The 60,948-nt window shown below is 43.1% G+C and overlaps 1 protein-coding gene across 1 annotated transcript; it reads right to left on the bottom strand.

Moving 5' to 3' along the window:
• Positions 1-24,608: 24,608 nt before the first annotated feature.
• POU3F2 (POU class 3 homeobox 2) lies at positions 24,609-25,988 on the bottom strand. The gene is given in 2 exon segments (XM_037520941.2): positions 24,609-25,232; positions 25,235-25,988. Coding segments are annotated over 2 exon segments (1,326 nt in total). The 3' UTR covers positions 24,609-24,660.
• Between the last annotated feature and the right edge of the window lie 34,960 nt (positions 25,989-60,948).

Raw genomic sequence — 60,948 nt, 5'->3', positions numbered from 1 at the left:
CATTAATAGTTATAATCAGAAATGTTTGTGAAGATAAAAGCTTAAAAAATATGTTATTCCTAGAATCTGTTATCCTTTACCATTTGTCAGCAGTATGTCTCACCATATATATCTACAAGAGGAGGCTATTGGTGCACTATTCTGCTTCTGATTTCCCAGCACTACTTATGTTTGTCAAAATCAAGGGTCTTATTTCCTACTCTGGGTGCATCAGTTTTCCCAGGGCCTGGAGTCTTAGCAGAGCAGGATTCCTGGAGCCTCAAACATTAAAGGTGAAATTTTAAGCCTAGCAGTACATTTATAATTGTTTGAAGACCAACTCTCTGGTGTGGGGGATAAACCCCTGTTTATACTGCTTTGTAAATACTCCCACTGGCTGATTTCAAGCTCTCAACATGAAGTGACTCAAAGCTGAATTGGGATAAGATGCATATATTTTGCTCAGTGAGTTGATAAGAACTAATTCCAGCTCCCCACTGCCAGAAGAAGTTACTAAAGATTTCTGGGAAATAGTCATAATAAACTATAGCTAGTTTTCCTTCAAAGGTGATACTAGTTAAGTCAAATCTATGAAATTATTCCTTCCACTGAATACATTAAAAGAATTAAATTTTCCTAAACTGATATCCAGAAATCATTAGTAGGAAAATTATGAGGTGGGAAAATTTTGAAAAAACCTATCAGGAGTTAATTATTTTTGCTGATGGAAATCTGACACTGGTCATATAAAATTTTAGAGCATTTTATTTGTGGGATTATAATTTTTAAAAAATCTCCCTATATTTTCAGGAACTGTGAAAATTATATCTCCAGATATATTGTGACATTTCCTTTCTGCATGTTGGTGCAATTTTATATTATGAAATTGCCATGTAGATTAATTACACCTATTTTCCAAACATAAATGACCATAGCTCATTTATGTACCAATCACATAACAAACTCTGAACTGCATAAAACATTCTATCACTAATGTATATGCAGGCACATTAATAAGATATTTACACATCATTATAACAGATTCTTGGCTTGGGAACTTCAGAGTGTTAATTTTTGATATCTTTCTGCTTCAGGTACCAGATTTTTGGTCCAGATTTGAGAGCACTTATGCATTCACATTTATCAGGCTACAGTGAATACCAACCTCAAAAATTTCAGTGGCTTTCAATAATGTTTCTCAGTTGTATGACCTGTTGGCTGCTCTGGGTTGATTGCTGTCGCTGCTCTCCAGCATGTGGGTCAAGTTCAGGTCTCCATCCAAGACCAGGCTGAAAGAGAAGGCTGGATGTCCCCTTGTATGGCAGAGGGCAATGATACAAGAGAACTAGCATCAACATGGACTGCATCTAGACTGTGTAAGTGCATTTATGCTTATCAAGTCTGTTCACACTCTGCTAGACCAAACAATTAATGTGGGCAAGCCAGTCACTGACAAGAAGACTGTTCTTCCTACAGGGAATCACTATAAGTCACAGCCAAAGGGGTTGGGAGCAAATAATTCTGAACAAAAATACCCCAGGTGTCTCAATGTACCACAAATGTTTGAATTCACTATGAGTAGTCAAAGTATGTTAAAAATAAAAACAAAAGATGGTTTTTAAAAGTATGTAAAAATAACACTAAAGGAAATTAACATCTCATTTTTTAAAAAAGTATTACTGATTATGTAGGTTTAAGCTCAAAATTTTTAGGTGGACTCTCACTCCTGTATTTCATTTTGTGGAAAACAAATAGATTTCCCCAAATATTACTATCACCTCATTCTATAGGAAATATGATAAATACTTCTATTTCTAGAAATGTTCCTAGATCACTGATGGTGCAGTAATAGAAACAATAGAGAGTAACAGGAGTCATATGGAATCTTCAGTCTGTACTGTGCTGCTCTTTGGTTGTTAATAGGCTTTTCTGAGTCTCAATTTTCTAAACTGTGAAATAAAGTTGTTCCATTTTATTAGGAAGCCCAGAGGTCATCCGTACTATAAAGCTTTCATTATAATGCTTTTTTATTGTCTAGTGCTTTTTTATTAACGACAATAAAACTTTTTTTCACATTAACACATTTAATTTTTACAATTTTTGAGGTAGTATTTTATTTTTTTAAATTAATTTTTTTAGTTTTTTACATCATTGTTCTTTTTTATTTTATTTTTTAAAGATTTTTATTTATTTATTATTTATACAAGCACTGGGTACAGTCAGAAGCGCGGGAGGGTGAGAGAATTCACCAGAGCCAGAGCAGGGAGCAGAGCAGGCAGACTGACAAAGTACACTGCTGAGGGGAGCAGCGGGCGGCAGGACAGGTCTGCACGCCATGTGGGACCCTCCTCCGGTGGCCAGGGAGCAGCCAGGGATCGAACCGGCGCTGCAGAGGCTGCGGGCAGCTTCGCAACCCAGCGCTCAACCGCTACGCCACCATGGAGGCTCTCATTGTTCATTTTTAAACAATATTTGCTTCCCTCCACTCCCTCAGGTGTAGTCCCCATTGTTTCCTTCACCAATGCACCCGTGCACCATCACCTCAACCCCCTGTGCTCCTCCCTCCCTCCCTCTGATCCCTCTTCCTCCTCCTCCCCTGCAGGATGTCTCCGATTTAGAATTGGATGACAATGAAACTTTATTATAGTTTATATAGAGAGAGAATATGTGTATATATATATATATATATATATATATAGTTTAACTCATTGTTTTTCTTAGAATTATGGCAGAGCAATGCAATTTTAATTTTCTTTTATTCATATCTCACCCTATTTAAAAGTGGATTTGAGATAAAGTAATAGGATACAATACTCCTTGTTATTAATATTAATAATCAAACGAATATTCTTCTCTTACTCTGATATTTTCTGGTTTAAACATCATTAAATGTAAGAATCATCATTGAGGAGCTTGTTTAAAGTGTAAATTCCCAGGTGCCAAAATTCCTGTAGGGTCTGAGAGTAGATACAAGCACCCCAGCTGCCCAAACTAGTCTACATAGTACAAACCCTGTAAATTATTATGGTAGTAATAAAATGAAACCCCACATACTATGAGACTATATACTTAGTATAATAATTTAAAATAAGTTGTTATTACCATGTTTCCCAGTTATGCATTCTTTATTTGGTGTTTGCATTTTGTCTTCCTGAATTTAAAATGTTTGTTACCACATTTAGTGTGTTGGACCTCTGTAGATGATGGGATTATATTCATTTATAAATCTTAGAATTTGAGGAAATCAAAATGTCTTAATATTCCTTTGAAGTGAAAGTGCTTGGATTAGTACTGTGATCTGTATGCATTTTCTAAATGCATGTTCTAAAGTCCTCTCAGAATGTTACAAAATTAAAATTACTTTTAGATTATTATACCCAGTCTTCCTGCTTCTTTCCTTGTTTCCTTACAATCTACCCTCCATAGTGATAGTACTCCTTTTAAAATATACTCAGAGCATATAATTTCTCTGCTTAAGTCCCTCTGCTATGTAAACCAAACACTTATACTGGCTACCTGCAGAATCTATTTTCCCAGCTTTTCTCTTACCCTTTAAAAGTGGCTCCTTGGGCCTCCCCGGTGGCGCAGCGATTAGCACTGGGTTGTGAAGCTGCCCGCGGCCTCTGCAGCGCCGGTAAGACACCTGGCGCCTATGATGCGCAGACCTCTCCTGCCGTGCCCGCTGCTCCCCTCAGCAGTGTTTTTCATCAGTCTGCCTGTTCTGTTCTCTGCTCTGGCTCTGGTGAATTCTCTTACCCTCCCGTGCTTCTGACTGTACCCAGTGCTTGAATAAATAAATAAATAAATCTTTCAAAAAAAATACTCATTCTTATTATAAATAAATAAATAAATAAAATAAAATTGGCTCCTTGCTGAAATAATCTTCCTCATGTATCTTCCCCATGCCAGTTCTCATTTCCCTCAGTTCAAATACTACCTTCCACAGAGAAGCCTTTATTGACAATCCAAACTAAAATAGCACCCTTCCACCAATCAATCATTAGCCTTTGTAACTTGCCGTTTCTTTGTTTATAGCATTTAGGATTATTTGAAGATTTATGTGTTGACTTATATCCACCCCTTTAAAATGTAAGCTCCAGAAGCACTCTCTGGCTTTTTGTTCACTACTGTCTCTAAGACTTAGAATAATAGCTGGCAAATAGTAGGTCCTCAGTAAATATTGTTAAACAAGTTTTGAAGATTATCTACGGCTTTACCTGTCTCCAGTATAAGATGAGACTACCTAGATCCAAGTTGTCAAAGTAAGCAATATTTCAAAGGCAATCTTATTTTCTCTCATATTCCCATATATTTTGAAAGGCATTTTAATTTATTTCTTCAGCTTTATCATCCCTTTGCAGATTTTCTTCTTCCCATCTTTTTCTAGTCTATTTTAAAATTATGTGATGTTTTATTTTGAATTATGGTAATTTAAAGTTGATATTTCATTTCAACAAGTTTTAATTTCTTTTTTTTTAAAGATTTATTTATTTATACAAGAACTGGGGTACAGTCAGAGGTGCGGGAGGGTGAGCGAATTCACCAGAGACAGAGCAGGGAGCAGAATAGTCAGACTGACCGAAGACACTGCTGAGGGGAGCAGTGGGCGCGACAGGAGAGGTCTGCTGCACCATATGGGTAGCTCCCTGGACGGGAATTGAAGTAGTGCTGCAGTGGCTGTGGTTAGCTTCATAGGTTGTGTCTTAACCCCTTGCACCACCAGGGAGCCCCCTAGATTTACATTCTTATAAAACTGAGCACTTAAACTTTCATGTGATACATACATGTGATAGGTAGATGAATGAGATGCAGGATTTCCTATGAAAATGAGAACTCTTGACAAAAAAACAAACAATAAACAAAAGGATAACTTACCCCTACATCTCCTGATATATGTCCTCTAAAATCAACTTAGATACTGGTAGAGGTTTTTATGCCCTGAGAAATATTCCTTACCGGAATGGAAGTGAAGAGAAAGAAAATACTATTGGAATGTTTGTGACATTTTTAATAAGATTAAAACACATTATAACAGCCCACTGATTTGCACATTTCCCCTTCTCTGGCCTAGACTCCCCTGCTTGGGGCTTACTGCCTGGTCTATTACCTAGAAATGTCCTGTGTGCCAGGACACTGTCAGGTATAAAGGTTTGGGTCACTTCATCAGGTGAAAAACTAAACCATCAGGTGTATTTGCTAAGGCAAAGGGAATATAGTAGTGGAAGAAGGCAGTCCATGGACCAGTTACAGAAAGAAGGAATTGTCTTGTATACTTCCTCTGTATTTTATTATAATATATGTATATGTGTGTTTGTATAGCAAATATCTTTTTCTTGCTTTTTATATTTTTTATCATGGAGTATAAAAATGTACTAAATTTATACTATACTATTATCAGCTTTACATCATAGTATTTAAGTTATGGAAGGAATAAAGAAAAGTAAATATGATCTAAGAATTTTGCATCTGCTCCTGAGGAAAGAGTTTGTCCATTTTTGTTTGTATGCAGAATATTTGTATAATCTTAGGAGGAACTACATAACCTACTATTGACTTTATTTGGCACGTAAGTATCTGCACATATCAGATGTGTGTAGATGTTGACAAGGGATGCCCTTGTGATGGCTGGTTTTATGTGTAACTTGATGCCCAGGTATTTGGTCAAACATTATTCTGGGTGTTTCTGTAAGGATATTTTAAATTTAAATAGTGGACTTCCTTTGAAATGGTGAATTTAAAATAGTGGACTTCTGCAGGACCTTGTGTAACTTTTGGTGCTTCCCTGCTCTGGCTGGAGAGTGCAGGCCCCTCAGGCATATCTTTTGTAGCCTTCTCTGCAGGGCACTCCTGGGCCCCTTCCCCTGTGTGACCTCTTGGCAGGCTCCTGGCATACACAGCCAGAAATTGCAAGTAACCACACTGAACACAACCTGCAGAGCAAGGCTGGCCAAGACTTTTTTTTTTACTTATTTATTTTTTTTTTTAATTTTCTTTTTATTTATATATTTTTTACATCATTGTTCATTTTTAAACAATGTTTGCTTTTCTCCCCTGCCCTACCTCAGGTGTAGACCCCATAGAATTTCCTTCACCAATGCACCCGTGCATCATCATCATAGTCCCCTGTGCTCCTCCCTCCCTCCCTCTGACCCCTCTCCCCCCTCCTTCCTGCAGGATGTCTCCGGCTTATAATTGTCTGTTTGTTTTTTGTTGTGTTGTGTTTTGTATTATTTTTCCCCTGATGTCTTATTTGGTTCCCCTATATTCCTCCCATAAGTGAAGCCGTCTGATATTTTTCTTTTTCCTTCTGACTTATTTCACTGAGCATAATTCCTCCTAGCTCCATCCATGTTGCTGTGAATGGCAAAGGCTTACACTTTTTGTGCCCACCTTGGGGAGACAGCAGAGGCACTGCCTAGACCTACTGTGAACTCAAGTTCCTCCTTGCTGGAGGAAGCCCCTGAGACATATCCTTTGTAGCCCCCTCTGCAGGGGGCTCCTGGCCTGGCTTCAGAAGGTGGGGATGGGGGAGAGGGATGGGGGAAGCCACCTACTCCTCCTTTCTGTGTGACCGGGCATTAGATCACTCAAAGCTAGCCGAAGTTTACATTTTATATTCTTTATCAGAGATATCTTTTCATTAATCAAGCTTTAAATGTGTGGACTCTTCTATCACCATACCCTCGTCGACCTTATAAACATCTACTTTACTTTTTAATAAATACCTTTTTGTAGGAACTTTTGCTTTCTTATGAGACCCAGAACATTTAATTACTTAATCACTGCAGATATAGTTTGTAAATTCTATATGTTAACATAACACTGATGCACAATGAAATCTATTTTCAAATTCTATGTATTACCAATAATGGCAACTTACATTTCTTTTTTTGTAAAATAACAGAAAATGCTTTTGTTGTATATGATGCTAACTAAAATTTCTAGGCTAAATACAAATTAGGAAGAAAAATAAAAAGCAGATTTGAATATGTTGGCTACCTCAGTCATTAAATAAATTACATATGAAATTGGGCCACAGAAGAAAGTACAAAATTCAGGGATATATTTTTAGAAATTTCTTTGAGATATTGAGGTGCTATAGAACAGTTTATAAAACAACACACAAGAAATCATAGTATAGCATTTGTAGGCTTCCTACAAGGAAAAAAAAAGCAATTTTTGAAGTTCCTTCAAGGACAAAAGATAATGGATGTTTTTATAGTTTGCATCTGGACTAACTCTATTAGCATCATTAGTGGTAATGTATTCCAGAAGCCATTTAATGTAATTATGCAGATAATATTTTTTCGTTAAGAATGTTGTGGAATTTCAAATAAGTGCATTTTTTTAGATGAAATCTTTTAATCATGTAGGAGTAGTTTCCTAGAAAGGTTTATTACATCTACAGTAAGGAATATGGAAACTGTAGGTTAAGAGAGTAATAGTCTTCACTTTCGTAACTTACTTAAATATTGTTATGTCCTATTTAACTTACTATGTTAAGATGGAAAAGAAAAATAGCTGTCCAAGTCCCCTTACTTTTAGGTGTTAGCCTACAGATGTTTAAAATATAAACATTACTGTACATGGATTAAGAACTTTTTTATTTCTCTTTATTCCTCCGTCCTTTATTTCTTCCTCCCTCCGTGTCCCACCTACCACCATTCAGCCACCATCTAACCCTTCTTGGCTCATTAGGAAAATGTTCCTCTCAGATTCACAGAACATTTGGTTTGAATGGAACTGATTCTTTGGTTTTGGAAGCTGGCATGGGAACTGAGGACTGGCCAATCAGAGCATGGCAATCCTCTTGCACACATTTACACACACATGCTGATTCACTGATTATTTATAAAGATGAGCAATAAGTGGCCTAATTCTCGGCCTTAAGTGGAACTCTTCAAGCTGGGTCTCCTTGTACAGAATACAAACCTGTCTCACACCAACAAGCCAGCCATTCTAGTCACCAGAATGAGTTTCCCTGTCAGGAGAGTCACACTCAGCACGTTTGTCCTGTTTGTTCCCCTGCACTGAGTCATTTCTGATGTTTTATATTGCATGATCCAATAAATTCTTTTTTTAAAGATTTATTTTATTTATTTATGCATATAAGAACTTGGATGTAGGTAAGAGGTGCAATGGGTGAGAGGATTCACCAGAGACAGAGTGGGGAGCAGAACAGGTGGATCTACTGAAATACACTGCTGAGGGGAGCAGCAGGTGAGACAAGAGAGGTCTATCTAGCCATGTGGGTTAGCTCCCTGGCTGGGGATCGAACTCATGTTGCAGTGGCTGGTGATAGCTTGATAGTACTGAGACTTAACACCTGTTTCCCCAGGGAGGCCCAACCAGTAAATTCCTTTTTGTTTGTTTTTTTTATACTGATCGATTTTGCTTTAGTTACTTGCAAATGGAAGCATTCTCATAGTCTCACACTACTACTTCGAGGAAAATATTCTCATCAACAATTCCTATTCCCACCCATTTCCTATGAAGGGCAAGCTCCCATTTATCTGTTCCAGTTGTTCCCACTATAAAGTACTATCCCACATCTTCCTGCCAGATGACATCTTCTTATTCTGTTAAATACTGCTAAAACGTTTATGCATTACTCTTCCCAGCTTTGAATTACCCTCCAACTAAGAATTCTGAGTCAGCTTACATGTAATATTCATATGCTTCTTTTGTTCTGGAAATTGTTATGTATTTGTGTACTTGGATTATAAACTCCTTGTGGCAATTATAAATAATATTGATATCAGAATAGTCCAGGTTTTTCCAAATGCATAACAAGTATAGTGTCATTTGGATTCACTAAAAATTTTCATTTCATAGAAAGTCCTTCACCCACATCTGACATCCCTCAGAGAATGTGGCTGTAAGTTGAGTGGAAATGGCACCCAACAACCTTTATGTAATTGAGTTTTACTATGATACAAAATTGGTAAGATTTCCTTTTGAAGAGATTTCCATTCTCTTATCATTTCACCTTACAGTGCAAATATGCCAGATCTATAGCACAAGCCCATTCTCAGATTACTCTTTCAGTTATTTGTTGCTAAATTGTAACCATCTCCAAATGTATGGCTTAAAACAAAAATGATTCCATATTTATTATAATTCTGTGGATTGTTTGGGACATTCTTCTGTTGTTGCCTGAGCTCACTTGTATTTGCATTCAGCTGCCAGGCATGGGTCCAGGCAGGTTGATGGCTGAAGCACCTCGTGTCTCCTCTTCCCTCAGTGATTCCAAGAGTACAAAAAAAAAATAGAAATTACAAGACTTCTTAATGTTTATTCTTGTTTATGTTTATTCAAATCACAGAGAATCATTTCTACAGCTGCATTTTCTGGATCAAAAGAAGGACTAGTTCAGCTTCGGTAGGTCTGGTGATGGGAGGGACCACTACCAGTTGATGAGATGAGTGGCAAAGTCTCACTGCAGAGAATGTGCATCATGGGGATGTTATTGTGAGCATCTTTGGAAACATAGTACCTCATCTTTGTTTTTATTTATGATTGGAGTCAGAAACAACTTTTTATTCTAAATCTCTGGAATCATACAGTAAATTTCTCCCTGAGTCATTAAAGACTTATAAAAATACTCAAAATGAAAAATGCTCTTTGGGAAGCAAGAATTTCTGAAGTGGCAAATAGTAAGAGACACAATAACTTATAGGCATGCACATCTATTAGTCTATTTTGTTTGGCTTATAATCACAACTAAACTGATAATATATAAAATACATAACTTTTGCTCTTATTGAAAAAGGCAAGGACATAATCATTACCAGCCATTCTGCCTTTTCCTCTGTTCTGCAGTTTCAATTTATTTATTTTAAATTTTTTATTTAATTTTTAGAGGTTTCAATTTTTTTAAGCATAGCTGGTTGGAAAGAGTCTTACAGGCCTTTGAACCAAAATATTGCATTATGTAAGTCTGAAAAGTATAGTTGTATATGAAGATACCTGTCTTTGCATTTCAGATACTTAACTTTTCTCTATGGTATGTGGCTTATTTGAAAGTTTTATATCATATGTGTGTCATTTAAAAACACTAAAGACCCTTAAAATTAAAGTATATATGTGTGAAAATATAAAGAAATTCATGGTTGGTAAATACTAAATTCAGGATGCTGGTTACTTCTGGTGCAGAAGAGAAAAGGTCAGCAAGGAATTATAACTGAGGTGGGGAACATTACACATTGGCAATATTTTCTTTTTTAAAATGATGTAATAAGTCTGTAGATTTTTGTTATGTTTTTCTTTAGATCTTTCTACATAAAATATTTAAGAAATGTAAAGATAATTTTATTCTGTATGTTTATAATTTGATTAAGATATCATTCAAACCTATGGTGCCTGGAGATTTTTTCAGAAATAATTTTTTGTTGGCTTCCAAAATGTCATCTCCTTATACAGATAATTCTGTAAATTCAATCCCTATGAAATAACATTTCATTTTCCCCTTTTCTTTTCAAATTAATTGTGGTAATGGGAAGCAGGGAGCATCCAGTAACTCCTCCCTGCTCCTACACTATACACAAACATCTTGTAACTCAGAGTCAACAGTCTTTTCAGTCCACTTAGAGACACCTGAGGCATTTTTATATGGTCTATTTTGTAAAATGTGTCAGGGAGTAGAGTGGGAGTAATGAATCTATATCTGAAAAAAATTCTTGCAAAAGGACTCCAGAAAACTCTAAATCCATTAACAAATTAGGGCTAAAATCTGACAAATGCTACAGCAAATAATTTCTTATTTTCTCCCAGGATCCTAAAAGTATTAATTTCTAACAGACATCTTCAGGTGAAAAGTTATTGTTCTGTATACAATTTAGGGAGCTTCCAAGAAAAACAAGTTCCTCTGGTTAGCTTGATTTTCAATAGGAAGTGGAAAATACAACCAATGTAAGCTGACTATCTCTGACATACAAAAGAGAAGGAGAAATGGTATGGACATCAGGTCATGCTTTGTCTTTAAAACCAGACCATCTCACTTATTTTATGCTATATTCAAGATAATATTGACATATTTGTATTCCACTGACTTCTATTCAAATTGTCTTCCTTTATTCCTAACTCAAAGTAATACAGTATATAATTTCCAAGGAAATCTTAGGAACATGTTTTTCCTATTACTGGGTAGTATTATATAAACAAAAATGTTATGCCCCAATCTAATCCCTCATAGTTTTAGTAGACCTGACACGTTAAAGGGGTGTTCATAAATGTCCACGTTTCTTTTTTAAAGATGCCTTTCTTTAACTCCCTTAAAATCAATAAATATTTGAATGAAAATATATGGTACAAGACACATAAAAAAAAAAAAAAAAAGACATGTTGTGACTCCATGGGAAGGCCTTTCTGGAAAGTTGTAGGCTGCCTGACTGCCATCCTTCTGTAAAGGTTTCTCGGCACCATGGACAGCGCCTAATACCTATGAAAAATGTGTAGCCTCCGATTTAAGTTCATTTTCTCTTCCTTTAAATTATGTCGGGCTCAATTATAAAACACGACTTAGGAACAGGTCTAACATATAGTTGGTGTTGAATGAAAATCTCCTAAACTGAAATTAAGCTAATTTTATTAGGCTCAGTCTTATAGGTAAGTTCTGTAAATAAATAAACGTTGCTGAAAAACTTGCCATCCTGCCGTGTGTGTGTGTGTGTGTGTGTGTGTGTGTGTGTGTGTTTGAGAGAGAAAGACTAGTGAAACTAGTATATTTGAAACTAATCACAGCTTCTACAATTCTCCTTTGTTACTATTTCTCTATCCTTATAAATTCATCTGATTCCCTAAGAATGTAATCATGCTTCACCTGTCTTAATCTCTGCTTTTATTCTGGCAGCACTGTCTGCCTCTCTTTCTCAGACTTGCTTGGCTACTTGGAGTCAGGGCTATTCCAGCAGCCTCCTATCTAACCTCCCTGGTTTTCATCACACCTCCCCCTCCAACCTATGTATGGATGCACTGCACTTCTCCTTCTTGAAGCATTATTTTCAGGGGATCACTTCTCTACAATGGCTCTTAATTGCCTTTTGAATCCAATTAAAACTTCTTCAAGACCCTTTACCAATTAGCTCCATAGGCAGTCTCCCGCTTCTCATGCCCGGCACTGGCTCCTGTTCTCTGGTCCAGAGGGCCAAACCTGTTCACCCTTTGCCTTTTTCTGCTTCCCTGCCTCACATTGTGCTAGTTGCTGCCTATTAGCTGGACCATTCACTTCTTTCTGCCTCGGCACTCCCCCCCCTCTCTCATGACACTTTCAACTTTGATTATTCAACCTTGGGCCTGGCCTTTTGGACATGGTGAATGCTCATATACCTATATAGCAATGCCTTCCTGCAGAGATCAGTGCAACTACCTCTTGATTCAGGGGCTCCATGGGGTTTGGCAGACGTTTTGCTGTTCTTGGGCTAGTGGTTTGGTTTTTTCTATAACCAGGTGAAAGTCCATCTAGCGTGAGATCCTCGGCTCAAGTTGGATAGTGCAGGCTCAGAGAACATTCTGGAACCATCCTATTTCCCTTTCCAGCCCACTCGCAAGGCGTGCGCGGCCCTCCCAGTCTTGCGCAGCCTCTGCGGCCCCTCTCCCTCTTCCCCCGCGTGTAGGGACAGGGGCAGCCTCAGGGGTCTCCAGGCATTCTGAAAGAAACCATCGAGCTGAGAGTAATCGAGAGCAGACTGGGACCGCTAGGGGAGCAGGATGTAGGCCAGAGGCCATTTCTAGGCCGATCCACCTTGCAGTCAGCACGAGGAGGCTTTGCCGGGTTTGGGGGTGCCAAGAGGCTGGGTCCGGGTTGGTCTGCTCCGTGTGGTGGCTCCACCCCCAACCGCTTCTAGCTGCCCCGAGAGACTCCTGGAGAGACAAACAGTTGATAAAACTTGGCCCCTGAAGAGACCTGGCCGGGCACCTCGCGTTGTCGACCATCAGAAGATGGTGAGCTGCCCAGAGTGGGCTCCGGGGAGCGGGTGGAGAGGCTCCTTCCTCCACTTGCGCTTACATGCCCAGAGCCCGCGATGTCTTCGAGAGTGGCGCATGGACCAGGGCGCGGACTCGGCCTCCCCTGTACGCGCCCAGCACCCGCAACCCGGCTGCTCCATGGTGGAGGTTCACCACAACCTTCCCTCCACCCCTGCTGTCCCCCGGCTGGGCGCCCCAACCAGCCTCCCAGTGCAAGCAAAGAGAGTGATTGGCCCCGACCTTTCCTCTGCCAAAAAGGCGGAGCCACCCGAGAAATGTCGAAAGGGACCTTCCAAGTGGTGGAAGGACACCCTGAATGAGATGGGACGCCCTGAATAGCGGAGGGCACCCCAGCAAGGGGCACCTATTTCCACCACAGCGCCCCTCCCGGCAACTCCGGGTGCCGCGAAGCGCTGCGTTTATTTCCCAAGCCAGCGGCTGGATGTGGCCTTGTCTGCGGGAGCTTTCCTTAGGCGGGAGGCCTGCATCTGCATGGATTCCTGGTGAGCTTCTGGTGCTTAGTGCTGTTGCTGCTGCCGCTTTATGTGTGTGTGGTTGGTTTTAAGAGTATGACCCCAGAATCCCCTTCCTCGCTAATGCTGGCTGCTATAAACGACACCCAGAGAAGGACGCTATAAATGTCAAGAGGTTGCAAGATGTTAAAGAAATGGAGTGGTTCACAGCGTGGTGCGGGCGGGCTGGTGGTAGCCCTGGCATCACAACGGAGCTACAATCGTTGCAACCACTGGTGTGTGGCGCCGGTGACCCTCATGATGATTTTTGCGACAAGTCAGAGCCTGAACATCCTACGTATAAAAATTCTCTGTGCAGTGGCAGTCCCGATTTAAAGCTAGTCAGAATCAGTGGTGCCTTTCCTGGATAATGTAATTGAGATGATTGCCCCTGCATTTTTCTTCCCCCCACATTGATAGACATAAAGCTGCATCATTATTTTTAAGTTAAAAACATTACTTGCTGGACAGTCACAGCAGAGGCCTCCACTGGAGTTGGCAACAACAGCACTTCATATTGGGCTTGCACTTGATATGCTTTCATGTACATGATTTCATTTGAGCTTTACAAATCCTGTTGGGAAGAAGAAGTGATATTATCCACATTCCGCACATGAAGTAGCTGGGCTTTGAAAGTGCCACTGGCTTCTTCCTCCTTGTCATATTATTAGGATGTTAAAGGCAGAGGGAAAAAAAAATCACCATTCGTGTTGAATGCAACCTATTGGTATAGGAGAAAGATTTACTGGGCTTGGGAGAAGTCAGTTCAGCTCACTGATATCTTTGGTAGGTGTTTTAGGGGGGCGTTTTCCCCATTCTGGAAAGTTCTTTTGTGGGTAGGTCTCTGTTCAAACGACTTGTGAACCCCAAAACTGAACAAGTCTACTATATAAAAAAGAAGTCACAGGAAACAACTGAGCTTGATTAATATAGCAAACACCGGGCTCCCTTTTTACTGATGAAGATTCCTTCACGAATAACCGGTGTTTCTAAACTGGTATTCTGGTCTCGATGACCCTGAAAGCCGGGGCTTCACTGAGAGATTGCAGTCTTGTCTACCAGAGCAAACAGGTAGGATTTAAGGGCTGATTTTTTCTTCTTACTTTAGGTAACATTTTTTGGTTCTAGAACCTATGGTCTTTCCAGAGTAAGCTTTCAAATCCCTACCCAGGAACTACCTAGAACTGGATGTTTAGAGAGCTTTGTATGAATCACATGGCTCGAATCGCCTGCATAAATATTTGGCTCAGAGGCCTGGAGGGAGAGAATGCAGAGCGAGAAACGAGAGCTAGAGGAGGGGCGCGGAAAAGGGGATCTGCAACAAAACATCTGAATAGATTAGGCTGTAAAATCAAGAGTAATTCCGATTCTCTGCCACTGTGGGGCGCCAAAGTTCTACTCGGCTAAAGCCTGCGGCCGTCTTGGGCGCTAGAATTGAAGTCCTGGAGAACAGATGCACCGGGGGAAGAGAGGGGGGTGGCAGGAGGGAAGGGAAAGGAATGGAGGGGTGGGGCTGGGGTGTCCTTTATTATCCAGTTAAAATCGCCAGGGAGACTTTGTTACATAACAAGTCCGTGAGCGGAGAAGAAGACTTTGTTAGAAGGACCGGAGGGTGTGGGTGAGGGGAGGGGGCAGGGCAGGTCTTAGAAAAGAAGAAAATCTCGGACCACTGATCTGACCCGGGAGCATAAATGCTCCTCTTCGCTTCAGAAATTCTTGGGCTTCTTTTCAAACTGGGGCCACGACCTCTTTTAAAGGGGACTGGGAGAAGAGGGAGAGATTTGGAGAAAATAGGCTCCCCCCTCCCACACACACCAGCCAACTCTCACCCCCACCTTCACCCCCAGCCACCCCCCCCCTTACCCCATTTGGGGGCTGCAGCTTCCAGGAAGCCGCTTCTTCCTCCTCCCCGGCGCCTCGGGGTGGCCCAACTCCCTCAGCAGCCCCTTAGGAGTCTTCAGGGATAAAGGGTGGCCTCCCCCAACCTGCCGGCGCCCTGGATGCTCAGCCGTCGGCAGCCAGCGAGGTGCTGATTTCAGGCCCGCGCGGCTTTGGCGGCGGGCGCCGAGGGGCTCAGGGCGGGGGCCGCCGGGGCGGGGTGGGGGCGCGCGGTGGCCAGCGGCGGCCGAGCCCCGGGAAGGCTGAAGGCGCCGGCCCCGCCAGGGCTTATTACATCCCAGCCGCCGGCAAAGGTTAGGAGCGCGCATTTTGAGACGGGATAATCCGAGTTTAAATATTAACAGTAAAAGCAGAACCGGTGGAATATTTACCTAGAAACTGAGCAGATCTCCTCTTGCCAGGGGAGAGGAGCGCCGAGGAGGCCCGGCTCCCAGGCCTGTGGCTCTGGCGCTGAGTGTCCACCTGGCATCACCGGAGCCAGCAGAGACTCACCTCTCGAGCTTCCTCGAGTTGTGCTTAATCGGGGAGGCCTCGAGTCCCCTCTCTTGCCCCGTCGATCGGAGTCTGTGGGACTCGGTCCAAATCTTCTGCTTTGTCATATTCTCCTTTTTAAGGGCCTCCCGGACCAACACAAAAGGTGGCGGAAAGTACGTTGGATCAATAGCAAAGATTGTTATTTAGATAACGAATTAATCTCCCTGTTATAATACTTTTTATAGTGAACTTTGCACCCCTTCCATAAGAAAAAGGAATTTAAAGAGAAAAAGTCTCAAACAGGATTAAGGTTTTAATTACAATTCCCTATCGAAATAGTATGTTTGATGAGCTGATCTTATCAATTAATAGTAACATTAAAGCTCAAGAAACAGATTCACGGAAAATATGCTTAAGGGCGTCTTTTAAAAGTAATCGCACCCAGGGAACCAGCGGGGCAGCAGGCCAGCGATGCGGCAGGTTTGGCAGGTTTGGGATCAGCGTCAGCTCGGACGAGGCCAGTGCGGGGCGCGCATCTGGGACTCGGGGTGGGCGCGGGCGGGTGGGAGGGAAATAAATAAATAAAAGATGCCTCTTCCAAGCCGAGGCCCACATCAAAGTTGGGGTCCCACAAGGGCCGTGCAGTTCACTGCGTTTGGGTCAGCGTTATATTCCAGGGGCACATAAAGTAATTTGAACATGCACCAACAGTTTTCCATAAAATACGAGTTAAAAGAAGTAATAGAACTAATCACTGTCTCCTCAAATCAAGTAGAAAACATTTCAATGCACTAATTAGAGTAATTAGAATAATAAGCCTCTGCCTATATGTGGTAAGACAATGTGTACAAACAACTTTATTTAATGTATACTGGTAATCAGCGATGCGTGCCTGCTTGAATGCTTAGCGCAATAAAACTACCCTCCGTCCGCCCAAACAATCAAATACAAATTAGTTTAATGATTGTGCCTGCTGAATGTCTTAGAAATCCACAGGCAGAGGCGAGTAAATAGAAGCATCCTTGTTTGCGTGCGTCCCTGCCCGGGCTGGCCACGAGGCCCAGAGAGTGGCCGCGGGCGGCCGCGGCGGGAGCGAGCAGGAGGCCCTGGCGCGCGGGGCGGAGGCCGGGCCTGGCGCCAGCACAACCTACGCCCCGCCAGAGCCCCCGCTTCTGCCCCTGGCCGCCTTCCCGCCCCTCTTCAGCTAGCCTCCCGCCTCCCCGGCCGCGCGGCGGCCCCCAGGCCCCAGAGCCTCAGACCCCCGCCGGGACTTAACTCCTCCGGAGGCGAAAGCCGAGTTTTAACTCGCAGCGCCCGCCCGTCTAAGAGGGTTTGGAGAACTGAGTGATTTCCTTCCACCACGCGACTCCTCCCACGGCCCCGGAGAGCCCAGAGGAGTGCTCGCCGAGTGACAAGTGCCCAGACCGCGGAGAACCCCTGGCTTGGGTCTTGGGGCTCGGCTCTTCCCTGCAGGCTGCCCTCAGCTCTGACTTGGGACCACAAGGTGCCCGGGGGGCTCCCAAGTTCCCTTCGCTGGGAAACTGACTGTCTTCCTGTGTAGACCTAAGAGCCATGCCAGGCCCAGTAGGGAGTGGTCGGTTTTCCAGTTTAGAGGTTCGTTTTCCTGCACGCTTCGTTGCTGGGGAGCTGGTTCCACTCCGCTCGCGGCGGGAGGGAGTGAAGGTCGGCAACAGTCAGAAGTTTGTCGGGTGAGGGCTGAGGGGAACAAGCTTCGGAACTTTGCTTACCAGCTCTCGGCGCCCTCGAACCACTCCCCCCACTCCAAAAAAACAAAAACAAAACAAAACAAAAAACCCCACTTGGAGAAAGGTCACATTCATCTACTTCACTGCAACTGTTCCTTTTTTCTTCTCTAGTTTTTCTGCAGTTGCCTCCTCTACCCTCTTCTCTTGAGGCACCTTCTCCCACCATTGCCTCTCTCGGGCAGAAGGCAGTGCTCTGGGCCTAACTTTGCAGAATCAAGCGTAAAAGCCGCGCAGGCAGAAAGCTAAGACCCTTAACATGGAGTCTTAACCATCAGTCCCTTCTGAGCCCCATCGCAAGTCGACCCCCGCCACTTGCGCCCCCAAAGAGGCCCGGCCTATATCCAAATTCCCCGGGGGCTGCGGGCCGTATCCCAGGCATCGATCTCCTCCTGACTACGGCCTCTAGCCTCAACCTCCAGAGGGTGAAGGCATCTAAGGTCGAACCCCCCAACTCCCGCCCCCGCCCCCTACCAGGGTCTCCCTGGAGAAGAAAAGTTGTGAATGATCCAAGCTCGTGCAGCCGGCTCTCCCGTGCGTGGTTCGGCCTTCCGAGCCACGGGAGCGACAGAGAATCTCCTCCGTTCCTTGCCAGCACTCCGGAGCTGCATACAGTGTCCTGGAGCAAAGGCCTGGACGCCTCGGACCTCAGGGGTTGCCCCGGCTGCCCTGACTTCTCTCCCCTCCCTGCGCGGTCAAGCCGGGCAGTCAAGGCTTCGCCTTCAGTGGCGTGGACTCCCGGAGGTGCGGGGCGCACAGCCAGGCTGCGGCGTCCCAGCGCCCCAGCGCCCCAGCTCCGAGCAGATGCCGGCGGGTAGCACGCTCACCTGCCCGGCCCGGGCTCTACGACAACTTGGAAGGAATATTTTGTTAAGGGAGCAAAGAAACAAAAAGTTGTTAATGTCTAATCATTCTCTCCAGAATCAAGCGCAGTGAGACCTAAAAATGGCTCTGACTGAATGATATTTCTTAAAGGAGGCGGGAAAGAACTTTCAATACTTTCCACCAGGATTTGTCTGAACCTGAAAGCCCAGTGATTTACAAGGGCTAATTTGTGTTACAAACTCACAAGAAACTTCCCACCTCCCCCCCAACCCCCACCGCATGCTCCTGCCAAACTCTGGCTATATTGTGTGTGGGGCGCTTTTTTTTTTTTTCTTTTTCAACAACAAACCCAGAGGAAACTGTGGTAGGAGGAAAAATATATGCCCCAAATCAAAAAGGACGCAAATTCAAATTTACTCCACAGCGAGATTTCCTATCGCCGTCGTTCTGCACACCGAGAGTTAATCGTATACAATTTATAACAATCAAAATCCCCTCCATATTGCTCAGATGGGGTCCTAATGCTCCCCTGTCTTTCTAAAATCAGTGACAAGTGAGTCTTTGTGGGGCATTAATTTCCTTCTTTTTTCTAGATGACAGCTCCCCATTCTGAGAGCAGAGAGCTGTTTGCCGCCAGCCAGCTACAGACCACTCCAGAGCCAGGCTCCTCACAAACGAACCGCATATGGAAGTCCCACCGCCCCCCGCCCCAAATCCCAGACAAAGAGCTATAAAAACTCAGAAAGACGTGGAAGGAATAAACTTTAAGATATAGATGCACTTTTACTGGTGTATTAAATAACATTTCAGACATTTTTTTTAAAGAAATACATCTTAATGTTATCAACAACCAGAATTCTAGGAACAATAAGAGAGGCCAGGGTTGTTTTGATGGGATATGATATTGTTTCTAAAACCTCTAACAGCTAAGCCAAACAGAGTTGTTATTAAGGTGAAGGGAAAGAACTACATGATAAAGTTAATTAACTCTTTTTCTCTTAAAAAGAGGGAGGGAACAAATTTCCTAACTTCCCACCAAATACCAGAACAATGTGAAAATATTCTGTTTCTCTAGCTCCATAACCAAGCAAAATCTCAAAGAAAACTAACCAGCTGTTTTCTGGTGCTCCTTTACCCACTCTAGACAAGGGGTCGTGGAAATAACTCTCACCCAAGTTCTATGACCATGGGCAAGTTTATTCCATGATTTGGAAAGCTCCTCCTGCTACTTTCAGATTATTTTCCATCCTGAACCAAGTAGTGGGGATGGGTATGAGGAGCTCTTCTACCACCATCTGCCCTGTTAGGAGATTATGCATCATTGAAAAAGTAAACTTTCCTGAATAGGGCAAATGTTTGTATAAAATTTATCTGTACATCCCGTTTACTCATATTGTCAAGATTCATATATAGTATGTCAAGATACATCTTTTTTTTTCTTTCATTTTAAATAAACTTTCTCCTTTGCCTCACAAGCAGACCCAAAGAAACACTTTTACCTTTGACCCTCACTTCGCCATCCTTTCTTCATTTTCTGTACAAGTTCTGTTCTTTAAGCTCACTCTTTAACTTGTCTAGTCATTCAATAGAATCTAGAACTTAGTTCTATAAACTGATTGAAAAATCAACAAAGACAAATCACAGAGACCAGTGATAAAAAAGATAATCTCTCTCAGCCAGCAACTCAGCACTAGCCAAGCTGCTTCCAAAGTAAGGCAAATGAAAGCAGCATACAGACACACATGCACAGGTACCATGCCGCACGTGCCCTCTCCCCCCATTGTTGCTGCTGTATCTCTTTATTAGTTGCTATTAGAGAAAAAAAGGAAACACAAAGATGATTGCCTTTACTAAAGCCATTTTGCCAGAAATTTTTGCCAACCACTGTGTAGCTTCCACTAGCAAGAGCAGGAGGGATGGGAAAAGAGAGCTTTTGTTGCTTCCATCTGAACTATAAAGGAGGTAACTTCGTGCAACCGAGGATATTAAGAAGTGCAAAACATAATATTGGTGGCCATTCCCTCCATCTGACCTTCACATAATTCTCCCACATGATCATATCTTCTTCCTCTTGCACACACACACACACACAAAAAAGTAAAAACTGATCTATTTTGAGGAAACACAGGAGATCTTTTCCAGATGGGCCTGTTCTGCATTATTGTCTTTAGGGTAAAGAAAGGACTTGTCATTGGAACTAGCCAACATTTTGGGGACGACTGCCCCCCACAGATTTCTTCCAGTGGCAGTAATGCACTTTTCCGACCTTAGCCTGGTAGACATTACCCAAACCGGCATTGAAGCTGCCTGAGTAGTTTTAGAATCTGAAAAGCAAGCATGGGTCAAAACCATGGTGTGTCCGTTTAACATGTGATGGTTTCCAGTCAGTAGCCCCTGTGGCTAAGAACAAAAAACTCCTTCTCAAGGTCCACTAAAATGCCCTGCAGAGGGCAGATGCTGCTTGTTTTCTGCCTACAATGGAGGAGGATATTGACCCAGAACTCAAATCTATAGCCAGCTTAAACATTTTACCCATCAGCATGTCTGCGGTCACAAAACACTTCTTCTTTCTGTCACTACTCGTTCAGACTATTGATAAGATCATTTGGCTGAATCTGTTTGGGACCTGTGTAATATTGACTAGGAGTTAGAAAAGATGATCAGAGTAATAAGCCCAGAAACTACCTTTCCAAGTGGACATTTATATTTAAACAAATGTTCCAAGGAGTACTTTAAATCCATCACAAACTTGCAAAGTAACCCAAGACTGCTTGAATTTCTCACCAGCCTTTAAACAGATTTTGGTAAGTGTAATGTTCCAGCTAGGACTACTGGAAACAATCTGGTTTTAGTATCATGGTTTTGAGTCTCTTCCCGTACATTCTTTTCTTTTTAATTGTTTCAGATCCTGTTTGCTTGCTTGTCGAGAAACAGACATTACTGTATAAACCATTACAAACTCCATCTTTTTCTGACAACCTAATAGGAATAATATATAGGACCTACCTCTAATTACTTGGTAAACACATATTGTTTGTCTGACACATAACATGTCTGACATATTGCATATCGTCAGAATTACTCTTTGTTGAAAAATATTTAATTATTAAAAAGAATAACCCCTTAACTATTTTTTTCCCTCTAGCTCCCAAATTATGTGAGGGCATGTGAGTAAAGATTAAAGTCTATCTCGTTCCATTGATGTTTTCCCAAAAAGTACAATTGCATAAGATAAAGCTAACCTGGAAAGAAGATGCAGGGATAGCTGTGTATATTTAAAAGAAACAAATATCTCTTTGTGGGACCACAAAATGGCAAACAAATTGAAGCTCAAACCCAATGACCATTTCAATTTAATGCTACAGATGTAGTGACTGAAAGGTTTGGAACTGATAGTTTTTGCACAGAAAAGTAAATCAGAACAGTAGTTTCCCTTTTAAAAAGCCTCTGAAAGTTATAAACATGAAACCTGGCAGTATATGCATAAAATTTATTCCAAAACTTTATGAAGTATAAAGGAAGGGAAGTGTTTTACACACAACTCAACTCAATCTGTATAAGGTCTAGGATTCTCCCCCCTTAAAACTTGGCACTATCTTTAAAAATAAAATAAAGATTTTTCAATAATTAGAACAAACTATGAAGGTATTGTGCATTTCTGTTTTATGTAGATAATAAAATATTACTTTAACATAAATATATAAGGATCTCTGCGTTTTTATTTTCCCCACAAGCACAACCAAATGTACCAAAACAAAGTATTTTTAAAGAGACTGAACAAAAAAAATTACATCCCATATAGTTTTTGCTCACCTACTCATTTAAAGCTACAGAAAAACAGTTTCCAGAACCTTTTTGCTTTAAAAGAAATAAATATACATTGAGGCAGGCCACTTAAAAATGATATGAAAATATTTCCCTGGGTAGCATTAAAAAAAAAAAAAGAAAAATAGACAAAGAAACATTTAAACTATTTCTGCATTTCAAAAGACAGATATTAAACATATATACATAGTGGTAAGGTTCAGTGGTAACTTTCATCTTAGTAAACCTATAGGAGAGTTAGAGGAGCTAGAGACATCCCCTGAACTTCAGCTTCTGACCTTGCCCACTTGGTAATAAGAATCTGAAAAATCATTTCCTCCCTTTACCATTGGCTATTTGCCCTGCCCTGGACTGCTTCACTAAAGGTCAGTCCTCACACCTCAGGAACAAGCAGCATGATGCACCCCGAAGCAGCTCCATGCCCATCTCCTTGTGACATTCGTTGGGGGAAATGAAATACAGGCAAATAAATATGCCCATGATAAGTCATTTATCTTGCAAAACATTGAAAATGAAACAATTACAGGTGTTTGAAAAGACAGCAGAAAGCATATTTCCTAAAACCTTAACTTCTTGAGTGCAATGCTAATCTGATGCCGAACCATGATTTTCTGGTAGTGAGAATTTAATTTTTTAAATGAAATCTGTCTAGTACCTAACCAGAAAAAAAAAAAAGTCTCAAACTTCTAAGATTAATAAAAAGTGTTTTCCCTTTTAGCGCCCTTTTGTGCTGATTATTTTCTTAATATTTTCACTGATCACAGTTTAATGGTATTTATTTTCAATACAGTTACAAGTTTTTTGCACCTACACTTTCCAGTGGAGTCTTTTGTTATGGGAGTTAACCATTTTCCATCAAGATAAAGTAAAAGAAATGCACTTCAAACTATTAACAATGGGAGAAAAAGAAGAATTGAAAATAGCATTTTTTTTTCCCAATTGGCTTTTTTAGTGAAAGAGGGGAGAAAAGCTGTCCAAGTCAAAAAGGATTTTTTCTTGTAATAACTTACACGAGAGAAGAGGGTGCAGGACCTTGAATATGATTTGATAAACAAATGAGCTAGTGAAGACAAAATCAGTCTATCAGTGATGATATTCTCTGTATGCATGTGGGTATTTGTGTACTAAGAAACAGTCTATGCATACACCATTAAGTTCCCAGGTTATTTTCTTTATGCTAAAAAAAAAAAAAGTACTAGTGGAACAAAGTTTAACTGCTGCTATCAGCACAAATAATTTCTCATAATTAAGTTATTAAAACTGAAGGCAGAGAACTATACAGGGGGTGTCTGAAGACATATATTTCCCCAGTTCTCTTCAAAGTGCCACTTTCTGTTGGACAACTCTGGAAATATATTTAACCTCCACATTTCCTCTGAGCTCTTTCACAATGGGCTGGCCTGATAAAATGAAGCAATCAGTCACTCACTATCGATTTTTCTTTTTCTCCCCTACACGACCTCCCCCCAAAAACACTGCCTGAAAATGAAGTTTACTTTGTGGGTGGTAACAAAAGCCAATGCTTGACTCTCACTTTTGTATTCCAAACTGGATTTTTGCCTTGGATAAAGCGGGTAGCCCATGCATATTCCTGAAAGCAGAGAAATATTTATTTTGTACGAAGCCAATCGTTTTGCTTTGGTAAAAGGAGCAAATAAACGTGAAACCAATGTAAGGGGGAAACAGAAGATCTGGAGGGAACCAAAGTTCACAGACAGTAAGAAGAACAAGGGGCAACACAAGAAGACCAGAGAAGGGAGAGTGGCCAAGGGCCCCTTCAACTCTCTCCAAAGAATGAAACAAAACAGAACCCGGGCATTTCAAAATCCATGGTGGGAAAAAGAAAAAACATGTTCATGAATTTGTCCATGTAAACTTCAATTTTCTTGCAGTGCAAATTTATGTGGTTCAATTTTGCCTACATCAAAGAACGTGTATGTTTGCCTCTTTCCTGATGGGGATCCATATTAAATAAACACAGCAGCATGTGCCAACTCAGAGCATCCGCACGCTGTGTTTTGTGTTCATCACTGTTTGGTGGAATTTTTTTTTTCTCTTTTTGGTAATTTATATAGTTTTGCCAGGTATTAATCTCAGTGCTTGCCATCGATCTTCTCTCTCTCTCTCTCTCTCTCTCTCTCTCTCTCACGCACTCCTCACTCTCTCTGGGACACCACTCCACCGCCTGGGTACTAGCCTGAAAAGGTCAAAACACATCATTACACCTGCTACCATTTAAAGGATAGTCCAGTGCCTTAGTTGCTTTCCTTATTTGTTTTTCTTTTTAAGGGACGGGGAAATAATAATTAAAAACAAAAGAACAATCCGAAGTTAGAGAGGGAACAAGGGGACCGGGAAAGGGCCGTGGACCGAAGGGGAGGGGGAGCCCCGCGCTCTGCCCCTCCCCCCGCTCGAGTTCACTGGACGGGCGTCTGCACCCCGTGGTGTGGTGGCGTGTCCCTACTCCCCCCGTACACATCCTCGGCGCCCGGCAGAGTCCCTCCGGGAGGGGTCATCCTTTTCTCTTTCTGTCTCCTGTTACAAAACCAAACTCTCACCACCTCCTTCTCCAGCTGTAAGCTGTCCGCGAGGGAGGTGATCTCCTGGGCCGAGGGCTTGGGGCATTTGAGGAAATGGCTCTCCAGAGCCCCCTTGACGCTCACCTCGATGGAGGTCCGCTTTTTCCTCTTGCGCCCCTGCGCTGCGATCTTGTCTATGCTCGTGGGGCTGCCCGAGGACGAGTCCGCCTCCTCCAACCACTTGTTCAACAAAGGCTTCAGCTTGCACATGTTCTTGAAGCTCAGCTGCAGGGCCTCAAACCTGCAGATGGTGGTCTGCGAGAACACGTTGCCGTACAGGGTGCCCAGCGCCAGCCCCACGTCCGCTTGGGTAAATCCCAGTTTGATCCGCCGCTGCTTGAACTGCTTGGCAAACTGCTCCAGGTCGTCCGAGGTCGGCGTGTCCTCGTCCGAGTGCGGGTCGTGGTGCGCCCCGGGTGGCCGGGCGGGCCGGGCGGCGGCGGCGGCGGGGCCTGCGGGTGCGGGTGCGGGTGCGGGTGCGGGTGGTGGTCGGCGTGGTGCGGCTCGTCGTGCGCGTCCCGCAGGCCGTGGTGGTGCAGCCCGGCCGGCTGCCCGCCGGCGCCCAGCATGCCGTTCACGGTGAAGCTGGGCTGCGAGTAGAGCAAGCCGCCGTTGGACGCCCCCATGGAGGGCGGGAGGTGCGCCGCGGCCGCCGCGCTGCGCCATGCCCCGGGCCCCGGGTGGTGGTTGGCGGCGTGGTGCACCAGATGCGGCGGCCGCTGCTGCTGCTGCTGCTGCTGCTGTTGCTGCTGCTGCTGCTGCTGCTGCTGGTGCTGCTGCTGCTGCTGCTGCTGCAGGGCCCCCGGCCCGTGCAGCTCGTCGCCGCGGCCGCCCTGCGGCACCACCACCGAGGGCTTGATGTCCGGCTGGCCCAGGGGGCTGGTGGACCACGGGGAGCCGTCCCCGCCGCCCCCACCGCCGCCCCCGCCCCCGCCGGCGCCCGCGCCGCCGCCCCCGCCGGCGCCGTGGGACAGCGCGGTGATCCACTGGTGAGCGTGGCTGAGCGGGTGCCCGTTGCTCTGCAGCGCGCCGTAGTCGCCCTGCACCAGGCTCTGCGCCTCGCGGTAGCCCCCCGCGCCCTGCTGCATGCCGCCGGGCGGCTCGGCGTGCACGATGGAGGCGCTGGAGGTGAGCAGGCTGTAGTGGTTAGACGCTGCGGTCGCCATGACTCTGGGAGCCGGACTGAGCGCTCCGGTTAAAGGAGCCGCGCATTTGACAGTTACTTTTTCGCCGCGGGCTCCTCTCCCCGATCGCTCGCGCTCGCTCGCTCGCCCGGCTCGCGGGCCCCCGGCGGGCAGCTCCGACGCCCGCTCCCCGACGCCTGCTGCTGCCGCGGCTCCGGCTCTCGCTGCTGCTGCCGCCGCCGCCCGCTCGCCCGCGCGCCCGCCCGCCCGCCCGCCCGCGCTCCCTTTCTCCTGCTCTCCCTCCTGCTTGCTCTCGCTCACTCCCGACTAGCTCGGAGCGCCCCCCTCTCCCGGCTCTCTCCAGCTCTCTCCCGCTCTCTTGGCAGCGCCGGCTCGCGGCGGCACGCGCCTGGGCCCCGCCCTCTCCGCCCCCTCCCATTGGCTCCGCGCCCTTTGATTTACGTGGATACCGCTAGCAACCTCCCAGGCCGGCGCCCCTGATTGGCGCAGAGCGGCCCCCGCGCCCTCCCCCGCGCGCAGAGTCCTCTCGGCCCGCCCCCTGGCCCCCTCGCCACCCGATTCAGATTCTCTTAGTTATCACCTCCCCTTGCAGCCTGACACCCCCGTCCCTCTCCGCCCCTCTAGGATGCGCCCCGCCCCCCATCTGTCTCCCAAGCCTAGTGGCGGCGCGGGAGGGGTGTGTGTGTGTGTGTGTGTGTGTATGGGGGGGGCTGCGGGGGTGCTGCCCCAGAGCTCCTATAGACCACAGATACTTGGAAGACTTGCGGGGGGCGGGGGGGGGTGTTGTCTGTCCACTTTCTCTTTCCAACAGGGCCCGAGGCCTGAGGGTGGGGGAGAGAAGAGAAAGGATGAGTTGCAGCAGCAAACCAGGGATTTTTTTTTTTCCCCCCTTTGGGACACACGCACGCACGCACACCAGTGTCTCAAACCTAGAGCTAGAAACAAGACTTGTCCTCCCATTGGAGTCTCCTTCCCACCGCAGTTAGAATTTCAGTGCCACCCAGGGCTTCTTGCTTCTGGGTGTGCGGACACTTTTGTCTTAGCAAAAAAGGTTTTCTTGCCCTCTATCCCAACCGCTAGCGCACGCGCTCTGCCTTTTGGGTTCCAAACCCAGTTATTTTCCAAGCCCTCCGGAAAGGACACCAAGAGAGGTATGTTCAGGCCCCCTAGCAGCCTGTTGGAGACTCTGTTAGGGCGCGGAGTTGCCTGCTCTGACAGCACAGCGGTCTGAACTGAACACAAAACAAAACTCTAAAAAGTCTGTCTGATCCACACGCTCGGGCGCGCGCATAGTTTTTGGTTTTCAAATCTAGGAACCTGAGCAGGCCGACCTTCACCTTGTTGGAGGTGATTGGAGCGCTGGTGAGGTGTGCTGGGCCTCCGGGTGTCGTGGAGGCAAGAAAGGCTGCTCCTAGCAGCGGAGCCGCCGGGACTGCCTGCGCGCTTCCTTATGCCTCGGACGCTTTGATGCAACTTTTCCGTTAGCTGCTTCCAATAGGAGAAAGATTGTGTGGAGAAAAGTGGGCTGATGCTAGGGGAACCTTCCTATGAGTGACTTTTGCGTGCATCGGCTGGTGGGGCTGGTCTAACCCAGGGACTCCCCGGCGAAGGTCCATGGCGAGCCTGCAGCCATGAACACCAGAGCAAGATGACGGGACAGTGTGCCCGTGGCGCGGCTCTAACGAGCGCGAGCGCATTGCGCCTCCAGTCCTCCGGCAGCCCGGAGCAGGTGCTGGTCGTCGGACTCCGGGTCTGCGAGTGGGATGTGAGAAACCGGCCCGGAGCATTGGGACCACTACCCCGGGCCAAGTCTGCGGCGTGGATACAGCGAATTGAATCCAAAGTTGCTGGCGGAAAAGGAAAAAGACCTCAGGGAATGTGAATCGCGTCCCTCTCTTACCCTGGGCCCGGTGTGTTGCAGCCCTAGCCCTGGTGCTTTCGGCGGTCGGGGCTTTATGAGGGAAGCCAAATTGACGTTCAAGGGCAGTACTTTGGGGCCTCTGAGCGTCTTAATCTAGACAGCAAAGTGGAGCGGGCCAGAGAATTCATCATGACTAACGAGGAGCGAAGCTCTTTGGGGAGTGGCTGAGCTGTTTATAAATCACCACGTTGAGCACCCGCCCGGGCAAGGCGCTCTGGCTGAGGATTTCCACGTGCCCTGTGTTTATGAGCGTGTGTGGGAGAGAGAGAAATGGTGAGGGGAGGGGCGAGCCCACAGGCACAGCCAGCACGACGGACCCGTATCCCCCCCCTGCGCGCACCCGCGCGGCCGGCCGGGGACATACACAGCGTGGCGCTCGGCTCCAGCGCACGCGCGCAGCCACTCCGGCCGCCCGCCGGCGGGGTGCTAGAAATCTTGTAACTTTGCTCTGCTAGAGAAAAATGAAAAATTCTAAGCCACTGAGCGCGCAGACTCGGCGTTGGGCGCCCGCGGTTCCGTGGCTGGGAGCAGAGGGGCTGGGCGGCGGGTTGGACCGCCTCCTCGGCGCGGCAGCCCGGAGCCCGCGGCTAGCGCGCAGCTCTTCTGGGGCTTCGCGGGGCGCCTCGGCGGCTTGCCAGGCGCATCTCCTCCTGGCCCGCCAGGACCCTCTTACCCAAGGCGCACCCTCCCCTCTCGCCCCTCTCGCCTCTGGCCTGCTAACCCCCTCCCGCTCCCAGCTCTGAGTACTCCGAGCTCCCGCAGACGGAAGAATCCGGCCGCCGGGAAAGGTCGCGTCCGGATACTCCAGCTCACCCCCGCCCCCTTCCGGGGCAGGTGTCTGCTTTTCTCTGGATTTGATTTTACATTTCTCTAGGGGCAAGGCCCATTGCAGCCCTTGGGGTGATCTAGTAGAGGGAAGAAAAAGGTTTCCAGATGCCTCTTGGAGGGAAACCAGGCGGCTGGGCTCAGAGTCAGTTTTAAAGTCTCCCTACCTTACTCTCCTCCTGCCACCTCCCTTTCTCCAACTCATGGTACAGGGTGCGGTTGTGTGGGTTGGGGATGGGCTGGCCAAGAATAGGCTGCACGTGTACAACAAAACTTCTTGTCTCAGATGGGACTTCACTGGCGATTACTGCTCGGAGATCTATCCCACGTGGACGGCCCAGGTCTCTGCTCCACCCCCAACACCCGCCTCATTTCGCTGGCAGGTGATGGAGCCGAAATGTCCCTAACAGGGTAAGCCCGGATTGTTGTCCCGGATGAATACAGGCAATAAATCCCCGGGAGTACACAAAGCAATGCTCTACTCCCGGGCCTCAGCCTCCGCACCCACCCCCGCCCCCGGAGCTGGGCCAATCGCGGGAGGGGGCAGATCTGGGCTCACCCTGCAGCTCAGGGTACCACCTGCCCGCCCCCCCTCTACCCTGCCCCCTATTCCCTGGCTTCCCCAAGCCCGCCAGCCGCTGGAGGCCCGGTTGGCGCGAATGCCGGGTCCCTAGTAGCCTCGGGTTGTTGAGTGCCTCCCGCCTGGGCGCCTCCCTGGAGCTCCGGGGACGTGGGCTCTCTCAGGGATTTATCTCTAGTTGGAAGCTACTCCGACTCCACACACACACACACACACACACACACACACACACACCCGCGTCTCAGGAGCTTTTCTTTGCGCTGACCCCGCCAGGGTAGAGTCCGCTTCTGCCTGCCTTTCTCCGCCCGCATAAAAGCACGTTGAAGGTGTCTCGGGGAGACACCTCCAGGTTTTGATTCAGCTCATTCCCTTCCACTGTTCAAAGCAGCTGTTCAAATACAGACTGCTTACGTTGACGTGGAGAGGATTTCAAACAACCCTAAAATGCTTTGAACTGACAAGGTGTCTTGATATCTCCCTCACTCCAGCACAGCTCCCCAGATCACTCGCTAGGACAATGGTTGAGCAGGCGCTTGGTGCGGGCCTCGCTGCGGACTGCGGGGTCCCCTGGGTCCCTTCTGCTAGAACTGATTCCTGCGGGTAGATCCTGGTGCTAGCGCCAGGTCGCCAGCTCACCGCCTTTCCCAAGGCCCGTAGGAGGTGTTGTACTTAGTTGTTGTCCTGACCGACTGGTCTGTAGAAGTGGTGGGGACTGCCCGCCTGCCCGTTAGGCAACTCAGCTGGGAGCTCAGCCAAAAAGCCCCATCTTTATCCGCACACTGTCACGTCACACTTTTCCAAAGAGTGACAGGGGTCTGACTCAAGATAGCCCCCAGTACATTTACAAGTCCCCCCAAGTTTTCACCTGAGTAACTGTAGTAGGATAATCCCATGCATTCTAACTGGAACTGTAATTTATTGACTAGCCCATCTAATAAACATACGTACCATATAAAATACAATTTTTAATTCTATATGCCAGGACGTGACAGAAAAGCAACATTATCATTTCCATACATTGAGCTGGAAGGACACAGTTAAGATAAGGTGAGATGGTACTCAGTTAATAGATTCTACTTTATTTCTTATTTATATAGTCCTATGATCATAGAAATCAGGAGACAAAGGGAATATCCTCAGGAGGCAGCAACTGGTATAAACTTGGGCAGAACTGCTTACTGGTGTTTCCTTTTAAATGTATCCACCTTGGAAGAGGAGTGCTCGAATTCTTCTTTTTCCTCTTCCTTCTCTTCTTTTCTTGTCCAACCTTTCATTCCTGTGCTTTCCGTGCTTCTGCTAATTCTAGCTATTGATTTGGTGGGGCGCTCCCCCCATATTTGAATGGAACTTCTCTGCTAAGGGCCTACAGACTGTCAAAACTGAGGCTTCAACTTCAGAGCTGTAGCTTTAAACAGTCAATTCACAAAAGAGGCAGCTGGCTGCTTTAATGAAATAACTGCCGTAAAGCTTCAAGAACGGCAGGCTTGGGGATGCATTTATAAGGAGCACAGAAAATGCATTTCCAAGTAGCCCGTTCTTGTTAAACAAATTAACATTTACCTTTTTCTTAAAAAAGGAAGAAATTAATATCTTTAATTATGTAACAACACATTGTTTCCTGAATGAAAAAAAACATACAGATTTATATAAGCTACTATCTATACATACATTTTACAAGTTCACAAATGTGCATCTGTCTCCATGTCATAAAACAGCCTAGAAAAAGAAAAGTTTTTTGAAAGTTGAATCTTCCATTCTTCATATGCTTGGCAACTCTTTATTTGTCCATGTCTCACATACAGTTCTATTTTATCTTCACTTCTGTGTAAACTAGTGAGTTGTAATGTTCTAAGTTCAGTATTTGAAATTATTTGAATTCATGGATACTAATCTCTTTTTCTTTTTCTTTCAGTTCTGAATCTCATCATTAAAAATGTTTCCCCTTTGTAGTCCCCGAGTGAATATTTTATCGACAGGTATGATCTGAAGACTTCTAAAACCATATCACCCAGGCAGTCAAACTGTTTCAGGGATTACTTTGAGTAATTTATCAAAAGAAGTATGTTAAATGTTGAGTAGTGAATCTGAGGCCTTATAGGGGAGAAAAGATAAAGGACATATTCCAGCAGTGTGCATGATAAATTCCACTGGGAGCTAATACAGCTTGTTTATGTTGAAATATAAGGGACAGAACACAGTCATTGGTGGCTCCCAGCTCCCTTCCTGAAATTCCATTTTCAAAAGACTAATAGCTAAATGACTTCCTAAGTCAATTAGGACTTCCCTTAAAGCAGGTGTATGGTTGGCCACCAGGAGGGGATGACAACTCTTGATAAATTAAAGTGATTTCAACAACACCTCCTTAGCTCTAAAGCATTTGGAGATGTACTGAGATGAAGCTCTTGTCGCAGTCTCTGCCCTCTTATCTTCCGAAGCAATCTGAGAAGTTGAAGGCAAGGGGCGAGAGGACTTGCACACACCTGCGCCCTGGCGCGGGGAGAGGGTGTCCTCAGCTACTTTAGTGGTGTCTAGTGCAAGGGCTAGGCACTGGGTTTTCATCGCTGGTGGAAGCAAGGCTGCATTTGGTTGAGATTGGACTTCGGTTTTCTCATTCTACCTGCACAGAACACAAATGCAAATCCCTTCTAAAGTGTATGAGCGCACGGAACAATTGTTTGTTAGTGTCCGGGCGGACGGCAGCCAGCGGGGGAGGGGTGGGGCACCTGAGCGATTTTTTTTTTTTTTTTTGAGAGCAGTTAACTACAGCGGAAACAGCCTTGGGCCAGGACCCTCTACTAGCTCTCAGATTTTGAGAGCTGTAATTCTAGGCACCTTTGGACTTAATAAAGCTAGAAATGACTTTTTTTTTTTTTTTTTAAAGGCAGGCTTTCAGAACGTGGGTTCTGACAATGCAGAAGCTGGCATTGGCCGGAAGAAGACGCACGGAGGAAGCCTTAGGCAGGTTGGAGCAAAGCGACTCCGCTCATCCCTTGTCATTTTTGCGCGTTTTTTAATGGTAATCTAGGGCAGCCGGGTCCCAGCATTAAATGCAAACTAGGAAGACAGGACATGGCCAAGTCATAGGCCTGATCATATTAACGCCCTAGGTCAGAGGGAGAGAATAATGAATAGGCGCGGAGCTCAGTTCGTGGAAGGGAACTTAATTAACCTTGGGAGAGTGAAAGAAAGTCAGAGATCATGCCTAGGACGGCAATTTAGGATGCTTATATTTACGTGTGTGTGTGTGTGTATGTGTGTGTGTGGCGGGGGGGGGAGCGAGTAGTGTGTTTTGTGCATTGTATTAACAGAGTTTAAAAAACAAACAAACCAACCAACCAACCAACCAACCAACCAACCCCGAGGAAAGGTGGAGTACTTGCTACTTGGGGCCCTTCAACCACCCACACAATCCCGCCGAGAACTCCTCTGCGGGAGCGGGGACGCTCCGGGGGAGGTTCTGTGTTCTGGCCTGCGCCGGTGGGGAGCACGAGCCGGGGTAGCGAGAAGGGACCGCCCGCGCCCCCGCGCCCCGGCCTGACCTCGGCAGGGACCACTGGGGGGCCGGGCGGCGCGGGGGCGGGGGCGTTCCCTTGCACTGAGCGCCTGGGCAGGTCCTGGCTGCGCTCCGGGGGAGGAAGACGAGGGCGAGAAGCGGGAGGCAGACCATTGTCCAGGGAGGGCGCATTTTTGTCCGGATGCTGCTGGTTGCTATAGCGAGGAGGGAAATCCAAACAGAAGGGCTCAGTTCGCCTCCTCGGGCCTGGGAGCAGCGTTCCCTCCTCTCAGCCAAAATAAAAGTGCCGCCCGGGGCCTGGCACCCCTTCCTGGGACTACTGACTGCGGGCCTGGAGGCTCTCAACACCCAGCAAGGGGAGGGGGTCCCCCGTCCCGCAGGGGGCATCCAAGCAGGTTAAGGCTGGATCTAGGGGAATGCACCGGCCGCAACACTCTCTCTCTCTCTCTCTCTCTCTCTCCCTCCCTCCCTCCCTCCCCCCTACGCCTCCCACTCTTCACTATTTCCCACCCCCTTTCCAGTCCACTTTTTCCCTGGCATAATTTATTTAGTAAAAAATCTCAACTTGCTCAAACTCTTGGGTCCTTCTGGGTGGGTCAAACTCCCCGGGGGCTGGGGCTGATGGCAGCGATTCGGCGTTGGAAGCACGGGGGTGGGGGGGGGGAGGGGCGGGGGCAGGATGACGACCTGCGCGCGGCAAAGACTGTGCACAGGGAACCCACACAACTACCTATACTGAGAGTTTAAAAAATCACTCATCGAGAAATTTTACTAGAAAGGAGTGTAGATGCAAATTTCTCACATTTAGAAGAGACTCTTATTTTGCAGTAGTTTTTGTGTTTAATGTCTAAGCTATTCAAGTTTGAAAACTCTAATGGGAAGCTTACAATAAAGGCTCTTTATGACTTATAATTTCTCTAACAGTATAGCTCAGAATAACTAGAGGAAAACAGCAATATTCAGTTAACTGCAAGCTGTAAGCTTTAGACATTTTTAGTTGGAACTTTTAAAGGGGGAATGTATTAGTTTACTCTAAGTCAGGTGGAAAGCTAGGATTTTGTTTGTGGGAACAAGTTATCTACACCAGATGAGGAGCTGAGAGTAGAAACTTTTAAAATTAATTGAAATTAAAAAAATCTTTAAAACTTAATCTCTTACTCTCCTGTGACTTTAAATTTCCCTTCTCTTCTTCTTCTTCTTCTTCTTCTTCTTCTTCTTCTTCTTCTTCTTCTTCTTCTTCTTCTTCTTCTTCTTCTCTTCTTCTTCTTCTTCTTCTTCTTCTTCTTCTTCTTCTTCTTTTCTCTCTCTCTCTCTCTCTCTCTCTCTCTCTCTCTCTCTCTCTCTCTCTCTCTCTCTTCCCTTGAAGCTGCCAGAAAAAGTAGGGAGATAACTTTTATTTGAACAGAGAAAACCATTTGAAAGCCATGGTCAAAGGCATTTCTCTCCCTTCTCTATTTAAACATATATTTTTCCTTCCTAGTGACAAGGTCCTTTTAAAAAGTTCACACAACTTTGTAAGAAGTTCCTTAATTCATAATAATATTCACATTTTAAAAAATGCTTGAAAGAAATCATGTTAATGAAGAGAACATTTGCAGTAATTTGGTGATAATTATCAGAATCACCACAAATTCGCAGAGGCTTGAACAATACGTGTTCCGAGAAAAGCAAAACACATTATTTTAATAGTCTGATATGCAAACTATGGACCATTCAATTATGTGGCTTAATAATGCATACATGATGTGATCTTGTTATTGGGATGGGAAGGTCTGTGGTGAGTTACCACTAAGACCAAGTGTGCTCTCACATCCGGTAATATCCATTGCCATGGATCAGGGGCCCCTGCCAAACTGCATTTAAGAGAATAAAAATTAATGACTGAGAATTTGAGCGTTAAATTAACATTAATTATATGACCTGCATGCTAGAAAGATTAAATTTCTTACGCCCTAATTAGATAACGTTTCCTCATACATCAAACAATTTCCATTTTCATTTCCAGGTTTCAAGGAATATAATACAAGATGGGGAGAAGCACTTGTTAAGGTTTCCCTTCCTTGAGGCCGGACTTTGGGGGTGCCCAGCCACTATTTCCATTCCTTTCCTTTCCTTTTTCCTTTAGCTTCATCAGGAAGAGTCCTCGGGGTGGAGGTCATGTTACAGAGTTTTAAGCTCGTTTCCCCGCAGTGGCATTGGCAGTGGTAGTTGAAAAGCAGGGAGATTGGTGGGGGGGGGTCCCCAAGTGGACCTGGGGCAACAGAGAGAGACATTGCAGCTGCCCGGGGAAGGCTGATCCACCACTGAGTGCGGCAGGCCAGGAGAACTAGGCGGTAATATCCCTGCAGGAACGCTGGAAGGAGGAACGTCCCGTCGAAATGCTCCATGGGCTCTTTTACAGTAGAAACTTATAACCTAGAAGGGTGGATGATGTGAACCTCAAAGTTGCGCTTGGGAAAGAAAAAGGTTTTCTTGGGGGTGCGGACATCCAAAGACAGAAAGAAGGCACTCATTTCCTTCGAGTAGAGGCTTATAAAAGGTTTGTCTGCCCCCTCCCCAGCAGTGTCCCCACATTTAGAAATCTCGCACCAAGTTGGGCGCCCGCGCAGCCTCTCTCTGACCTTGTCAGGGGCGGCCCGGTGGCGGGCGCCGTCCGTCCTCGGGGAGTGGACTGGGTGGGGGTGAAGAGTCTCTCCAATTGAAAACCTGTTGCTGAAGAAGGGGGTCTGGGAAAAAACCAGGATTAGCAGGGTGCCCCACCCCCACCCCAGGACAGATGGCTGGTGGGGGTGCACCCGTTCTCTCTGTTCCTAAAACACTACTTGGGGGTCCCACAGCTCCGAAGAAAGCTGCCGCGTGGAATTGGCTCGGAAACAATGCACAAGGACTTACATTCTTGGGATTAGGTTTCCAAGTTTCCACTTGGATATTCGGTGAGGCCCCCAGGCCTCTCGCGTTTGCTTCCTCCTCACCCCTTCCCCCTCCTCGCCTCACCTTCCCCAGGGATGGCGCCGCGTGCGGGGAACCTTTGGGACAGCTGCCCGGGGCGCGGGGCGGGACGGGCGAGATTAAAACCTCAAGGCGGCGGTTTCTAAGTCACTCCGAATAGAGTTTTCACGTGTCAGTGTTTCCATTCAGCCACTCTCAGACTTCTAGGGAGAAGGGCAGGCGTGCGGGAGCGCGAGTCTACACGGTCGCAGAGAGCGCGCTGGTGGCGGGGAAGGAGGCTGCTTGGAAAGTTCGCAGAGGCGGGCGGAGGAGAGAGAGGGCTCCGCGGGCGGCTGCGCCTTCCTCGCGGGCCGGTGGGAAGCGGCGGGAGGGGCTCCGCTGCCAGGGGGAGGAAAACCCTTCTAGAGGGGCGAGCTAGACGGCCGGGCCAGGGGAGCGGCTTTCCCAGCCTCCAAGCCGGGCGCCTTCTCCCTGCGCCCCTCGGCCCGGCCCGGCGGCCGCCCTCCGGCTGGTGGGGCTGGGGCCGCGCCGTCCCTGGGCGCCGCGGGACGCGCGCTTCAACCTGGCACTTAATTAGCCCCGGGTGAACTCCAGTCTCAGGGTCCGAATGGACCTGAAAGTCAGCCCGCCCCTTATTTAGGGGTGGCATTTTTCAGTCCTTCTCGAATCTTGGGGTCCCCAGGATTGCCGGGCGGGGAGGCCGCGCAGGGCTCCGAGGCCGGGAGGGGCGCCAGCACCCAGTCGGATGAGGGCCTGTGGCTTCTGGAAAGTTTGGCGTCATTTGAAGCCCGGAGCGAGCGCGCTCCGTCCAGCTTTCCCTCCCTGCAGTTTGCTGAGGGGGTTCAGAGGTGGGGGGCCGGGTGGGGCGGGAGTCAGGATCAAGGGTTACGCATGTGAGGTGCGAGTGAAAACAGAAGACGGCCAGTCCCGCCTTCCCGAAAAATACAGAATCTCTCTTTTTTGGCAGAGAAACGTCTCTCCCAACAGGTCCACAGAATTAGAACGTCACAGCCATTGTGGCAGGAACTTCGCAGCCCGGCGACTTGGGCAGAGAAGCCGCGGCTCGCCCAGCGCCCAGCACAGCTGCCTCGCGCCAGCTCCGCGGCGCTTTCGGTTTGCAGCGTGTGCCTCCCTTGCACAGACTCTCGCCTCCCTCCTCGCCCCCTCCCACCCCGCCACCAGCGTGCCTTTGCTCGAAATGGTTACTCCTTTTAGAAATTGAAAAATCAATACTAGTTTAGCCTCTTCGTGAGATGATGCACTGTCTAACCTTACAGTGAAGCAAACGGCCGAAGGCATGACTCCAGTCCCTGGAGAATTTTACACAGAAATTTACAATGAACTCGTGAACGCTGCTGAAATATACTTTGGTTAGCAGTATTCCTGTAAGCTCAAGACACACCTCTTATGTATTCTGTCTTTGGTCGCGGTTGATGTTTGGTTAAATGATTGATCAGAAGCTTGCATCATGGGTATTTATTCTTCCTGTTGTCTTAAACCACGTCTTGGATGGTTTCCTTTGAGTTTTCAGATGCCATTTGCAACACAGACAGATTTCATATGTCTACTGCAGATTGTCTTCAAAGTTCTAGTTTAAAGAGCATTATGTAAGCCTCTCTATTTACATAAGAGCTTTAACTCAAACCTCTCAGAAAACCATTTATTACCAACTGAAACCCATCCAGGGGAGCAGCAAAACCTGCATCTTTATGACACTCTCAAGAGCAGCAGTAGTTCATTCTTTTTGAAAAAAGAAAAAAGTAGATGTAACAAAGCATTGGAGTACTTTGCATTTTTATTCAGCTTGGTTTTATGTCATTCGAATATTATTCTTAAGCTTAATTCAGGCAGCTGCGACATTTATAGGATACACTTTTTCTCTATGTGGTCAGCATTTATCTAGGCCACAGAGCTGGCCCTGTCTTCCTCAGTTCAATCCCAAATGTGAGAACAAATGCCTTGTAGTTAGTAGAATCAATTAAGTACAAATTTTACTAAATCTTAAGTTACTAAATGGGTCCATGAACACGTACTCACTGTAAACAAAAACCAAGCATAATAAAATGTATAGAACATATTCCCCTTCCCACAGATAACTACCACTAATAGTTTTTCTATCCTTCTATCTATACACAAGCCTTTGGAAATACCTTTTTATTGTTCTATGTTGTACCATTTCCTTTTTGGAAGATGGGTCCTGGTAAGATAGGAAAGTGAATAACAAGTAGTACAAAGCTGGGACACTGTATGGAAGAACAATATCCTGGCTCCTGGGATACCGGTGCTGGGATATTGCTCTGCCATTCTCTGTTACTGTATTAACAAAAAACAACTTATTTAGACACTGGCACTTTCATGTCAATAGAAAAGATCAACAAGAGTCCTAAGGACATATTTGCTTATTTAGAAATATAGAAGCAAGACATACTTTAAAGGGAGTTCTAAGAGTCTTGGGTTCTTACTGATGACCATCTCCTATTTAAACAATCTCCCCTCTTCTTGTAAATCCAGGACAGATGCTATTTTATAGCCATGTCTCCAACATGCAACTTGTCTTGTGAAGGAGAGGGACTAGATTCCCAAACAACCTCTCTTCGGATGCCCTTTCTAAGATATAATTAAATAGTGTTACAGGTAGTGTTACCAAGAGAAATTATTTATCAGGCAGGTTGTGCCTGCTACCTTCTCCTCACTCTTCCCTATTGCCTGGCCACACGGGTCCAGATCTGTCCTTTGTTTTTAGACTCTTTTCTCAGAGGGACTCCTCACTGTTGCCTTTGCTGATAAGGCAATCAATAACAAGGTGTTAAAGCCAGTACATGCTAATAGGCTTTTGCATTTTCTAAAAGCAGTATGGGGAGTCCATGTTATAGGCTGAAAACAATGAATCTCAGTAGTGGAATTGGAATTTAAGACTGTGGTTGGCAGATGGGAAAGATATTTTAGGCAAGAGGAATTTTCGGCATTCCTAAAATATAGCCACATGGCCATGAGTCACCTTCTTTGTCCTCTCTTTAAAGACCAATGCTACCTCTGTAAAGGATCTGCCCGTGTATGAACTTTCTGCTGAAAGCCCGGTGACATTGTAGAAATCTTTATTAGTGATTGAACAGTATTGGAAACGTTTTAATGGGATTGTTGTTGTATTGAAGAATTTTCTTCTAATAACAGGTTCTGTGGGAGTCACCACACTATCTGGGGAGAATGACCTATGATTGACCAAGGAGCATATTTCTCCCCTCCCCCCCCCCATGGTGGTTGATTCCAAAGTACACATGACCTGAGTGTATCAATGATGGCCAATGAACACAAGTTTCATACTTTTGTCTAGACTGATGATGAGGAAGGAAGGAGAGAAAAAGGGTAAAATGCTGATTACCTTATATACTAAGGTAAAAGCCTTCACCTAGGAGTTCTGTTGTAGAGAGAATATGCTTGAGATAAACCAATCCAGAGAAAAGCAAAAACCAGAGTAACATAACATGGTATCGTTGAGCCCTTGGATTCAGCTGTGCCTTTGATATTTTTGTTATATAAGTCAAGAATTCAGTCTTCCCCGACCCTGAGAAGTTAGTTTGAGTTTCTGTCACTTGAAATTGAAACAACTATGATTCTTTCATGATTCTTACACTCTTAGGGTCCAAAGGCTAGGTGAATCATGCATCTCAATTCATGGCTCATCGCCATCATCATTGGTTCATGCAGAGACCTCATATCTCCTTTTCGTTGTTCTCTTCCTTCTCCTTTATCCTCTATCTTGCTCTGATTCCTGTCTCTGTCAGAGGCCACCATTCTAGTATGTTTATATCTGTTCTTGAAAATACAAACTGTTTTTCTGAAGGAATTGTTTTAAATTTATGTGACATCATATTAACTATACTATTCTTTTTTAAAAAAATTTACTCAGTACTATATATTTAATGTCTTTTTTATGTTGCTGGATACATATCTAGTTTGTGACTTTTAATTGTTGCATAACCATCTAAACCATTGCTTTTAATTGTTGCACAGATCTCCAGCATATGAATATCAGTCAAACATCAGTGGGTAAAAAAATAAACCACAATTGTTATTTCAACAGACAATTTAACTTAAGGATGGTGACACAGGCACTGGACAATTAAAGCTGCAAAAAGCAAAGGCTAATGAAACAGAGGTAACTGCAACAAACAGGAGGACTAGGAAAAAAGTAGAAATGGTTGGCTATTAAAACTTGAAAGCTCAGAGGAGAAGCTCCAGACAACAGGGGCTCATACTTGGAAAAGGGAGTGTTACTAGTACCTGGAGCTGAGGAATAGTCTGGAAACTTAGGAGGCATTGGAAGTGGTAACTGGTGCTTGTGAGGGGAGTCAGACCCTTGAGGTTGCTTTTAGGAGTGAAAAAAAATATTTGAAGTTTGGAAGTTGGAACGTATTTTGTTGTCAGGGTATCTTCGCTTGGGTGACACTGGTAGGATGAACAAACGAATAGAACAAGTCCCTCTGTCCTCCCTCTGTCTCTCTATCTCCCTGTAGGATCCCTATTTGGACAGATTTTAATAAGGATCTGCCTGACAAACTAGATCTGAAAAATTTCAGCCCTAGTTTTACAAAGAAAGATCTAGAAGAAATTTAGAATTAAAGGTCAATGGCATTACAATATACTTCTATGCATATCAGAACTTTTGTCCAACAACCTTTTTTGTTTCCACCTGTAAGATGCAGCTATCCTTCATAAGATACTCTCATCTTCTTTACCTATTCCTCCCCTGACAATTTTCCAATGGGTTTTATTTCCATATATGTGCAGCTAATTAGTCTACTTCAGTTAATCTCAAAACTAAATTGTATGTTTTACAGACACCCACGCCCCTTATATAAAATAATAGAGAGGAAAAAGAAATCAAAATACACATAGAAGGATGAAGATCTATGTTGCTGCCACTGTCCATGTTTCTAGATCTGGACACTAGATTAGAGTTGATATTTGTAACTTTCCTTATCCACTCTTGCTCCATATTCCTTTGGCATCAGCTAGTTTTTTACCTGGCCAACCTGCGCATACTTACATTTATGAAAGGTTTTTAGTCCTCAGTTGTTCTGCTTTTTTATTACTTTAGTTTTCCATTAACTTGCACTCTTGGAAATGGAAGTTTTTAGAGGTATCAATGTGGCCCCTGTTTTCACTACCTTCATTGTGTAGCAACAGCCTAATTTCCTTTTGTTTTCCTTAAGGATTTATTTATTTATGTGTACAAGAACTGGGGTACAGGCCAGAGATGTGGGGGATGACAGGATTCACGAGATACAGAGCAGGGAACAGAACAGGCAGACTGACTGAAATACACTGCTGAGGGAGCAGCAGGTGAGTCATGAGAGGTCTGCTGCGCCATGTGGGTAGCTCTCTGGCTGGGGATCGAACTCATGCTGCAGTAGCTGTGGATAGCTTCATAGGCTGTGTCATAACCCCTTGTACCACCAGGGATCCTCCACTGGAACAAATGTTAAGTCTACTGGTATATGCATTCCTCTTGTGGAAACTAAGACCTTTAAACCAGCAGAGTACTGTGGGTATGGAAAGCAAAACTTCTGCTAGTGGGTCACCAGGTAGAATAGTGACAATAATTCTCAGATCCTTATATTTTGCCCACGGGAGACACAGCACCATAGATTGGTCACTGATTCAAAGCATATGATGGTGTGTAGTAAGACATAGCTCCACACTTTTAGGATGTTCTTAATTGGAATAGTAATGGTGCTTCAAAGATTATTTCACCATCCTGTCAGGCCACTTGCATCTAAGTGATAGGGGATTGTGGGAAGACCAATGAATTCACTGACTTAGGCTCATGATTATGCTACTTTTTTAATGTTAAATTCTTCCATTGAAAGTAAAATTGTGTGGAATTAAACAATGTTCCACTGAATATAGTGAATAGGACTTTCTATTCTGTCCACAATGGCAGAGGACTGAGTAAAGACCAGGAAAATGCTTTTCTAGAATAAATGTACATTACAGTCAAGAGAAATTGTTGGCTACATCCATGTGGGAAGGAGTAGGATGTAATCAACATACCACACAGTAGCTGGCTGGTACCTGCAGGGAACGGTACCATCTGGGAACTTAACACTGGTGCCTGTGCTTGGCAGTTTGTGTGCTCTGCAGTTGGCAGTGTGATATCATCCTGGATGAAGAGAAGTCCATGTTATTGAAGCTATGCATAGCTGCTGTCATGACGGCCTTTGCATTCATTCAACAAGCACCTGAATGATCGGGTTACCTGGTTTCTATCATTACACCTGATTACTGAGTGCCTCATTTACAGTAGAAACACTTTGGTGAGCAGAAGTCTTCACACTCTGTTTTCATTCTATGGGTCTATCACAATTCTCTTCCTGAGTCTTTGTTTTCATCCATTGTCTTCTTTTGTTTTAAATCATCAAACCAAATTATTCACCCCTGACTATCAATTAGATCCAGATCTCTGGTTACATCCAGTGTGATTAAAAGGGCAAAGTACTGCTCTAATTTCTTCCCATTAGGAGGATTCCCTTTACCACTGTCTTTCTGGGCACTTCTGATTGGGGTGTAATGTTACAGTTATCTACTTCTGATAAGTGGAGTAGATAGACTAATTTCTCTTTGATTAAATAAAAATAAATTGATTGGGGAATATTACATCAGCAGAGTGCTTTTACTTTTGCCATGTAATATAATATAATCATGGAACTGATATTCCACCATATTCGTAGATCTAACCCATGGCTAAGGGGAGGGAATTATACAATAGTGTGGGTCATTCTACCATAATATCATCCTATTTTTAAATCTTTTTCCCTCAGCATGATGTATTTAATATTCATCCTTGCTTTCATGTCTACATCTTTTGTGTTGCTTCTAATTGCTGAAAATCTCCATATATGATGTGCATCTACCATGTTTTATTTTCTTGCTCTTAGCTATGCGCCCTCTGGTAGCTTTTCATTTTTTAGCACTACAATTAAAGTTACAATTACTAGCTTATTACATCTTTTCTTATGTGAGTTTCTTATACATATATAATATTTGATTATATATTGCATATGTATATATATTTTACATATGTGTATATATAAATAATTTAATTAATAATCTTCTGGGTTCCAGATTTCTCAAGGGAAATTTCTGTATCTAAGGTATTCAGATACTTAATTTGACTAAATATTGTGCCATATCATTTACTAAATGGTTACTCTAGTCTACATTTATACCAGCAGTGTATGGTGATACCCTTAATCCAGGGAGACTGTGTGATTTATTATCCAAATGGGCATTCTTTTGATAATAAAGGCAGGTGTTAATGACTATGCTAGACAATAAGTATAAACCAGGACTGTTTCAGATAAACTGGGATATATGCACCCTCTGTCTCCACATCCTTGCCAACTTGACGTTATCCAACTGTCCTACTTCTGCCAATATATTGGGGATGAAGTAGGTCTCCCAGCTATCTTTTTTGTTTGTTTGTTTTTCTCTGATTATATTTCAGCAGCTTTTATTATTGTTAGACTTCTGGGTTTCCTTAATTAAATTAACTGTTTATATACCCATTGCTATAGGAATTGCTTGTATATCCTAGATATTTGTTATTACCGGTTATAAACATTGCTAATCTCATCCTTTCTGCTTCATGCCTACTGACATACACCAAGTGATCTTCATTGAACAGACTCATATACACAACTTCTTATGAAACTTTCCCTTTAATGTCATTCTAATTCTATCAAAACATTTAACAAGTATGAATTTACCAATATGTATGACAAAATAATAAGAAAATAAATACTGTGTTCCTGCACTATGAAATGTGAAAATATGGGCTAAAGAATAGCTTCTCCTAATAAATAATTGACAAATTAAAAAGAGAGAAAAGAAATGCACACACTATTAAGATATTGTCTATGCTAAACAAGGAATTTTGCAGGGTAAATTTAATAAACATGTCACCCTTAAAAATGAAAGTCTCTAGTTTGTCTTCTAGAATTCAGGAATATTTCAGCTTTGTATGGGCCAGGGGAGGAGGCAAATCTCATCTAAGTCACATTGTGGGGGGAATATAAAAGTAAGTATTCACTGAAACTGGAAGCAGGTATTAAAGATTATTCAGAAAAGTTTATAAACACGGTCATCCAGCAATAACTGCATTGTTTACATTAGTGTTTGTGACCAGTGGAACTGTCCATGTGGATGATAAGTTCAACTCTTCCAGGAATGCCCAAGGAAGACCAGCTGGAAAGCCAAAAGGGGTGAACTGTCCCACTTGCTTCATGCTTTTTTCTGAGAACTCAATCAGCGCTAAATTGTCTGTTGTATACTGACTGCTCAGTACACACTTCTACATTTGTGGTGTTAACCCACAGTATGTATAAAAATGGAACTCCCTGGAGACATTTGAGCAAAATCTCACCTTATCTTATTATTTGGTACTTAAAAAAATCCTTAATTGACCCAAGATCCCCCTCTTTCTCCTTATTTCATTTTACTTTAATTCAACCAAATATTGTGTTCTTAATATATGCCAAGGGATATAAATGTGAGTAAGATGCTGTGTTAGGAGACAGATAAATACCCCTCCGTGGTTCTCTCTCTCCATGAGCTCACAGCTTTTTGGGAAAGATGGACAGATAAATATCACAACGTGGTCTTTCATTCATTTACTGACTAAATTCACTCACTTCCTAAATTTACCTATTCATCTTTTTACCATGCCTTCTGTGTGCCAGACAAAGTGTAAAATCCTCTGCAGTAGTGGGTTTCAACCTTGGAAAATCATCTGGGGAACTTAGGAAAGATGTCTTGGCATGCTTCAGAGATAATATTGTTTGAATGCAGCTTGGACACGGGCAATTCTAAAGTGCAGTCAAGGTTGAGAACCACTGCACTGAGATAAGGATGTCCTCCCTTTGCCCAGAAAACTCAATCTTCTTCTTCTTTTTTTTTAAAAAAGATTTATTTATTTATTCATACAAGAACTGGGGTACAGGCCAGATGCGCGGGAGGGTGAGAGGATTCACCAGAGACAGAGTGGGGAACAGAACAGGCAGACTGATGAAGTACACTGCTGAGGGGAGCAGCAGGTGAGACAGGAGAGGTCTGCCTTGCCATGTGGGACCCTCGCCGGTTAGCTGAGATCGAACCGGTGCTGCAGAGGCTGCGGACAGCCTCACAGTGCAGTGCTCAACCGCCTGCGCCACCAGGGGAGGCCCTCAATCTTCTTTTTAAGATTTATTTTATTTATTTATGCATACAAGAACTGGGGTGTAAGTCAGAAGTGTGGGGGTGAGAGGATTCACCAGAGTCAGAGTGGGGACCAGAATAGGCAGATCTACTGAAATATACTGTTGAGGCGACCAGTGGGAGACAGGAAAGGTCTGCTGTGTCATGTGGGTAGCTCCCTGGCTGGGGATCGGATTCAGGTTGCTGGCAATAGCTTGTTAGAACTGAGACTTTAACTCCTGTGCCACCGGGAAGGCCCAAAAAACTCAATCCTATAAGAGAAACAGACATGTAACCGGAAAATCACAGTCCAGATTGAAGAGCCTTATGATAAAGGTAGGTAGAGAGAGCTAGGGTCCTTCTTTCTGCTCTCTTACAAAGAAACTAAGGCTCTCAAATATTAATGGATTAGCCTAACATCATAGATTGAGAAAGTGATAGACTCAGGATATAAACCTAAATCAGTCAAATTTGACTGATCTAATCCAGTACACCAATTCCCAACAGAAGGAATTTATCCCTGCTGGGAGAAGGAAAAAATAAAAACCAGGATTATTTATTTTCATTATTTTACAAGGCAATTCCTGTGTTTTCATATGATCTTATATGTGTATAGTACTTGAATGAATTTCTAAGGGTTACCAAGAATGAAAAATATAACAGTTAAGAAAAAATGCTCTCATGATTTTATGATCTCAAAAATGTTTACCAAACTAGGTATCCATAATACATGGAAATGATACAAAGGCAACCAATTTTTACATCATGATTCTTGTGACTTTTGAATATATACCTCACAAAATAAGGCAATGTTAATTTATTTATTCTCATGAGAATATGACAATAGTGACTACATTTCTGAAATTTGGAGTAGAGACCTCTTTGATAACGTGACCCATAATGATTAAATCTTGAACTACACAGTCATGTAATTTGGACATCCCTCAGACCTTCTCAAATGTGTCATTCCAGCTCGACTTTTATTTTATTTTATTTTTTTTTTTGCTTTTCTAGAGACTTCACAGCATCTTCATATTTTTTATGCAGGAAACTCTAAAAATCTGAATGCAAAGTTCCTGTTTAAATTATTCTATTTTAGGTTTTTATTTTCATAGCTTTTTTTTAAAGGAAAACTTTTGCCTTTGGAAAAACATCTCAGCTCATCATAAAAAGGCTATACGCAGGCAAAAAGCAAAAGAACTTTTCTACATTTTGTACTGATGTTTTATACATCAGTGAGGTTGTGCATGGCATGTCCAAATTGAAAAGAAAAAAACTGAAGCAGCATCTCAGCAATGTCCATCTGGTAGTTTCCTGAGTAAGGATTATTAGCCAAACTCTAGAAGTCCCTAACTCTTGCCAAAACCAGACTGTCTTTAAGCTGATGAAAGATGAAATAGAGCAGAGTTTTACTATTTTAAGTAGATTGCAGTAGTAACCCAATGAGACAAGGAAGTCTAGGTAGAGAGTGAACTTGTAAAAGTGAATTTTAAAAAGAAAAAAAAAAAAAACCTCAAAGATGCAAATGCTTTATGAGCGAAAGAACACTTGAGTGTCATTGAAACATTTAAGAGCTAAAATACTCTAGAATACTTTTGATTCAGAGATTTTGGAATGTCTGAAAATTAAAAATATCACAATGATTCAAATTGTACATATCTGTAGGGGTGCTTTTAAATGTCACATACAGTTGTTTCATTCTTATCTGTGAGATTCTATTGAGTTGATTTCATGAAAAGATGCTACCAAACTCAAGATACATTATCTCTTCTGGATATCATATCATCATCATCATCATTATTGGTTATTGCTTCTGGTCATGATATGTAACAAACATGATAGTTATTTCCATTCATGGGCTTCTATATGTGAGTCAGCTTATTTCTGGGTGACACCCAGGAAGCATATGTCTGTCTATTTTTGGTATGTCAAAGAGACTGGGCCCTTCACAAAATTTAAGATGGATAACTGTGTGAGATGCTTCATAATGGGCATTTGATTCTCAGGAAGCTGTTCATGGAGGTTAGAAAGGACTACTGCATAATGATAAATATGTAAACTGATACATAGAGAAGGAACTTGCTTTAATGCAAAATATGCATGTCCCTGAGCTTCTGTACAGTGATGTTATGATTGAGCACTTTCCTCTGTATCAAGAAGGATGTAAGTAATGATTCCCAACCCCCAAACCAACTGTTTTAACAGTAAGAAAGTTCTGTCATTCTGCATATCAAGAAAGCTCCAGACAGGGTAGCGCCAATCCATTGGCACAGGGCTTTCCTATCTATTTTTCTCAGTTCCCTCTAGTTTTGTCTGCAGCTAGATTTCCTCAGGCTTACCAAATGGTTGCTGCAATTTCAGGCATGGCATGCTGATACTACAATGGTAGAAGTATCTTTTGTCCTGTGTCTCCTTGTTGAGAGGAAACTAACTGTTCCTGAATTCTCCAACAGGCACTTTGCATAGACTGGGGATGGGCCACATGCTGTGCCTGAGCAGTTGCTACCACAGGAACCAGGATCCTCTGAGTTGAATTCCCCGTCAGGAAGGATGGATACTTGGAGTACGTTTGGGCCATTCCTGTAAGAAAATGTAATCACTGCTAGTTGGATAACAGTCTCTGAGCAACAGAGAAAATACAGAAAGTGATAGAGGAGAGTGAAAGAAAAAAAAGTTCTAGGAAATAGAGCCCAGAGATGATTCTTTATAGGAACAGATGGACTTAACAGCTATAGGAAGCAGGTGGCAACAGAGTAAAAGGACCCTATTTTTAGCCACCCTTAGTGATCACTATGCACATCAGGTCAGGAACATAGGTAAAACAGAAAAGAGACTTGGAAACTTTGTGTGCTGGTCACTAAATTAATGTCAGTTTTGTTTGTTGGATGATAAAATCAATTAGGATGATTTTACATTAAAACCCTCCACACTGAGGGTGCAGTGTTTTAAGTGACTTGCTCAAGCTCACATGATAAACTTGCTTTCCCCTCTACCTATGCAGTCTGGAAAAGGATATGGGAATACTTTTAAGTAGATGCCTAATTCCTCCCACTATTCATTCATTCATTCACTCACAAAAACTTACTGAGCACCTGTGTGCCAGGTACCATTTTTAGGTTCTTGAGTTAATATAGAACTAAGTATAGAATGTCTGCCTCCATGTGAAAATTATATTCTAGAATGAGTCATCAAGCAATAAACATATAATCAAATAAACATGAAAAGACCAAGTGGTGAAAAGTTTTAGGAAAAAATAAAATGATGCATGGCAGGATGAAGAAGTTTTGTGTTTGGGGTGGTATATTCAGAGAAGAACTTATTTATTTATTTATACAAGAACTGGGGGACACTCAGAAGCACAGGAGGGTAAGAGAATTCACCAGAGCCAGAGCGGGGAGCAGAACAGAAAGACTGACCAAATACACTGCTGAGGGGGAGCAGTGGACGAGACAGGAGAGGTCTGCGCGCCATGTGGGACCCTCCCCTCCTGACCGGGGATTGAACCTGTGCTGCAGAGGCTGCAGGCAGCTTCACAGCCCAGCGGTCAACCGCTGCACCACTGGGGAGGCCCAGAAGACCTCATTTAAAAAGTATTTGATCAGAGACCTCAGAGAGGGGCTCACCATGAGGCTATCTAGAGGAACAGTGTTCCAGAAAGAGGTAATAGAATATACAAAGTCCTGAAGCAGGAGCTGGCTTGAAAAACAGTCAAGGTCAGTGTGGAGGGAGCAGAGAGTAGAGGTGGGATGTGAAGAGGGCTGAGTCCAGAAAAGTAAGAGATCACACAGTGCACTGCAGTCCGTTGGTTCTCAGAGGGTGGCCTCCAGATCAGCAGCATCAGCATCTTCCAGAAACTTGTTTAAAATACAAATTATTGGGCCCTATTCAGGTTTCCGGCATCAGAAATTGTGGGGGTGGGGCCAAATAATCTGTGTTTTAAAGAGACTCCAAGTGAATCTGATTCTGTTGCTGCCGAAGTTTGAGAACCAGTGTTATCATTATGAGGACTTTGGATTTTTATTGTGAGTAAATTGGGGAGCTTCTGGAGGGATTTAAGCACAGGGCATAACCAAATTTCCACTTACAAATGAACAATTGGCTTCTTTGTTAAAAATAAAATATAGGAAAGTGAAGGAAAGAAGCAAATAAATGAAATAATCATAATAGTCTGATCAGGAAGTGATGTTGGCTTGGACTAGAATGGCGGTAGAGGTGGTGGGAAATGTTGGATTCTGCATATATTTTGAAGATAGAGCCAACAGGAATTACAGATGGCTTATATGTGAAGTGAGAAAGTTAGAGAGTAGATAAGAATAACTCCAAAGTTTTTGGCCTGAGTAACTAAGGGTGGAATAACTATTGAGATGTAGAACACTGTAGGGGAAGAGTGTTTAAGGGTTAAAAGGAGGCATTCAAAGGGTTGAAATGGTTTGGTCATGTTCAGTTTGAAGTGGATCTGCCAAGTGGGAATTTAGGGGAGTGATTTGGGTTAAGGATAACACTTGGGAGTTGTCAGGGCCTATGTGCTATTTATTGCCATGGACCCAGATGAGATCATTTAGGGGATGAGTACAGATGGAGAAGAAATCCTATAGCTGAGCCTTGGATATTTAGAGGTAGGAGGAGATGAGGAGAAACCAGCAAAGGGGATTGAGAAAGAGTAAGCAGTGGGCTTGGAGAAGAAAGAAGAGATGGTGCCCTTGAAGCTGATTTCAGAAGTGATTTAAGAAAAAGGAAGTGGTGGCAGGGCTGGGTAGGCTAAGAAGAAAAAGGTGCTTGTCTTGGGTGCAAAATTTAAAAGAGGTATCAAGAAACTCAGCCATCAAGGTATTGTCAGTGTAAAACTAAAAATTTATTTAAAGATCCATGACAAACAAAACAGTTTAATTGAAGCCAGGACCTGAGGCTACTGTTGTATGGCTCACCTTCCTTTCCTCCTTTGTCCTGGCCTGGCCAGATCCTATCTCTACTTAACCTTCCGGTACTTTGCTCACCATGAATTGCTTTGCATTTATTTTCATTTAAAAATATGTAAGGGCCTCCCTGATGGCTCAAGGGGTTATGACTCAGCACTATGAAGCTATCCACAGCCACGGCAGCATGATTTTGATCCCAGGACAGGAAGGTGACCCACATGACTCAGCAGACCTCTCCTGTCTGGCCCGCTGCTCCCCTCGGCAGTGTATTTCAGTTAATCTGCCTGTTCTGTTCCCCGCTCTGTCTCTGGTGAATCCTCTCACCCCCCCCACCTCTGGCCTGTACCCCAGTTCTTGCATGCATAAATAAATCTTTAAAAAAATATGTAAGACAAAAGTAAGACATTCTATACCTGGATCAGTAGGTTTTGCAATCCCTTAAATTTGTACTTGCCCTGAAGGCCTCATTTACTTCACTCTCCTCTCAGGATGAGATGAAGACAGAACTGATTGTGTACAAGATTATAGAATTGGTGGAGACGCTGACTGAAGCTGACTCAGTAATACAGTGAGGATAAAGTGTAACTTGGGAGGCTTCAAGAGGGAAAGTGGGAGGAGGAGAATTGGAAACAGTGAATTAGACCCGTAAGGAGTCTTGCTGCTAAAGAGGAGCAGAGACTGGACACGATCCTCAGCGTGTATGGAATCAAGTGCAGCTTTTATTTCATATGGAGACTATTACAGCACGTTTGTGTATGGAGAGAATGAGAGAAAGGGCGGGGGTTGATCTTACAGAAAAGGGGATGTGAACAGAAGCTGGACACATGTGTCAATGTGTTGATGAGAGTCCAAGGCTTGCCATGAAGACAGGGATGTATTTTCAGTCTTTTAAAAGTTTTTAAGCCTCCCACTACCCCTTCTGTACTTCTGTCTCTTTCTCCCTCGCCCCGCTCTTAACCTCAGAAGTCTGAGTGTTATGAATCTGCACTAGTTTTTTTAAGTATTTTACTTTGTCAAACTGTGACCATTATTTTTTTTTTTTGTCATTTTGACTTGCTTTACTCCACACAATTCCCTTAAAAGTCCTCCATTTTGCTGAAAATGGTTGCACTTCATTTTTGTTCCATGGTGTGGATTTACCACATCTTGATCCGATTGTCTGTTGATGGATATTTAGGATGTATTTTCACTTTATAAAAGCAAATCAAATCAGCTTACCAAACAACAAGTGTAATGATATATGGATTCCTAAAAGAAGAAAAGAGGTTTAAGAAGGAAAAAAATAACCCTAGTGTGTATTGGTTGTGACTATGGGCACAGTCAGGCTGTAATCTTTCTGGCAGTGAGTGCGATAGGGAGATGGCATGAATTTTGTAACCCATTATGGAGACAAGGAACACCTTAGTACCTCAGTGGAGGCAATGTTCCTTAACTAACCTTTATGTTACTAACTATTGTATGTGTAGCATGACATCCTTCGCTTTCATAACATACAGAACTTTGATCAATATGGACTGAAAAAAGACCATGTGATGAAGGGAAGTTGTCTAAGTATTTAACCTTCTGATGTTTAACGTGATGTAAGTCTAGAACTTAGACTTGCAAAGGAGTAGACAAATGACAGTTCTTAAATTTACTTTTTGTCTATTGGATTTTGGATGGAAGCTCATTGTCCAACACATCAAGGTGATTCTGTGAAGCTTGGCATGTATCAACTATGTTTCTTTGTGGAGTAAGGATAGAGCCCATCTCTCTGGGAATGAGTATTAGTATCACACATTCATTAAGAAGGTTAAAGTGAAATAAGTCAGAAGGAAAAAGAAAAATATCAGATGGTTTAATTTACAGGAGGAGCATAGGGGAACAAAATAATGGTCAGGAGAAAATATAATAATAACTTAAAAATCAAAATTAACTGGCAACTATAAAACAGAGACATTCTGCAGGGGAGGAGGGAGAAGGATCAAAACAGGGGAGGGAAGAGCATAAGGGTCCTATGGTGATGGTTCACGGGAAAATGGGTGGTGCGGATTTTATGGGTCTATACCTGAGAGGAGAAAGCAAATATTGTACAAAAACGAACAATGATGTAAAATATATATAAATAAATAAATTAAAAAAATTTAAAAATAAGAAAAAAAGAAGGTTAAAGGGACCTACTTTGTGTTCTAACCCTCTGAGGCCTCTGCGCTTACATAAAGAGGGTAGTAGACAGAAACGTTCCAAAGCAGGGTTTCCTCTGAAGACAGCTGAAACATATTTGGTCAAGGCTACCTAAAAAACACAACAGAGATGATTTTAGCTTTAAGTTTTTTTTTCAGAAACGGTGTCACCAGATATCCACAGTCAAGTCAAGACATCAGGTTATTCAGTGTTCATTTTACCAGTGTGGCTTGCTGATGGTTTCCAGGGGTACAGAGCCAGGGTACAGAGCACATCACACCCCTCAGATGGCAGAATAAATTAGACTTGTGTATGCAGTTACTTGTTGTTGATTTCTGAAAGAGTGGAAGAAATCAGTCTGGAATTGTAATTTTTATTTTAAAAGATTTTTAGTTCTTTTTTTTTTTTCAGAAAGTAAGTGGCTACTGGGATCATTTGGCACATTTGCTATTGAGTTTATTCAAAAAAGCAAATGCCATAATTAAAATATAGCCAAAGCAAATGTTTTGTGTTGTGTAAACTACATAAATGCATGCTGACAAAATGTCCCAAATTTCAAATTCTGGCATTGGTGAGGAGTAACCTTAATCAGAGCCTGCATCTCAAAAGCTCTTCTTCCTTCCTTTTTCTTGCCATCAAAGCAGATATCCCGTAGGGAAAAGAACTATCTCCCAATGTCAGTAAGTCCACAGAATGCTGGACATATCATAGAAGGTAGAAGGAAGGAGCAATGTCTCAGGCCTATTCTAGATGATAAAACGGTAGACAGAGTGCTGAGGAACCTAGAGAAATGTCTTAGGTTAAACTTACAGAGACACTAAAGTTTCACTTGGGAAAGATTACAGACTGCTGTCCTGGAATGAAACTGCCAGGATTTTTTATGAAACCACTAAGAAGTCCTATCTTTAAGGGGAGAACTATACTATTCAAGTCTCTGGTCTCTTAGAGATGATGATTCATCTCCAAGTCATTTTATACTTTTGAAATTTGTCAGTGATATAATGGGAGCAAAGTTTTTCCTGAAAGGAAGACATAGGCTGTTTGTTCCTTGCAAAGGAAGTGAAAAATGAGGAAACCATCTGGCATTCGCTCAAAATATCTAGATAATTGAGGCCAAAGTATCTTTTGGCTTAATTTTATATCAATGAACATCCTTTATGTCCCGTTCTGCATTGGCTGTGTAGAAAGTGTTGCAAGGAAGGAGGCTAAAATTTACTAAGAATAATTTTTAAAATATAATGGTTATAATACTAGTGGATTTTGTTCTCCATTATCCTTAGCAATTCTTCTATTCTTGAATTTAATATATGTGTAAATATATTAATTAAAGATAGATTGAAAACTCCTACCTTTATTGAAAATTTCATAGCATTGTTGAGATATTTTTCACAGGTGATGTGATCACTGTTATCTCTTAAAATTTGCATTTCAAAGCTGATTGATAGACTAAGTGAGATGAAGTTGATGTACTTTCCCTAGAACAGAGATGTAGGATGAATCTCTCCTGAAGAAACATTATTTACAGCCAAGGTTATTTAATAAATTCAGTTTTGCATTTTTTAAAAAGATTTATTTATTTATACAAGCACTGGGTACAGTCAGAAGCATGGGATGGTGAGAGAATTCACCAGAGCTAGAGCGGGGAGCAGAGCAGGCAGAGTGACCAAGTACACTGCTGAGGGAGCAGCGGGTGGCAGGAGAGGTCTGTGTGCCATGTGGGACCCTCCTCCAGTGGCCAGGGAACAGCCGGGGATCGAACCGGCGTTGCAGAGGCTGCGGGCAGCTTCGCAACCCAGCGCTCAACTGCCGCGCCATCGGAGAGGCCCCAGTTTTGCATTTTTAAGTTAGCATTATATGTTTTATATCAGACATCAAAGCTCTTGTGTAAAAGCTCACATTTTCTTGGGAAATAAAGAGCATATTTAAAGGACATTTAATAGATATGTTTTCTCACTCAACGTAAGTGCATAAAGTACTGTTTTATTATTCATTAAGAAATGTGATTATGTGATGATATCTTCTCATGTCCACAGATGAATACTACCTTTCACACCTGGCTTTAATCTGGGTATAAATCATTTTTTACTGGGAATAAATTTAAAAGATTTGGGAAACATTGTAACACACTAGTTAAAGAACAATGTTTATTTTATTTTATTTTTTTAAAAAAGATTTATTTATTTATTTATACAAGCACTGGGTACAGTCAGAAGCGCGGGAGGGTGAGAGAATTCACCAGAGTCAGAGTGGAGAGCAGAGCAGGCAGACTGATGAAGTACACTGCTGAGGGGAGCAGCGGGGGTAGCAGGAGAGGTCTGCGCGCCATGTGGGACCCTCACTCGGTGGCCTGGGATGGAACCAGTGCTGCAGAGGCTGTGGGCAGCTTCGCAACCCAGTGTTCAACCGCTGCGCCACCAGAGAGGCCAAGAACAATGTTTATTTAATAGGAATTAATAACCATGCAAACTTGAAGCCATTATGTCAAATAGGGAGCATTATATTTAGCTGGATTACTTAAATATACCAACCAGTTAGCATTTGAAAGTTGCTGTCAATTTTACCTCAAAAGTTTTCTTTAATTTTATCACCATATATCATATGGAAACATTATGTCATGTGTTTTAAAGTTTAGAAACTGAATGATTCAATTGGGTCGCACATTTGAAGGAAGGAAATTAACCCAGAGTTCTAAAAATACAGTATTTTATAATTTTACTAGAAAATATATAATAGGAAGTATATGGCAAGATCTTAGTCTTAGCCTTAGCATTCTATATTTTAAAAACCTATTCCTACATTTTGACATATCCCCTTCTGTTTCTCCTCCCCCTCTCTTTCCTCTCTTCTACCTCCTTTTTGACTTCGGGTTCAACTTGATTATTGACAGAAATCCACTGGCAATCACTATAGTTATTTAGCTAAACAGGAGAGGAGCAGTCACTTTCTTCAGTTGAAGAATCACCATGATTCTGAATTTATATTTCTCTCCTTTTCCCTAGGCCATTACTTAACTAGTCATGGATTAAAAAATAACTCCATGGGCCTCCCTGGTGGTGCAAGGGTTAAGTCTCAGCACTATCAAGCTATCAGCAGCCACTGCAGCATGAGTTCGATACCAATCCCCAGCCAGGGAGCTAACCCACATGGCGCAGCAGACCTCTCCTGTCTCGCCTGCTGCTCCCCTCAGCAGTGTATTTCAGTCAGTCTGCCTGTTCTGTTCCCCACTCTGTCTCTGGCGAATCCTCTCACCCCACTCCCATCTCTATCCTGTACCCCAGCTCTTGTATGCATAAATAAATAAATCTTAAAAAAAAAAAAAAAACCTCAATTAGTTGTTTTGGATGGAATTTACCTCCTTTTCTGTGTCTTAAAAAACTTATTTAAAAGAATTATGTTTACTATCTCACCCCAAGCAACTACAAAATTAGAAAAAATTGCATGAAATAATAATTTTCAAGATATTGACATAAAGGAATAAGGACAGTGATTTCTATGACTTGGGAAATGAAAGAGTCAAGTACTATAATTGCCCCAACTTAGTGTCTAGAAAGTTTTCAGGCCACAACACAGGGAGGGGAAACCAAATGATATTGGCAGGCTATCTGAAGTAGATATGCAGTGATAATGTTTTTTAAAACAATGATGAAACTTAGGACTTATTCAGACAAAAGCTGAAGGAATTCATCACTGGCAGAATTGTGCTATGTGAAATGTTCATGGGAATCTTTCATACAAAAGAAAATTAATACCAGATTGAAATCTGAATCTACATAAAGAAATTAAGACACTGAATTAGTAACTATGTAAATAAATATTAGATATTTAAATCTCTTTACAATATAATTTGTTGCTTAAAGCAAAGATAATAATTTATTTGTGTGCTTAAGATATAAGTAGAAGTCAGGAAAGAGAGATAGGAAGGTATATTACTAAAAGATTTTTTTTTTAAAGATTTGTCTATTTATGCATACAAGAGCTGGGGTACAGGTCAGATGCATAGGGTAAGAGAGGGCAGTGAGAGGATTCACCAGAGACAGAGCAGGGAACAGAACAGGCAGATCGACCAAAGTACACTGCAAGGGGAGCATCAGGAGATTCAGGAGAGGTCTGCTGCGCCATGTGGGTTGCTCCCTGACTGGCTGGGAATTGAACTTATGCTGTAGTGGCTGAGGAGAGCTTATAGGTTGCGTCTTAACCCTTGAGCCACCAGGGAGGCCCTAAAAGGTTTTTTTTTTTTTTTAAAGATTTATTTATTTATGCATACAAGAACTGGGGTGTAGGCCGGAGGTGTGGTGGGTGAGAGGATTCACCAGAGACAGAGTGGGGAACAGAACAGGCAGATCTACTGAAATACACTGCTGAGGAGAGCAGTGGGTGGGACAGGAGAGGTCTGCTGTGCCTTGTGGGTTTCTCCCTGGCTGGGGATCCAACTCATGCTGCAGTGACTGCTGATAGCTTCATAGTGCTGAGACTTGACCCCCTGCACCACCAGGGAGGTCCCTACTATAAGGTTTTTATACTATATGTGAAGTGGTATGTCATTTTGATAAGATATAGAATGAACCCTAAAGCAACCAATAAATAACTAAACAAGAAGCCTTAGCTAATAAGCCAAAATCATGAAAAATATTTACTTGATTCAAAGGAAATCAGTAAGAGGAAAAGGGGAATATAGAGCAGATGGGACAAATAGCAATAAATAAAATGTAGCTGACTTAAACATTAAATATAAATGGTCTCAATAATCCATTTAAAGACAGAGATTTCCAGACTGATAAAAAAGCAAGTTCTAACTGTATATGTCTACAAGAAACATGCTTTAAGTATAATGACACAAATAGGTTACAAGTTAAAAGGATGAGAAATGGTATACCATTATACAAAAGCTGAGTAGTTATAGTAATATCAGACAAAGTATCATCAAGAGAAGTGAACTACCTTGCAGGGAGATTTTATAAGGTTTTCACTCTTATGTAAGTCTGAAATAAAAATATTACGAAGATTAAACTTTGTCCTGATCATTTAGCAATGATTGAAGTGATTCTTCAACCAGTTTTACATGCATACATGTTTCTTTTAAAATGCTCAAGGAGAGGGGCCTCCCCGGTGGCGCAGCGGTTGAGCGCTGGGTTGCAAAGCTGCCCACAGCCTCTGCAGCGCCAGTTCGATCCCCGGCTGCTCCCCGGCCACCAGAGGAGGGTCGCACATGGTGCGCAGACCTCTCCTGCCGCCCGCTGCTCCCTGCAGCAGTGTACTTCGGTCCTTCTGCCTGCTCTGCTCCCTGCTCTGGCTCTGGTGAATTCTCTCACCCTCCCGCGCTTCTGACTGTACCCAGTGCTTGTATAAATAAATAAATCTTTAAAAAAAAATAAATAAAATGCTCAAGGAGAGAGAGAGATTGAGATTGAGTTAACACAAGCGTACAAAAAAGTGAAGAATATATTCTTAGCTGTACAACTGATAGGGGAAGTTTTCTTTCTTTTCTCATAAAGATCCCAGGTATGTCTAATTTATTCACTGGTTTATCTTCAGGGATTAGAACAGTGCCTACTGCAAAGTAAGAATGCAATAGTTATTAATGATCAAGTGGTCATTTTCAAGAAAGAGTAAAGGACCTTGACAGAAAAAAAAAAAACTATCATAGTTCATCTTTCCCACCTAAATGCCTACCACAATGCCATACGCATTTCAATTTATGTATTTGGTTGGCAAACATCTAAATTTTTTTTAACAGATGCAAGGATGACTAACAATTTTGGCCATCATTACAATTACTTAATTTTGTTAGATTTCTGTGGTAGAAAGTCCCTATTACTCCCATTTGAGTATAATTCTTATACAACTTAGTCAAGTATTAACACATTATTAGGTTGTTTGGCCTAAGGAGATTGAGTTTCACCTACTTAATTTTTGTCACTTGTCAATCACAGGGAAAGGAGATGTATCTTTTTGAATGGAAAATTTCTCTCTGGGTTTGTGAGTATTTGAGAATAACTCTTAGGTTTTAGCAGATCTCAAGGTGCATAAGTTGTAGATTACAGGAAGGGAATCCAAAGATAGTACGATTCACATGGAGAAAGATTTGGAGCAAGATAATAGAGAACCAAAACTTTGATATACATGATTGTGGACTATTGGACACAACACACACACACACACACCCCTGCCCTTCCTATCCCCACTACTATAACTCCCCACTCAAGAAAGTGGTAGGGTGAGATGATGGAATCAGTGAAGCCGAGGAAAAGGTGACCATCTTCTTTCAAGGTAAATTCTTTTAGGGTTTGGTTTCCTTGAGAGATGTAGTTTCTTCAACACTTTGTAATTTGAATTTTTATGCATTATTAACAATAGCCAAGTTATAGAAACAACCCAATGTCCATCTACAGATGAATAGATTTTAAAAAATGTGGTATATCCACATACTGGAATAATATTCAACCTTAAAAAAGAAGAAAATCCTGCTATTTGCGACAATATGAATGAACCTGGGGGCACATTATGCTTTATGAAATAAACCAGTCTCAGAAGGACAAACTGCATGATTCCACTCATATGAGGTGTCTAAAATATTCAAACTCATAGATTCAGAGACTAGAACATTGATTGCTATGAACTTGAGAGAGGAGGAAAAGTGGAGTTATTTTCAATTTGTAAGAAGTTCCAATTATGAAAGATGAATTAGTTTTAGCAATCTGTTGTAGCACATAGTGCCTATAGTCAACAATTCTATATTATGCACTTAAAAATTTCTTAGGAGAGAACTCATATTTTAAGTGTTTATACCATGAAATGAAACAAAAGAAAAACCCAATGGGACTCAAGGACATTTTTGAAGGTGATATATTTGTCTACATTGATTGTGGTGAGGTTTATAGGTGTTTCCATATACTCAAACTCATCAAGTTGTATCCAAACTCTCAATTTGTATTCACTAAATATGTGCAGTATTTTGTATACTAATAGTTATATTTTAATAAGTTCGTTCAAACACAAAAATAAATGCATCTAAGGATAAAAAGTATAGGTAATATTTGGTAATAAAAACAATATATGTACTACAACTAAGATATTGAGCTCAATAATTAAATACATAATTGTGAATCCACTATCTTACTTCATTGTAGAACATTGCTAACATATTGGGTCTCTCTGCATATTACCTGCCATCATCTACATTTCTGAGCGGTCACTGCTCATCTGAATTTTGTAATAATTTTACTTTGCTTAAAAAATTGGTCTCACTACATTTGCATGTATCCCTAAATGGTGTATTGTTCTGTATTTCTTATTTTTGAACTTGATTAAAATGGCATTATATTACACAGTCTTCCATATTGTGGTTTCTCAGATTGATTGATATTGTGCATTTTTAACAATTGCAAATAAACTACTGACATAGTTATTTCTACTCTGGTTGTGCAGGTGTAGGCTTTTATTATTTGCTATTAATGAATAACACTTGTCTGAACATTTTTATGCTTGTCTTCTGGTGGACACATGCACACGTTTTGTGTGTTCGAAGAGTTATTTAGAAGCTACTTAGAAGCAGAATTGACAGGTTTAGGCTACAGGAATGTTTTGCTTTATAAAGTTGTGCCACATTATTTTTTAATAAATAGTGCTCATTAAATTTTTTTTTAAATACAGAATTGCCCATGATTTATCCCTAATTCCTTCCTGATCATTGTATTCCTGTTTCTTGGCTGCTTATAACAATCATTTTGACACATTAATTTTAACACCAACTAACCTCTCTAATTGCTGTCTCTAATTATGATGAAGATCAGCTTTAATTTATTCCAGTGAAATTATCATAGGTCCTGCGTTGTGTGACTCAGCAGATGAAGAAACATCGTAACTCCTTCCTCCTCCCAGGACTGGAGGAACTGAGAAGCTACTGACACTTGACCTTCAAGGTCTTTTTTTGCATGGGTCCTTACTAGAATCATTTGAACACATTCAGCTCTGTATGTATTTTCGTCAAAATTTTAATTCTTTTTCTTAAAAAGGACCCTAACTTGTATGAGCCAATGTTCCATGAAACCTGAATTTGCCCCCAGTCTCTTTTAAATCTCTTTATTTTGGGGTTTAATTTACATTTTATAACCTTGGTCTTCCCAATCCACTGCAATAGCTTTTAAGGGACTTTTTAAGAGTGTCAAACCATTTTTTTCACTGAATATTTTAAACGTGACCTCAAACAACAGACTAGTCATTAAACTAACTCAACAATGAGCTCTTCCGAAGGGATATCAGCCTAGTTTTAGTGAAGTTAGTTAGAAATGAGTCAGACTCCTAACAGTTTTCATCACAGAGGATTAATTGAATTGATTGAAGTCGTTCTTGGAAACACTCAGTTTACTTTGGTTTACGACTGGGCTGTAAGGGCCAAATCAGAATTAAAGTTCTGATACGTGGTGTTAGTGCTTCCTAGACTTGTCCTGGGGTTTCCCCATAATCTCTGCCTGGTTTTCTTGAATTAAGTTTATAGACAACGTCTGGTATAATAAATCAATTAATATTTAGGAGAAAACACTGTGCCTGTAATAATTAATGATAGTTAATATTATGCTGTAATAACTGATTTAAAGATATCTTTATTGACTTCTGATCACTGACAAGGAAAGGCATCACTACAAAAAGGCAGTCATTAAAAATTAGCAAATTTGAAGCAGAATATCAACATTGCCTTTCTGGGCAGATTATTCCTCATAAAGTAACTATGTGGCAGGGTCCTCTGTGTGGCAGACTAGAGTTTTTTCCACATCCTCAGGGACAAGTAGAAAATCTTTTGTTCCTAACTAATGTCAGGGTCTTCTCAAGGCTCTATGTTATGGCATTCCCCCCACACTGATAACCAAAACCCCCTTTATTGC

The sequence above is a fragment of the Talpa occidentalis genome, unplaced genomic scaffold (genome assembly GCF_014898055.3).
Source record: "Talpa occidentalis isolate TD23 unplaced genomic scaffold, MPIMG_talOcc4v2.1 talOcc4.2, whole genome shotgun sequence".
Lineage (NCBI taxonomy): Eukaryota > Metazoa > Chordata > Mammalia > Eulipotyphla > Talpidae > Talpa > Talpa occidentalis.
This window is presented reverse-complemented; position numbering and strand designations above follow the sequence as displayed.